This window comes from Schistosoma mansoni, chromosome W (assembly GCF_000237925.1).
Source record: "Schistosoma mansoni strain Puerto Rico chromosome W, complete genome".
NCBI lineage: Eukaryota > Metazoa > Platyhelminthes > Trematoda > Strigeidida > Schistosomatidae > Schistosoma > Schistosoma mansoni.
The window spans coordinates 35,901,107-35,973,195 of NC_031502.1; the positions used below are offsets into that span (position 1 = coordinate 35,901,107).

General features: G+C 37.0%; 4 protein-coding genes and 2 non-coding genes across 6 annotated transcripts in view; 3 read left to right on the forward strand and 3 right to left on the reverse strand.

The window, feature by feature from the left end:
- The window catches only part of Smp_025340 (hypothetical protein), a gene marked incomplete at its 3' end in the record, with an annotated part of 4,121 nt that extends 1,613 nt beyond the window's left edge, over window positions 1-2,508 (reverse strand). Inside the window, exon 1 of the mRNA XM_018789521.1 lies at window positions 1,989-2,508. Coding sequence (XP_018654956.1) covers window positions 1,989-2,135 — 147 coding nt within the window. The 5' untranslated portion in view covers window positions 2,136-2,508. The remainder of the gene's footprint in view (window positions 1-1,988) is intronic.
- An 8,794-nt stretch (window positions 2,509-11,302) lies between these two features.
- Window positions 11,303-24,093, forward strand: Smp_210870 (putative inorganic pyrophosphatase; the record flags this gene model as incomplete). The annotated part of the gene is made up of 9 exons (XM_018789522.1): window positions 11,303-11,413; window positions 11,447-11,544; window positions 12,237-12,318; window positions 12,352-12,698; window positions 13,889-14,268; window positions 15,907-15,958; window positions 16,418-16,844; window positions 19,557-19,886; window positions 23,854-24,093. The coding sequence occupies 9 exons, from the start codon at window positions 11,303-11,305 to the stop codon at window positions 24,091-24,093; spliced, it is 2,067 nt and encodes a 688-aa protein (XP_018654957.1).
- Window positions 24,094-24,862: 769 nt separating this feature from the next.
- Smp_tRNA_01978_Gln_TTG.1.1 lies at window positions 24,863-24,929 on the reverse strand. The gene has a single exon. It is a non-coding gene (tRNA).
- Window positions 24,930-33,961: 9,032 nt separating this feature from the next.
- Smp_tRNA_01791_Pseudo_TTG.1.1 lies at window positions 33,962-34,036 on the reverse strand. The gene has a single exon. It is a non-coding gene (tRNA).
- Window positions 34,037-34,503: 467 nt separating this feature from the next.
- Window positions 34,504-46,798, forward strand: Smp_210880 (putative inorganic pyrophosphatase; the record flags this gene model as incomplete). The annotated part of the gene is made up of 7 exons (XM_018789523.1): window positions 34,504-34,542; window positions 35,570-36,103; window positions 37,538-37,967; window positions 39,373-39,591; window positions 40,101-40,390; window positions 41,310-41,644; window positions 46,636-46,798. 7 exons carry the CDS (start codon window positions 34,504-34,506, stop codon window positions 46,796-46,798), a joined length of 2,010 nt encoding a protein of 669 aa, XP_018654958.1.
- A 19,421-nt stretch (window positions 46,799-66,219) lies between these two features.
- Smp_210890 (putative inorganic pyrophosphatase) overlaps window positions 66,220-72,089 on the forward strand; it is a gene marked incomplete at both ends in the record, with an annotated part of 10,510 nt that continues 4,640 nt past the window's right edge. Inside the window, 5 exons of the mRNA XM_018789524.1 lie at window positions 66,220-66,400; window positions 67,621-68,004; window positions 69,935-69,997; window positions 70,036-70,076; window positions 70,411-70,497. Of these exons, the coding sequence (XP_018654959.1) occupies window positions 66,220-66,400; window positions 67,621-68,004; window positions 69,935-69,997; window positions 70,036-70,076; window positions 70,411-70,497 (756 nt within the window). The remainder of the gene's footprint in view (window positions 66,401-67,620; window positions 68,005-69,934; window positions 69,998-70,035; window positions 70,077-70,410; window positions 70,498-72,089) is intronic.

Sequence of the window (72,089 nt, forward strand, 5' to 3'; positions counted from 1 at the left end):
GCAACAAGCTATTTTAATTACGATAAAATTAAATTCAAAGGCATAAAAGACCCTCCTGAACTACATTCCGATAGATAGTCACTTATTTCTCCCTACACACTCGTTGATTGGAGTATGGATGAATTAAAAGATGGATTTCATAGAAATCTTTTCATCCTCCAAAAAGCTAAATGTTCAGGTGTGGTAATAATGGCATGTGCTTCTAGTGCTCAAATAGGTAGTTTAAACCAAACTGAAATGCACCGAGGTGGGTCTTATGGTGTCGCTGCTCAGAGGATAGATAATAAAAACTGATTGCTGCAACCATTCTTGGATAACCGTTTATTTCTGGTGACCATCAGGTATAAAAAAAGACATTGTCTGACATGACGACTCCCACAATTAATCTAACGATGAATGCCAATAGACCACACTGTCATCAGACATCGTTGGAGGCTCGATAGAAGACTGCAGTTCACTCGGGAGCACACAGTTAAACTCTGATCAAGCTCTAGTGAGGTGGATTAATGGTTTGGGTATTCGAATATCAAGCCCCGCTCTACTTCGGTTTGAGTAATCAAGTAGTATCATTAGTCCTCATACTTAGTGTGATTCATATCCACATACCTGGAAACTTCAAACTTCAATCCCCTAATGCGAGCACGTATTTGTCTGTGTTTTACCGGACGCACAAAAGTCACAGTAACAAGATCCCTTGGAGTTCAGGTTAATGATGAAAAAGTTGGCAATCTATTTCAAGAACAACCAGAGAAGTGGTTGGTCAATCGTGTAGGTGCTATACTCCCAGATGTAGCTTAGCGCGATATTCGAACAGCTGTGGAAACAGCAGTGATGCATACTAGTGACATGAGCCACAAGGTTAAGGAACTTCAGTGGATTTATGTAGCATCTGCTGAAATGGTAGATGCCCAGAAACATCGCGTTAAGCTTAGAACGCGACGAGGAGCAAAAAGGTCTTGGAAGTAGACTGACGAAATTTTTATGGGATGATCGTGAGGATCCGAAATTGATGGAATAGGTAGTGGCGATAGGTTAGCTTTGAAAAAGATGAGAAAACGATCCATTTCTAGCAAAAGAGGCTGGGACAATTAGTAGAACACTGCGGACAGTTTAACTGCTCTCTAGCTACCATTCATTGGTCAATTTTTACCAAGGAACCTGAATGGGACGTCAAAATAAGTACCCCGACTCCTAACGAAGTAGAAAAAACCATAACTGAAGTGAATGAGAGCAAAAAGCGCTGAGAGGCTAACTCCTTAGATCACCAGAGGTAGTATCCCAGTTTTGGAAGTTAGATGGACAGATATTAGCTAGTCTAATAATTGTGAGCATTCCCACTTGACTGGCCAAAGCCAAATAGTAGGAATTTCGTAGACTGAGCTATATCTAGCAGATGACAGTGTCTGGGATTAAACACTTAAATGACTCACAAATTTTCAAGAGGAAAGTAGATGTTAATGAAGAAAATAATGCTAAACAAACTCTAAAAATAAGGTCTAACCATACACATGATTATGTGGTTGTGAGAAAAGTGGTGAGCCAAACAAATGGAATGATGATAAAGATACTCTTTGAATGCATAGTTTACACTGAGTGATTACGGACTCTAGCTAAAAGTTCTCGGAATCTAAATATGATCACTGAGAATCGCAATTACATTGTTTTCTGATCTAAACACAGGTCATGCTTATCATTAACAAAGTATTCAAAACTGCCTACATAGGGAATAACCTCAAACGAGGACCAAAAGTTGAAATAAATGGTGCATGACATACCAACTTAGTAAGGAAGCTTCCATACTATTGTTGACTATATGGTAAATGAGTAGGTTTACAAATAAGTTAAGGACACATTATTTATTCTCAACAAGTTTACATGGAACAAAAGATTGAATCAGGTGGTTGAAAGTTTAAATAGGTAAAAAAAATATGGTATTTAACTCAGTAAACAATAAGATTTACCGTCAAGAATATGAAAATCAACAGTACCTGTAATTTGTACACTAGATCATTGATCTTTTTTTGGAACGACACACTTGGTTGGTAGTCACAAACAACGATTCCAGCCTCTCTACAATGATCAATAATACTTTCGATGTTCTCTTCTAAAATTTCGAAACGGTTACGATCGACCATGAGTGGATTAAAAGCTATTAGTAAACAACGGAAGAAATAATGAGACCTCCTGTAGAGAAATGTTAGGCAGAACAACAACCGCGGACTTTTATACAATATTGATGTGGACTACAGAAAACCGAATGCTTTCGGTTGAAGCATGCGGGCTTAAAAAACACACAGGAATGAGTTACAAAAGTTTACTCCAATATACAGTCTGTGTAGAGATAATATGAACCAATTATTTCCTTTGCATATTTTCTTCAATGCTAAGAGGGGTGCTTAGAGTCTTCAGCACAGTCCAGTCACCCGACTATGAGCAGCAAGTTCAAATTCAACGTAATTCAAAAACGGACAATCTGAGAGAGAAAATGTAGCGCACAATCCGGAAAAGCCTGGCATGCTCAAATACATAATGGTTCAAATGGTTGAGGATGGAATAGAAGAAGCTTTCGCTTAACGGGCTTCCGTGTCTAGTAGCAGTGGATCACCAATACCTCCAGGCAAAAACATGTCTGTTAGGAAAGGACAGGAGGCTAGATGACCTGTGATATTCCTAGCAACTATGCTCTCCAAGGTGACTCAACTTTCTTCTGGAATAGTCGACAGATGGAGCTTCAGCCACGTGTCGAGGTAGTGAATTCCTTTCTCTGATTATTCGATGGGAAGTTCGATAGCCAGATACTAAGTAAATTATTCGGTGATTGTGAACCATATTGGAGTGTTCACGTAAACTCTTCAATTAGGATTTAGCGGTAGATAAATCCTCGAAGTCAACACCTCTGTAAGTGTTCGACATTGGATGACGATCACATTAGTCTTAATGGACTCACCTAGCTGAAGGCGCTCGGTCATGCATCCGCACCATATCAGGAGTAGAAACGTCGTGCTCAACATCCCCTGCAATCACTAGCTACCTTAGATCAGTTGATTCTCGATATGTTGATAGCCTATCAAATATATCTTCCAACATCCTCCATTCTCTCTTTTGATTTCACTAGATGGGTACGATTCATAATAGGCGTTACTGGTTAAAGCGTTGTCAAACTCCAAATACCCGTTGCATTTTCAAGGAAGACGATAAAATTGGTTTATATCAGATGCGAACTGGCGGCCTTTTTAAACATCTGGGCCACCTGTTCCTGTCATCTAGATATTTCAACAAGTTATCTAATTTCGTTTGTTTTAATACATCATTATGCCTATTAATCGCACAACCTACTCAGGTGAGTTTCTGAAACGTGTAAGACCTTTCACTGTAAAGGTTACAGAAGGCCCTAATCAGAGATATCGTGGTTGCTCGCAATATGCAGCGAGAAGAATGTACATTATCCAGATGTCGATTAACTGGGCTGCTAACTTCTAACTGACGATCACTCAATATTTATCGTTAGGAAGGACGAAGAAGTAAGAAACGGAAACTTGTTGAAGTACTTTGTGCTCAGAATTCTATATTGTACCAAAAATATAATATTGAATAAAGCTAAAAAATGCAAACTTATCAATATGTAATATAAAGACTGTGATCAAGTCATATTTGATTCTTCTTTATGACGTTGGAAACAGGTTTACTTCAATCAGTCAAGCATCATACGCGAGCCTCGCTATTCTAGGAATCAGTTTAGTTGCTGTTCTCTGAACGTCTTTCAAAAGCTCACCGTCCTTTTTTAGATAGAAGCTAACCTCTTGTATGTAGTACTCGAGTTTAGAACGAATGAATACTGTGTAGCTGTGAATAATTTCCCAAAATCAATAGCTCTTTAAGTGTTCGACATTGGATGCTGACCACATTAGTTTAAGTGGACTTGTTTAGCTGAAGGTGCTCGGTCATGCATCCGCACCAGATCACGTTACAGCACAGCGTGAGAAACAACTCCTACGATCATTAGCCAGATTAGATCACTCGCTTCTCGATATATTGATAACCATTCCAACCTCTTCGCTTCTAGCGTCTGATTTTAACTGAGTGGGCACGATTCGATTATAGAAGGTGTTACTAGTAAAGACTTGTCAAACTACAATACTGGTGGTATCTTCAACTGTATACAAAGTCAAAAAAGTTTTAAGATAGACAGGGCTAAAGGCCTTACGTATTGACTGTGAAGTTCTAAAACGTCTAAAGGCTATTTCAGGGCAGTGTACATTTGCTTCAGTGTCTTGTCTAATAATTACTCCTAAGTCGTCATGTGTCTGGACAACAGGAAGTTCAATGTTATTCATAGTATATATATTTGTACCTTGGTGATCAATATGTATCAGAATGCACTTGGAAGTATTTATCGCTAACTGCCAAGTTTGAGGCCATTCAGATGATTTTTCCAGGTCATTTTGAAGCTCTAAGCTATTGTAGGGTCGGTGAAATGTCACTGAATACCGAACAGATCATCGATCTCTGTCAAGGTCAAGGATAGTCAACGCGCATCAATCAATCATATGCCATGGACTGGCCCACGCGGCAGTGGTTGTTCTTTCACTTCTGTACTTTCGTGGTTGTACCTTAACTAATATATTCTTGTAATGACGTCCTTTGTGTTGTACAGTCTCCATAGCCTCCATAGCTCCTTGTTACGTCGATGGTTCAATCCACGTAAGGTGCTGGTCGCGAGGTGTGACTTTGTAACAGCTCAGGTTGGTTGGTTAAGAGTTGACCCCAAACAACCAAGCACATACTAAAACAGTATTGTTCAAGTATTCATTCACTTCCTTACTTTTTGTAAGCGTTATATTCCCTATTATCTTATATTGAATGTTGAGAGCCTTTGTTTGTCTGAACAGATAATCCCACGCTGCACTGTGACTGCGCGAAGATCGAAATAAAGACCTATTCACTACTTCTCTGGTTTCTTCTATCAATAGCACGAGGGTTACCTTAAGGCACGAAAACTTCAGCGTTAGTTGGTTCGTCACCATTCTCGTCTAACTCTAGTAGGCCCCCAATCATTTCGACATAGACCATCAACGTAGATGATCTACATTATCATACTTACTTCCTATCGTTTTCCATGTCTTAATATCGTCAGTATTTGGTAAAACCGATGATGACCGTAAACGAGAAAGGTCTTTTACGTATAAGGGTAATAACAGTGACCCCAAAACTGTACCCTGAGGCACTTCACTAGGCACAGTTTCTTCAGATTGATAATTTAGAGTTCACCCATCCTTTTTGTTTGCACCCAAATAGAAAGTTTTTTATCCATATGAATACATTTCCTTCAACCCTGACATTTCTTAGCTTATATAGCAGTCGGTTGTGATGAACTTCGTCAAACGCTTTGCTGAAGTCAATGTAGGCTACATTGATAGGTAACTTTTGGTCTTTAAGGGCGCACCAGCTTTCCAGAGCCACTAATAAGTTAAATGGTTCAAATGGTTGTGGACGGAATAAAAGAAGCTTTCGCTTAATGGGCTTTCGTGTCTAGTAGCAGTGGATCACCAATACCTCCAGGCAAGAACCTTGGTATATTAACGATAATAGAGGAAAAGACGAATTTGGTAAATCATAATAATATGTTATCCTTAGTCCTTAAGAATAGGTCAAATGTCCTCTTAAAGGACTCCTGGGAAGTCTCTTGGACTAGCTCAGTGGGCAGCGAATTCTAGCATTTGACAACTCTTTCGGAGTAGAAGTTGTGTCTACAGTCTATTCTGCTATGTTGGGTCTCCAGTTTCTGGGTGTTACCCTTTAGGTTGGTGTTGTGACTAAGCTTAAGAAGGTAATTAAAGAGATAACCAGAAGTGTTAAGGATACTGTAAGTCGTAAGAAGGTCATCTATAAGACGCCTATACTCTAGCGAGTAAAGGTTAAGTTATTGGAGGCGCTCTTCATAGGGTTTGAATTTGAGTCCCCGAACTGATTTCGTGGCTCGACGTTGGATACGTTCCAGAGTGTCCTTTAATTGTCAAAATGGTTTCAAATAGTTTTGAATGGTCCTAAACGGAATAGAAGAAGCTTTAGCTTAACGGGCTTCCGTATCTACCAGCAGTGTATCACCTAGGCCTCCTGGAAGAGTCCTAGATATATTTAACGGTAAAGAAAGAAATAATAATAAACTTAAGCGGGATGCTTTCCCTAGTCCTTAAGAATGTACCAAGTTTTCTGTCAAGTGATTCCTTGGAAGCCACTGGGACTAGCTCAGCCAGCAGCGAATTCCACTATGTTACTACTCTTAAAGGATAGAAGGTGTGTCGATAGTCCGTTCCGATGTGTTGTATCTCCTGTTACTGGATGTTAGCCTAGGGTTTGTGTTGAGACTAAGCTTAAGTAGGTGTTCAAGGGGATGTCCAGAAGTTTTAAGGATGCTGTCAGATATTAGAAGGTCACCTCTAAAACACTTGTACTATATTGGGTAAAGGCTCAGTGATTGGAGGCACTATTTACGAGACTTGAGTTAGAGTCCTCGAACTGACTTCGTGGCTAGCCGGTGAATACGTTCCAGTGTGTCCTTATCCTTTCAAAGTAAGGGAGGAAATGCTATGTTTCCGTACTCTAAATAGGGCCGAATAAAATTAATGGAAATTATTTGGAAGGTTCTTCCGTTAACTTGGCTAAAAATGCGCTTCAACAAAAGAAGGAATTTTTGTCGCAGTTAACGTAAGGTTATAGATCATTGGGTGCCAACATTCCGAGATCTTTCTCAATTCGAGAAGTCTGCCAATAAGATTGAAGGTTATGTCGACGTGATTGCTTTACCCCATTGGAGCCAAGAATGAGAGTTTGTCAATTAGGAACTCTTTCTTTTGTAAATACCCAGTCTAAGAGCGACAGCGTCTGAATGTTTCTCCAACGAGTTGACAACTTGATATTTTCGAGTAATCCCAGATCTTCAGTGGGGTTAAAGAACCAAGCTTCCGTCCAGATGTCACCTTCATGGTACGTATGTTTAGCAAAGTTGACTTTAGGAAGATTGAAGTTTCCCAGGATCATGCTATGAGTATATCCGAGACGTGTAGAGCCGGATAATCCCTTCAGTATACGACTGTCAAACTCAGTATCAAATGTGAGCTAATGAGCTGACTCAAACTAGACAATCTTATTGGGCACCATACAGATTTACGAAGATTGATAAACCCGTGAGCCTACACTTGATGTGTCGCCAAGCAACGCCGTAGTCGCAGGGCTACTTCACTCCCCGCTTCTTTTTTCTGTCCTTGTGTGTGACATTTTCAGCGTTTGTAATAAAATTTGGCTGTTCTTGCGACTGCTCTAGCAGTACCGTAGTAACTAATAAATTCCTAGGACAAATATTGTTCGGACGCATGTGTAGTCCAGATGGCAACCGATGTCTGCTGACACAAAATGCTTCGAGAGTGGCAGCCGCCATATGAGAGGATGGGAACGTTATCTTCACTATTCTGGGTATGGAAGGTTTTCTCTTTTCACTATTTCTACTGAGCACACCTCTGGCTGAATGCCCTTCATCAGGTGTCATCATTGTGTCATGTTTGGGTATCTCTTGATACGCAAATGCCAAACACGTCAAATTAGAGTAAATGCACTTCGTAAATGACAATTATGCAGATATATCTTCGCATACCCTTAGCTGCAACTTGTGTTTTAAGTGGCATTTGGAAGAGCAACTATTCAATGAAAAAAACGCTCGTTTAGAGGGTTAAATTTGAGTTCTCAAACTGACTTGAAAGTTCGCTTTTTGCTGCCCCATGGCAGAGTGATTGGTAGAAAATGATATTGTGTGATGTGGCAAATATCATCGGAGGCTCATATAGATCTCATGAGAAGTTCCTCGGTTGTTTATTTATCAACACTGACACATTTAGACATCTAAAACTCCATTACTGTTCGCCGAAAAACGTCTCACGTCAGTCTTAAGAGTAAAATTGAGGCAAAGGAAGACGTAGTCGTTTTCTTAAGTGAGAGAAAATTGAACTAACTTCTGCTCATAATTTTCATTTGTTAAGTAACGTTTGAAGTTGTTTAATATGGATATCGGTTAGCAAATACAACAATGGTATCATTGTTTTCCAGAGAAAAACTGACATTATAAATAAATACAGTTAGGTCCATTTGTAGCCCTTTTGTCCTCGTAAGACTGACTAATTCAATAGTAGGAAGGATAGTGTTCTCTTTTACTTAAAATGTGCTTAGTATTTAATCATCCAAGGACTGCCGAATCAGACAGCACTTACTGAAATATAGGGTTCACCGTATCTAACTAGCCCTGACATACAAAACCCCTGGGCTAAGATTACGTAATTCCCTACTAAACACGTTGTTCCTACTGTACAATAGACTGATGAGCCATACAGTTAGTAGTTTGATGCATCATTCTACTGGACAGATGGGGGAACGGAGTAACCGCTTAATTCGTCTGACCGCAGACCTCAAAACTCGGTAATCCTGTTACCTACTATTTAGCTCATCGAACACCAAAACATACATGATTCTCAGCCAATATTGTTAATCCTTGACTTTCCTCAGGCTAATGTAGAAGTAAGTTAAAAGGATACCTCTCACCTACTGGACTAAGTGACAGCACTTGATGCAAAATATTCAGATTGGTAAAAATTTACATCAAAGTTCACATTGAATAAACTGCAATGATAACAAAAGTTGATGACATTTTCGTAGACATGAGTTTCAGGTTGCACTCCCCTTGACTAAAATTTATGCTCTCCATGATAGTCATATGAGCAGCACTCACTGCCTATCATCTTGTAAATGTTTATTTAGCCGAAAGCGCTGTACAACACTATAACACCTATATTTGTAGCACATATGCTCAGTCAATTTCAACAATTTGTAATCACTCTATTTCAAATAGGTTGGTCCTTACATTATGCCAAACTCGATACTTGCAGCTAACTTGTATGCACTATCAGCAGGTAAATATGGAAATAAATAATTGGTTTATTGCACATCAAAGCATTGGGATCAGAGCATGTCTCTCACGGACCCACATTTATTTGACAAGTTACTGTTAGCTATCGGTACGAAATTCACATACTTGTCACCATTTTCACGTTCTACAAGGATTTTTGATAGCAGTTTGTATGTATTGGTAGTTTTATTAAATCCTATCACAGTTAAGTAGTAAGGGAGGTCAAGAAAATCTCTCTGCAACTAAATAAACCATAATAAACAAGTCAAACTGTGACACTAATATGAATTCTTCCTCTCTGCGGTCGTATTTTGTTCCTTCAGTCAGACTACTAATGCAGATGCAATTGGAAATCAACTCATAACAGCATAAACGTCGACTGACCCAATTTAAACCGAAGGTAATACGAATATCGACATTGATACAATATTGATTGCTTTTCTATTTCTAAGCACAAAATAAGTATACCGTCCACGAGTAAGGCTTTTAATCATCCGTTGTTACTGTGCATCTAGATGTGACTTGTTAAAATATCTATACACTGAATCACTGAATCATCATGATAATCTCACTTTTTTGACTCTCAAATAATATACACGTAGGTTCTCATTTTTGGCGCGTTCAGGATTAAAACAAACATTTTGTAATTATTAGATGTATTTTTCGATCAGTTGCTGCCGCCTTCTTTTTGATTTATCCTTTACCTTATCAATACCTGTGGATTCTTATTATTTATTTGACAACACCCGGCGCTCGACAATCCCACCCACTTTGAGATCGTGTCAACGTCATGTTGATTCTGGCGGGAAATTAGTTTAGTGATACCGGTTTCTAACTTCACGATTCTCGAAGCTGAACATATAATTACTGAAAAGATTTACATAGTACATGTAACGTATAAAAGGTCAACAGGAGTGAACGGGAAAACGAAGAGTCGGAATGGAGTGGCTTGGTCATTCAGGTGTGATCACACAACCTCCTACTTATTGTATCAAATATATTACTCTTCTCCCGGCTCAAATGTGTTCTTCAGAAATGCTAGACGTCATATTTCTGGTGGTTGCGATAGGAAGAGTTAGTGTAGGCAATAATGTGACTTCCACATAATATCTTGAAGACTAGGTAGTCAACTAATGACAAATCTACAATTTTGGGATTGCGTCTATTATTATAGTAGTATTAATACCAAATTAGAGCATAATTCTACATATTAACCACAAAATCTTGACGAAAACAGGCTGCTGAAGCATTACATAAGGTGATGCTCGGGTTCAATATGATAATATGACAATATGATAATGAATAACCCGAAATGTTCTAGGTAAACACATCAAATCGACTAACCTTTCGCATTCCGCTTTTGATAATGTTGAGACAGAGGAGCCTTATGATGGTTTAATCGTGTATCCTTAATGAGTCATTTTGTAATTCTAAGGTGACAGCAGGACCTCTTAACTCCCTAGTGATCATAAAAGCACTTATTTACATTAGAGTTTAGGGACTTGGGTTCTAGGTAGGTTGTTACTGAACAATAAAAGAGCAGCCCTAGGCTGGACCCTTAAGGTGGTTTGACTGTCATTATAGGCTAATGAAACAAGGTAGAGAGAGTTCTAATGGCTTATGTTACCCTCATTATGTAACCTGAAAACCACTTTGTCAGATGTAAACTATTACCTATGGATTTCAGCTTAAACACAATAACTTTTTCTCTTGGGATATTCAAGGTTTTTGTCATAAAATCCAGAAGTCAAGCCAAGCGGACACTTTGTAGGAGTCTAAGAGGCCTAATTTCAGTTGATCGTTGTGATCTACTGAAAAAGTCCATGTACAACAGGCAGTCAATATTTTTGTACCACAAGGTCTGTTAGGGAGGAAACTATGTTTTGATTAGGACAAAGTGAGGTTGTTGAGACGATCTTTTCGAAAAGGTGATTGAACTATTATTTTTATGACATTCGTATTCGCGAAAAACTGGGAATTTAGTAACTGGGGTCTTCCAGCTGTTTATCTCTGTTATATACAGTATGACTACACTTTTTTTCAAGGTAACAAAATCACACTAAAAGGAGGTTTGAAGAAGGCGGAAGGGTGAAAACTGAGATTTAAGTATAATTTAGGGACTCTAGTTAGATTTTCATCTGATCATGCTAACTTCTATGGGTTCAAACTGTAAACATCTTACGATTGTAATACCGTCCGGGAATTTTTAAAACAATTTTAGGACGAGGCAAGATTTTCTAAGGTTTAGGAATTACGAGTAATAGTTCTGCAATATATAACGTGAATTGAAGGATTAAAGCGCTAACTTTGTCTGTCGCTGTACCGCGCGTGATACGTTGGGTGTAAATATCTATGGCACAAAAGATTTTTCAGTCCTTCCGTAGGATTCCAGGACATTTCCCTGCTTTTCGTAAAAAAGAAGAGCCTTGTGATGTACAGGGGTCAAGATATAGGGTTGCTGTCGTAAGGAGAACTTTCTATTGATAATATTTTTAGTGCTCTGATTACGGATTTCCTTCTAAACCTACGTCAGTTGCTTATGACCCTGTTATCGACATGTTAGCTGTTCTTACGCGTGATGGCAACATTTATATGTATCCTTTTAGATACACTGACCAGTTTATTGCCTTTTAAGTCATAATCAAGTTGCGCGTTCATATCAAAAGCCGTGCATTTAGATATTTTATTGTGTCGTACCAAGTCCTTTCACTGTTGTGGTTCATTAATCTGATATATCAAATACTGAGATATTTGCCAGCCTGTTTTTTAGTGTTTTATCCACCGGATTCTCTGTGTTAGCTTGTTCTTAGTCCGAAAGTATTGAAGATATGTGAATAAGATTGGGCCTTCCAAAGCAGTAGGTTTACAGGTACGAGTAGTCTTATATATTTTGGGTTCTGTCGAAGACTTCAAGTCCATTTTATGGTCGTTCGTGTATCATACATTTCACTTCTCTGCATTCTATAACTTATGCAGGCTGTTTTTAAAGTTGCCCTTGTAACTGATGAACCCATCATTTTCGGCTGGTTTTCGTCGAAACGATATTCAATGGCTTATTTTAGTAGTACCTGCAAAATACTTATGGTGTGTTATTAAGGTTCATCACGAGTGTTCGAAATACATGTCCTAAAATTTTCGAATCTCATTTCCATAGATTAACGAGAAAGTAAGTAACACGTAAACAAGTTTTATTTGTGATGTCATTAAGTATTAATTCTCACTTGAAAAGTCGAGTTCTTAGATCCTTAAATCCTTGTTTAAATACAATTCCTTAACGCTCTAAAAGATACGGGAAACCAGGAATATCTTTTTCCGCTGTACATGAAACGAATGCTCAGTATATTCAAGTGGTTTTCTTGACTGGCAGTGTAAGTAGTTTATATTATATATAACTGTTTTAGAGAAAACTGGTTACATTAACTGATTCAGATGATATGTATTTATGGGAGTTGACTTCAGTCAGTCAAACATCTAGTCAACTTACTCAACGATCATGTCTCAAAAGGATTACAAGTCAGCTAAAGTCTTTACCAAGTGGAGTTCCAAGTTCTTCCAACAATAACGAGGAAACTAGTCACGTCACTGCTTTATGCTACGCTTCCGACGGTCGTAGCATCCTGATTGGAACTGATAATGGCTGGGTTGCCTCAGTCCGTTTAAATACAAATACAGCTACTGACGATTTCACGAAATTCTGGTGTCTGCCTTCAGCTGATGATGCAATTAATCCTTCTCGAATACTTGATGGGTAAGATTTGACTGGTTTTTGACCTTTTCTCTTTTCGGTAACCCACATCAGGAAACTATTATTTATGGAGCGAAGGCTTTTGGCCTTATCAGTTCTGGTCTGTATATCTTTTTTCATGTAGTTCGTTTTTCAGGCATAGACTGAAAATTTTAGCCAGTTTAAATATCTGCAAAGTAAATCACACTTATCCAGCTAAGTTAAAAATGGCCATGTTTGGATTGTTCATTTATCTCGGAAACAAAAGATAAACTCCTAGCTCATAATACTGGAGTTCTGGTATCTGCTATCTGATTTTATATGACGTTTGAACCCTCGCATAATAATTAGAGCATTACATTACAGTTGGTTCTAGAGTACGAAACAATGTAAGTAGTCGGGGTGACTGTTTTGTCAAGACGTATTAAATGTAGGAAAGACGAAAGCAAAGACAGCTCCTTCTGCGCAAACGAGATTTACGTTCCGAAAACCTATGAGATCTGGTGGTTCTTTTGAGGATACTAAAGAAGTGGATAAGTGTTTTGTGTAACCCCAAAGACCAACGAACATTTGTTTATGGCCTCTTCCACATGTCAATAAGTTTGTTTAGTTCTTTAAAGGGGCTCGCAGAAATACAAATCCTTAAAACAAGATGAAGTACAATAAGTTGTTGTGCTTAAGCTCTTAAAAAATAAAACAATTCTACCAAATTTACAAACCAGTTATTGGTTTTTAAATTCGTATAACTTTTCGGAGCAGAATGACTATTCTTTTGGAGCATTGAAATAAAGTACGCTCACAAACCATTTTTTTTCAAAAGGACCTGATGACTTTACCCGGTAAATAAATAAATTCAACTCGTCAATCAAGTGTGGCTATTCACATATGCATAAAGATTGGCCTACATATTTTGAGCTAATCCATAACAGCATCTTTTTAGATGTGATGATATTTGGCATTAAGTATGTCCTACTGTTGTTGGCTCTACGTTTGATATCAAACTTTCAAAATCATTTCAAAATGTGCATATAAATGCTGTCGTTTATTGTTCGGAAGTTTCTTATGTTACTGAGTATCATTTAGTGCATGAGTTTTGACTTAAACCTAATACATTTAGTCGTTGCGGTTCCTTTAGCAGTTATCGGCGTTTTTAATGATAGTTAATGACGACATTTCATGTAATCAGTTGGGTTTCCCTTATTTCCACTTTCCAGCATTTCACCTGACCGTCGTCAGCGTCTGCGGGCAGATGCAGTGGTGGTTTTATCAGAAAGGCCAGGGTTTCCTGGACAGCTATTAATTGGCTACAATTCTGGTCTAAGTTTATTATTTGATCTCCGTTCGGATCGTGTTATGGCACTATTACCGTGGCAACATGGCTTGGAAGCTGCCGCTTGGTGCGGTGGTAGTGGCCAACCAAATAGGTCAAATCAAACACCACATCAACCCCAATTAGGGATGCGTCTCTTGACCGCGCATTCGGACGGATCTCTGGGAGTTTGGAGTTTGAGGGAAATCGGCTTCGGTACAACAACAATATCTCCCATTCAACCACCCTTGCTTCAAATGGAAGAGGCTCCAAGCATGCCTTATGGTAAGTTGACTAAGTTCTAATGACTTCTCGTTTAATTTCCCATATATTCAGTTTTATCATTTAATAAACTCAGTAATATTCACTGATTTTGCCCCTCTTTTTGTTGAGAGATATTTAATTTGATTATCCATATTTTCCACATTCATGTTGTGTCGTGTCATTTGCAATGTAAAATCTGACGTATGTGCGTCGGTTCAAGTTGTTACACCGCATTAGCACCATGTGATAACATTATCAAGACGAATCCCAAATGCTATAAGTGGTAATGATAGCAGTCGTAATAGAAAACAAGTGTAGAGAAGGGGACGAAGAGATGTAGGGAGAGTTTGGGATTCAGGGCCCCCAAATGCCCTGGTATAGCCGAGAGTGGGGAGAGTCCGCTCTCCCTTTCGAAATACTCTCACATGGCCACGCGTATATAGCCTGTGCCGGGGAAGTCCTACTCACTGACTTTTCGTGGCGGGGGTGTTGTTCACGAAATTGAGAGGACGAAAAGCGAATGTCTGGCGCTTTAACCGGGTTGGTGGACACGGAAAGTTCACCTAGGGAAGTTGTAAAACCCTGATTCCAGACCAATGGTGCACATGGGCTCCAGTATCTTGAGGGAACAAATGGCGTATGAACCGATTGTTGGTCACCGGCTACCATGGGAATGCATTGCCTCACGATGCTCCACTGCCTTGTGGATCAGATCTTTAGGTCAAAGGCTCGAGGTGTGGCCCCCTAAGAAAAACACCTGCCTCAGTCTGGGCACCTGAGCAGTATCACAGCCCTCACACAAATCAAACGAGATTTGTGAGGCGCATATATATCTGGTGCTTGCTTGTACCAATATTTATGTGTTTAAATAAATGAATAAATAAATAAAATAAAACTCCTACGCCTGACAACATTGCGTTTTGAAGTAGGTGGTGGTTGGGGATCTGTAACAAATGTCCCAACCTCTTTAGTCGGTGGATATCCACTACCTCATCAATCGATTTACTATTTTTGCCTAGTACACTGCGCTTAACCTTGTTATCGCCTACTCACCGGTCCCAAAATACACGAGCAATGCTTCGAGAAAACATACCGTCGAATACTAGTGACCTACAAATATCCTCTCTTCTTAATGGCCATGTTTCACTGATATAAAGTAGAACAAAGCAAAGTTCTAGACAGTAAAGTCCACATTACCATTCTTCTCGTCACAATACCTTTTAGAGGATATTTATTCATCAGGACAATCGTTGTTTTCCCGCGACGACCAACGTGTTCTTCGTTTTGATTTCAGACAGTTAGGTCTTAATCATTAGTTTTCTGTGGTTAAATGCATAGTTCTCATCGATTTCCCTTGTTTTTCTGTTATTACTGTCTCCAGATGGAAGCTTAATAAAGCCCTAACTTCTGTAATGTAGACATTCATCTATCAGTCGTAGTATAATTTTTTAAATCCTGTCTAATTTGAACTAAACATCCAAATAATATTGACTGTTTTACATAACATCTTGCGACCGATTAACAGATTTGAAAATAGTGTCTGGAGTATGAGTTTTCTTGATCTAACGCTAAAGCTTAGAAAATATATTTCTTGGGCTTTAGTATGTCGAATTATGACTTCTTATTTGTAACATTGAAATAATTTACTTTTTTTGTTAGGACCTTTCCCGTGCAAACTGATCAGTAAAGTCTTCTGGCTTCCATCTGCTCTGTAAGTTATCCTTCAAGTTTTACAAGCTAGATTTTATCCCTTGAAAAAATTCAATGTGATACAGAATGTTGTAAGCAGTTAGCGTTGAAAATGTCACTGTTCACTAAGCGTTACTCTTCCAATAACTCTGTTCTCTGTCTGTATTTCAGACTCATTATCTTTGTTTATAGACGTCATATAGATTGATGTGTAGTTTACTATATCGTTCAACATTCAATGTAATGTTAGTTTAGATAATGGAATAATAATTGAGAACAGAAGTTGGTATAACCTCTGAAAGAAGGGCTATGATAAGTTACTTTAAAATTATGATGTAATTTGAGTTTTTCATGGATAATAAACTTATTTTTGTCATATCTTTATAGGCATAATGATTTGATTAGGTTTAGTTGTCGTAATGTTCCATGAGAACACATGTTATTTATTCATCTTATCCATTATTTTGTTTATTCTCAACAGGGGGGGAATTACCGTATTTGTTGGTGGGATGCCACGTGCCACTTATGGTGAGCGTCATACTGTAAGCATATTGCGGGGATCAAATATTGATCAAGCTGCTAATGCTAGTGTTGTGGCTGCCCGACTTGCTGTGGCAGCTGAAGCTGAAGATGATGATGAAATACCAGAAGAAAGTTCATTATCAGCTCCTCCTATACACGTTTTTGATTCTGATGCACCTGAACATGTATGTTTGGACTTACCATCAAGTCTTGTTGATTTAGTTCCTGTCGGTTCTGTTGACGGACCTGTTCAAATACTAGTACTTCTATGTGAAGAAGAAATGGTTGTGATTGATCTTATAACTTCTGGCTGGCCTTTTATGCGTCCCCCCTATTTAACTTGCTTACACACAACATCCCTTACTACATACAATTTAATTACACAGGTAAGCTATATAGAATTCCACTTATCTATTTGGTCGCAATATATTTGGTTGAAATGGTTCAAATAACCTTTGAAAATGTATATGCAGTGTAATTCGAACTCGTTTGCTCTTTTAGTGTATAGTTGTGACTTGCATTTAGTTTGTTACCTTATTCAACTGATAATAGGAAAATAATTCCCTCTGACTTTATTATCAATTTCAACTACTTAGCCGATAATGAAAGTAATATTTTCTTGATAAAGAGCACTAAATAATAATAGCTCCAGCCTAATCACAATAATATACAGTTCAAGGTGTCATTTCGAATTGATTAACTTCAATTTTCTGCCTAGTCTTTTTATGCCCTTCCTTGATTTAGACAATAGGACAGTTATCTGTAATAGATAAAATCCATTCAAATAAATGACATTTGTCTCCGAGTCAAGTTCTATCAAGAATTTATGGAATTGAATGTGTACTTTACTGATTTTTTTCTGTTTTTTCTCCCCTGGTTTATTGATGTTCAATAGCATATATATATATATATATATATATATATATATTCGGATAATATAAACATTGACTAAATAACTGACAGGTTTTGTGCCATGTATGTGCTCGTAACATCAACAAGAAATATTTTTGAGCTACGATATTAAGTTTTTTCTTTATTATTTCATGTTTCATTTGTTACATTTGATCGGTTGTATCAGTCTTCCCATGTTTCGTACATTAGTTATGGTCATTGTAATTTTGTGGTTTTCTTTTTTCTCACACAACTATTGTAATCATAGATTGTTATTGGTTTTATAAATACTACTTACACACCCTCACTGAGGTGCTTATTCCTAGTTTAGATGAAAACTTGAGATTTTCATTGAAATTTCTGTTTAAAAACTTTCGTTGATTTTATCTGACTATACTGATGGGGACTGTGATAATTATAATTGATACATAGGTTTGTTCAGATGTATAAACATCGTCAACATAGAGCTGGGCACTGATTTGCGTTGGCCAAAGTTCCCATGCTTCATTAGCACGAAAAAATAAAAATAACAAAAATGATCGAAATAATGTATTATCAGTGACAAAAAGAAAGAAGAGACTTTGAGAAAATCATTTGAAAGAACAGTAAAAAGGTGCGCATGAGGGGGTACTGAAATCCTAGACTATGAGGAAGAGTGAATACACCTGCGCTATCGTGAACCCTTCTGAACCATGTCACCAAATGTCTCTAACCACTGATTACAGTTTTCACGAAGACCCCAACCAAATAATCTGAATCTACTAACATAACTTAAACCGACAGTTAGTGACTTCATGGACTGATCCAACGTTTTAGGTTGGCGGCCCCTAGCTTTCATCCAAACTACTTATGAACTAGCAACGGCCGTTTGTCAAGGTAGGCTGTGGTTAAGTACACCTATTTCCCCTCTCGCACACGTACCCTTTGCCTAACATTCACATTCCTCACTCAGTCATTACACGAAACGTGAGCAACGCTCCGAAGACGCCTATTATCAAAAACCTTTAACCTACCCATCTCTTTTACCTTCACAGACCACGTCTTCCAGTCATAAAGTCGAGTGAGCTGTACGTCCTGTCTGGTTTATCTCTGATAACATACGATTTGTACGACATTCTACATTTTACTTATCCGTCTGTCCACAAGTAGATATAAATGATATTTTACTCGGTATAATTATGTATCTGTTGAAGTTGTCACACTAGAATAGGGTAGCGTTGTAAACTGGAAAAGAGGCACGTCACTCACAAAATTTATAATATCGTAGAAAGATAGCATTTTATGACCTGCAGTTAATAGTATAAATATAGGATTTCCAAAATTATTAATATTATTTGGTGACAGGTTTGAAAAGTCCAATTACGGAAGGTGTAAAAATTGTTCATTAATGGAAGGATGGGCTTGTATATGTTTAAACTAGAGTCGATTTAATTTTATTCCTCGGAATCGAGCACTATCTTAAATGACTTATAGTTTTTATTCCGCAAATTCATTCTTTCTTTTGGAATCATATATCGCATCCCTGGTCTTATCTACGACTACTGATACTAATATTATTCCTACTGCCTTGCCATTTTGTCTTGATAATTTCATCTTATTGTAGTATGGAAACTTCATCTGAGGCACATATCTCCCGGTCTCTATTTTCCTCGAGACTAACTGGAACTAAATATGATGTAAGCTGGTCATTTACACTACTTAATTACCTAGAAATTAATCAAAATGATCATTTCTGTTGTGGTAAGACCCTGTTAGGTCGATTAATAATAACCTTAATATAGGGTAAATACCATTTCAAAAAGCTGTTAATGTCAGAAAAGTGGCGAAAAAATAATGCACACCTATCTATGCGTCTCTCTATTGTAATGGATGTTTATCATTAATATCAACGTAAACTAGAGGTATTTTCTGTAAAGTAGTTTTCTAATGTTATTATCTGTGTACAATATCCTGGCATAAAAATATTTACTTACAGACTTCTCTGCTTTACTGAACATTGATCACAGCTGTCAATAACTACCACTTTAGTGTACATACAGAGGGACAAATAATTCAATGTAAGACATTCAGTGTTTTTATTTATATAAAGTATGTCTTTATAAAATCACAAAAAATGTTGTGATAAATTTTCTTCCCCAGTAAACTTTGCTAATTAAATTTAATATCTATACTCCTGTACATTGTAATCATTTTATCCTACAAAATAGGTTAGCTCAACCTTGCTATCAAATCTTGAAGCTGCCGGTGCTTACTATGGTCCTGAAGGACGTTTTGGTCGGGGAGGAGCAATTGCAGATAATCCATCAGGTGGGGGTTGGTCCTCTCTCCCTTGGCCAATACAAGGTGGTCATGCATTAATTAATGGATCTCGGTTGTCTACAAGCTCTTTGGGTGGAAATATTCTGTACACGGATGATTTACTTCTTACTGGTCACGAGGACGGTTCTGTTGCATTTTGGCGGCTCAGTGCAGGAGGCTGCCTTCGACGCATTTATACCTTATATACAGCTATATTATTTGAAGATGTCAGTCAGTTGGTAAGTTGTTAGATGGTCATTTGTTATCTTTGTGAACATTCGCCAAGATTTGAACTTACAATTCCACAGAAATTTGGCACCGAGTGTACAGAAACATCAGATATCAATTTATATTTATAAAGCCTCAGTGGCTAAAATTTTGATCGTTCCAACTTTTCATACTTTATTTTTATTTACAAACCTTTTTTGGGTTTGTATGCGTAAATTTGTCTATAGTTTTAGGTCTTGTATTCCATAGGCGCATAATACCTGGTAAAGTGTATGAACCAGTTGTTTTTTTACTCGATTCACTTACTGAAATTACAAACAATAAATAGAAAAAACTGGTTTACGTGAACCATATATACAGTGGTTTCTTTCTAGAGTCTCACAGTAATAAATTCATTGTGTTTAAAACACATCTTGACTTCCAGTAATTATGCGTCCCATGTTCTCGACCAATCAGTCAATAATGAATCTGCATTACATGATGACAAAATGTTTGTCCAGTCCTATAGATAAAAGTGTTGAGACACTGTTAGGAGTATCGAACTAGTATCATCTTTCCAGCTTTCGTTGAGGAATATTACCTGCGTATCGTAATCTGAAGTCGATATATTCAAGTTAAGAAAGGTGTATTTTTATTTTGTGTGCAAAATAACGTAAGATGATTGGGCGATGTTGCAGTGGTTAGAAACGATTGTTTATGAACCAATAGATTTCAGGCCTGAACTCCACCGCACTTGCCTTGGTTCAAGAAACCGAGTGGTGTCACTCGTCTTGATACAAATGATGTAGCTCAAGGATAAATACACAAACCTATACTTGGTAAGTGATTTGGACTAATAAAAAAAAATTCTATCGAGTTTTTCGCCTTCATTTGTCTCTCAAAGTTAATTTATTTCATTCTGTGTTGCTTATTCGATTATCGGACTCCCTACAATCCTTGCTTCAAATACTGTTCACTTTAAGTCAGTCAGTCAGCGACAACGTAGGACCAGGCACATATATGCATCGGTCCAAGTTGCCATACCTCGTAAGCATAACAAGATGAACACCAGATTCATAGAAGTAGTTAATTTAGTGGTGATAGTATAAAAAAGAAAGGTTGTATATAAGGATATAGTATAGGAAGGAAGAAAGTTATGAAGCAATTTTAATCTCACAGTTTAAGGGAAGATAAAGAGTGTATACACCTACGCCATTGTGATCGATTCTGAGCCATGTCACACAGAGTCTCCAACCATTGGTTACGATAGTCACGCGGACCCCAACCAGGTAGTCTGCATCTGCCAACATGGCTCAGACTAGAAGTTAGTGACTTCAAGCACTGATGCCATGTTTTGGTTTGGCCGCCCCTAACTCTCTTCCAACCATCCCCTACACTAGTCATCATAGAGCGTCGTGGTAATCGGTGTTCAGGCATACGTAACACGTGGCCCAACCATCTCAGTCGATGAAGATTCATGACCTCATCAACTGATTTACCATCATTCCCTAATACCCTGCGTCTAACCTCACTATTACTTACCCGGTTATCCCAGCAGATGCGAGCAATATTTCTAAGGCATCTGTGGTCAAATACTAGTAACCTACGAGTATCTTCTACTCTTAATGGCCATGTTTCACAGCCGTAAAGTAGAACAGAACGAACTGCCTCACAGTATACTCGTCCCTTAATTGATAGACGGATATCTCGTCTTCGCCATAGGTAACGTAAGTTGGCAAAAGCCAAACGAGCTTTTTGAATCCGTGCTGAGATTTCGTCAGACACCAACCCATTAGGGCTGATCAGACTTCCAAGATAAGTGAATTGGTTGACGCGTTCGACTACTTCGCTCCCCATCCTTAGTTCAGGTGTTGACGCAAACCAGTCCTGGAGCAACAATTTACATTTAGAGGGGGAGAAACGCATCCCAAATATCCTGGCATTATTACTGAGTTCTAAGAGAAGACTCTGCATTTTGTCAGCGTCTTCACCAAACAGGACTATGTCATCTGCGTATTCTAAGTCGCTTAGTGGTCCCCCTGGTAGGAGATCAATTCCTGTAGATTCAGTCGACGAGAGTGTTATTTCCAGCAACAGGTCTATAATGAAGTTAAACAAAAATGGGTATAGTGGACAGCCTTGACGGACACCATTTGAGGTTGTAAAATCATATGACAGAGTCTAAACAAGTATTCCAATACGAGCGACAATCTTCTATTGAGCCTCTCCAACGATGACTGATGACAATATGGTCTATTTGAGTCCATCGTTGGTTTGGTGCAGGTGGTCGCCATGTTAGACGATGTCTCTCCTTATGTTTAAAATTAGTGCTTGCTAAAAATAAACGATTGTCTGAGCATAGTTGCAACAGACGATCACCATTATCGGTTCGTTGAGCCGGAATACTAAAACACCCACCCAAATGTCTTTCTGTTTGATTTAAGCTGCCTACCTGGGCATTAAAGTCACCCGCTACGACTACTATGTCTGAGCGCTTAGCTTTCTGAAGAAGCTCAGAGAGTTTTCTGTAAAAGTCATCTTTTACTTCATCATGGCTGCAGTCAGTGGGAGCGTAGGCAGAAACGACGAAAAGGCAACGACGTGTGTCCCTATCCTTCCGAGTTCTTACGGAGCCATTTAGCCGGACAGCACACAGGCGACTGTTAACGGGGATCCATTCTAGTAGTGCCTGTTCTGCCCTTGTACTTAGTGCTATGCCTACACCTGCAAGTCCGCGAGAACTAGCCAACGGGTCGCCAGATACACGGAGGGTGTATTTCGTCGGCTGTCCATTTTGGCGAGGTGAGGTCAAGTGAATGACCACACTGGGATCCTGTATGCGTGTTTCGGAGACACAGCATACATCAATGGTACGAGATTCTAGGGTTTTAGCTAAGGAGGCCTGTTGACCGATTTGACTTAAAGTACGTACGTTGAAGGCTCCAATGTGTAGTTTGGAGCGAGGTTTTAGTAGACCTGGGACAGCGTTTCGCGCTCTAGAATCGTTGGCCATGGTGACACTTGAGGAGGAAACCGTAAGAGGAAGTTTAGTGTTGAAAGTCAAGGTAGAAGGAATAGTAGGAAGTGAAGAAGGAGATTGATTATGAATACAGTGGTCTTGAGTGCTGTTAGAGGTATGAGGGCAGCTACCACTTCCCGGTTGCCCACACCGTGGAAGGGTTCTTCTAGAGGTACCTGAAAAGGAAATTGGGTTAGAAGTGGTCTTAATGACCTGAGAGCGTGACCGCAGTGCCCAAGGGACAACTGCTTGAGGTCGGTCACACACGACCTTTTTGTGGGTAGTTTTTGTGTTAGCTCCGTTCTTCAAAAAAATCCTTACCGCCGGAGACGGATATCCGTGGGATAAGGCGAGGTGTGCATTTTTAGGGTCGACCTTTTCTAACCCCACCCCTCCTTGTGGGAAGGCAGCATCGCTGTCATGCTGGTTGTCTGAAGGAAACACCTTACTGCTGTCACACCTCTGTACAGTCAGCAGTACGACTTCGCCTTCGGACCTTGGGATTGCTGCTTTTAGTCTCACCGCTCTTCAAACGACCTGCCTGTCATGGTAGGACCTCGAAGAACGATTGTTCCAGCCAGCATAGCTCGATTGCTTCATCACGATAGGCAAGCCCGACCACCACGTCAAGGTAGCAGCAACGGTCGGGTCACTTTAAGCACTATTTTCAATTGGTCACTATACCTACATTAAGTATCAAAAACCAATTATTTCAGTAATATTAAAGGACATTTTCCGTCTCTCTTACATGAATGATAGTTCCCTTCAAAATTCTTATTAGGATGATGGAGTATTAAATGATCGGGATTCATCCTCCTAAAATACTTCAGTTGGTTTGACTACCTTTACAAAAACACAGCCATTTATTTGTACGACATTTAGAACAAATCTGTTATCATCAGTTGTCGTCAAATATCATATGATTTTGCGCACCGCTTTATCATTTGAAGTAATCTTTACAATTTGTCTATTTACTTTAGGATCATCCTAATGGTGTTGATGATGATGGCGATGCATGGCCCCCCTTTCGTCAGGCAGGTGTATTTGACCCTTTCATGGACGATAGCAGAGTAGCTATACAATTCATTTACCTTGTTGATAATACATTGGTTGTGGGTGGAGCTGCAGGTCAGGTAAGATACATATTTCATCATTTATCACCATTCTTATGCCATAAGGTTTGTTCACTTATTCTATATAAAAATTTAAATACAAAATAATACCAGTTAATGAAAATAAAATGACTGTCGCTTTTTCACTTTACAAGATTATCAACTTTAAATATATTTAGCTGTATAAATGTGTGAAAATATTTTGATAAGAGTTTGTAATATTAGAAAACTGCGAGTAAGTCTTGCAATTGGGTTTCTGTTTCACATACTGGTATTTTACGGTTTTTGAATGTCTGATTACTTTCTTTTACCATGTGACAAGTAAAACGGTTTCTGTTCAATCAATCGTACAAATTAATAGGTAAAATTGTTATACAGTTTGAAAGATACTAATTAACTGTCTGTGATAAGTTTTATTGACTGACTTTACCCATGACAAGACCTCGTACCTCAGCTCGTGCAACACTTGAATGTAATGTGAATATTGTTGATTTGAATGTATCCATATTTTAGGTTCCTCTTTAGTTATATCGTTTGTCTCCGTATCCATCCTGAATATTGTTTATTACTAGTGATATTCAATAGTAAATTTCTCCATACAAAAATCAGTGATAAGATTTTCATTGAAATCCGTAAACAATCTTTTATATAAATTCATTTAGTATTGTTTGTTTGAATCTTCCCATCGATGTTTTTGGACTGCAACTGGTCAGTCTCTAATTGGCATATGTGCATACTGTGCGTATTGCCTCGATATAGCCTTAATTCACAAGCATTGTAAAAAAAGATGGATAGTAGATAGCAATGGAATCCAGGACGCGCGTCTCGTCCCATTTGGGACTCGTCAGCTGGACGTACCTGCATCTCAGATTTGATGTTCACTCTGGGACTCGAACCCAGTACCTTTCGCTTCAAACGCCATCGCGTTATCCACTCGGCCACTGAGTCCTGATAGCCACTTGCTTGTGCGATGGGGTGAAGTTTAAATTCATTTAGTATTTGTTTGAATCTTCCCATCGATGTGTTAGGACTGCAACTGGTCAGTCTCTAATTGGCATATGTGCATACTGTGCGTATTGCCTCGATATAGTCTTAATTCACAAGCATGGTGTTATTACACAAGATATTATAGGATTATTTGTAATTTGAATTGATTAGTTCTGTGTATAGTGAATTAAGTAATCTGTGTGGAAAATTCGCTAAGTTATATTAAATATCAGTATGAATGACAAGTGTTTATTGTGATTGAAATCTAGATAACTTTGTCATATAGCAATATTTTCTACAAAAATGTAATATGTTTTCAAACTATGTGTAAATGTAGTGACTGAAATAATCTTGTTTCGATAGAGTGATTCGTTAGTTTTGTATTTTTCCATGTGAAAAAGAATTAATTAGTTAAAACTGACTAATGGAAATCCGTGGATATCTTTTCATTCATTAAATGAACTACATTAGTAACTAGGATTACAGCGGCTGCAAAAAGAAGTTTTCACCTTGGTTAACTTCAAATTCCTATACTTTCGTTTCTCTGCTTTTTTGGCTTCGACCTCTATTCCTTTTTTCTATGTGGTAAGTTTCTTTATGGGTTGCTGTCATGATAGAACATAAATTCTCGTTGCTATAATGTAGTGTTTTTTTGCCCAGGCTTCACAATATTATTAGAGGTTTTAATTAATGATAAAAAGCACATGAAAGTAGTGTAAATATATCTTCCTCTCATTGATATAATTAATTGCTGTAGTTATTCTCACTCCACCTGTCTTTAATTATATCTATTCAGCAACTAAATATTCTTATCTGAAGGAGTCTGAAAAATATTACCTTCTTAGTATTTTACCAGTGCAATTACTAATCTATTTTACTACTTCACACAGTCAAATTTTCTTCCTAGTTTCTAAATTTCGTTTGAACCCTCATTCAAAGTCTCCTAAAACCTAAAATCTTCATCTGTACTTAGTTATTAAACTTCCCAAAGAAAATAAAACTCACTCCAATTGTATGGCATAGATTAAGTTGCTTTGAGTTGCTCAACTACCTTCTTTATTTTCTTATTTACATAAATTTTTCAGTCACCGTTTAGCAGGACTATATAGTCATTAAATGCTTCCCTATATTATTGCTTCTTATAATTTTAAGCTCGTAAACGCTTTTTATCTATGAATAAAGTAAGACCTATCAAGAAGTGATGAAGAGATTTGATCATGAACTAAAAGATGTCTAATGTTGTTAGAGGTATGAAGACTGTTGTCATTCCCTGATTTCCCACACCGTGGAATGATATTTCTTCTCCTAATCATGGGAAGGCGACATCGTTGGTTGCCCACTGGAAGCACTTTACTTCTGTCTCATCTCAGTAGAGTTAGCAGTATGACTTTTCTCCCGGACCATGAGCTTGCTGCATTTAGTCTTACCGTTTCCCAACAGACCTGCTTGACACAGTATGACATAGTTCACAATCTTTAGCAGTGGGACAGGTACATTCACTCTTTGTCTTCCTTTCGTTCATAAGTTTTTAAACTGCTCATCATTTTTCTGTATTATTTTACCAATTTATATTTTCTTCTCGAGTCGTATGTTCGATGTCCAATCTTCTCTGTTACCAATAGTGATGTTACTACACCACTACTCTGGGACTTTTTTGAGGATCTCGTCTCTCTGTGCTGATGGGGCGTGACAAATTAAACTGATGTATACACATGCCAGGTTGTACATTTCGTTTGACTGACCGGTAGCATCTTATCAAGTTTATTTGTATATAAATGAAAAAAAGGCGAATGGTACCCTTTTTTCGGCCACCCGATCGTTGCTGCTACCTTGACGTGGTGGTCGGGCTTGCCTATCGTGATGAAGCAATCGAGCTATGCTGGCTGGAACAATCGTTCTTCGAGGTCCTACCATGACAGGCAGGTCGTTTGAAGAGCGGTGAGACTAAAAGCAGCAATCCCAAGGTCCGAAGGCGAAGTCGTACTGCTGACTGTACAGAGGTGTGACAGCAGTAAGGTGTTTCCTTCAGACAACCAGCATGACAGCGATGCTGCCTTCCCACAAGGAGGGGTGGGGTTAGAAAAGGTCGACCCTAAAAATGCACACCTCGCCTTATCCCACGGATATCCGTCTCCGGCGGTAAGGATTTTTTTGAAGAACGGAGCTAACACAAAAACTACCCACAAAAAGGTCGTGTGTGACCGACCTCAAGCAGTTGTCCCTTGGGCACTGCGGTCACGCTCTCAGGTCATTAAGACCACTTCTAACCCAATTTCCTTTTCAGGTACCTCTAGAAGAACCCTTCCACGGTGTGGGCAACCGGGAAGTGGTAGCTGCCCTCATACCTCTAACAGCACTCAAGACCACTGTATTCATAATCAATCTCCTTCTTCACTTCCTACTATTCCTTCTACCTTGACTTTCAACACTAAACTTCCTCTTACGGTTTCCTCCTCAAGTGTCACCATGGCCAACGATTCTAGAGCGCGAAACGCTGTCCCAGGTCTACTAAAACCTCGCTCCAAACTACACATTGGAGCCTTCAACGTACGTACTTTAAGTCAAATCGGTCAACAGGCCTCCTTAGCTAAAACCCTAGAATCTCGTACCATTGATGTATGCTGTGTCTCCGAAACACGCATACAGGATCCCAGTGTGGTCATTCACTTGACCTCACCTCGCCAAAATGGACAGCCGACGAAATACACCCTCCGTGTATCTGGCGACCCGTTGGCTAGTTCTCGCGGACTTGCAGGTGTAGGCATAGCACTAAGTACAAGGGCAGAACAGGCACTACTAGAATGGATCCCCGTTAACAGTCGCCTGTGTGCTGTCCGGCTAAATGGCTCCGTAAGAACTCGGAAGGATAGGGACACACGTCGTTGCCTTTTCGTCGTTTCTGCCTACGCTCCCACTGACTGCAGCCATGATGAAGTAAAAGATGACTTTTACAGAAAACTCTCTGAGCTTCTTCAGAAAGCTAAGCGCTCAGACATAGTAGTCGTAGCGGGTGACTTTAATGCCCAGGTAGGCAGCTTAAATCAAACAGAAAGACATTTGGGTGGGTGTTTTAGTATTCCGGCTCAACGAACCGATAATGGTGATCGTCTGTTGCAACTATGCTCAGACAATCGTTTATTTTTAGCAAGCACTAATTTTAAACATAAGGAGAGACATCGTCTAACATGGCGACCACCTGCACCAAACCAACGATGGACTCAAATAGACCATATTGTCATCAGTCATCGTTGGAGAGGCTCAATAGAAGATTGTCGCTCGTATTGGAATACTTGTTTAGACTCTGATCACGATTTAATACGAGCGCGCATTTGTCTGCGCCTCAATGGACGCAGGAAAATTACACTAAGAAGACCCATTAGGATTGAACTGGAGGACGAGAAAGCCAAATGCGAATTCCAGAAACAACTGAGTTCACATCTAGGCAGTTCTGTAAACGAGACTGACCCAGATGTTGCTTGGAAAGACATACGAACAGCTGTGGAAACAGCAGTAACATCTATTAGTCATTTAAACCATAGGGCTCCAAAAAACCAGTGGATTTCTTCTAAGTCTATTTCACTGATGGATTCGCGTAAACTCATCCCATCAGGCTCTGAACACGACAAAGAGCTTAAACAAATTAGATCTAGGTTAACTAAAAGTCTAAGGAACGATCGTGAGCAGTGGTGGGCAACGAAAGCAAAAGAGATGGAAAAGGCAGCGGCTGTAGGCAACACCAGGCAACTATTCAGACTAATAAAAGAAACCGGAATTAAGAAGTCAAGTGTAAGTGAGACAATCTCGGAAAAAGACGGAACCCTTATCTGCTCTCAACCTAAACGTTTAGAACGATGGGCGGAACACTTTAAGGAGCAGTTTAGCTGGCCTTCAGCTACTGCACAACTACCCACTATTCCTAGAAAAACTGAATGGAACATTGAGGTAGGCCCCCCGACCCTACTTGAAGTTCAAAAGGCTATAAGTAATCTGAAACGAGGAAAAGCAGCTGGTCCTGATGGATTGGCTCCAGAGGTCTTTAAATATGGTGGTCCAATTTTAGCGATTAGGTTGACTAATATTCTGGCTAAAATCTGGGAGACGGATGTAATCCCATCCGACTGGTCACAATCACTGATTGTCCCAATATATAAAAAGGGGTCAAAATCATCCTGCGATAACCATAGAGGGATTAGTCTGACTAACATAGCATCTAAAATACTAGCCTCAATAATTATCGGGCACCTAACAAAGACTCGTGAACTGCAAACACGAGAAAACCAGGCTGGCTTCAGACCTGGTCGTGGCTGTATCGACCACATATTCACCATTCGTCAAGTTTTAGAGCACAGACACGCTTATCGGCGTCCGACAATGATAGTTTTTCTTGACTTGAAAGCAGCATTTGACTCTGTAGACCGAGAGGTTCTGTGGCAGTGTCTGTCATTGAAAGGTGTACCTGAGAAGTACATAAACCTTTTGAAGGCTCTTTACTCGAACACTATTAGTCGAGTCAGAGCTTATGGCGAACTGTCATATGATTTTACAACCTCAAGTGGTGTCCGTCAAGGCTGTCCACTATCCCCGTTTTTGTTTAACTTCATGATAGACCTGTTGCTGCAAATAACACTCTCGTCGACTGAATTTTCAGGAATTGATCTCCTACCAGGGGGACCACTAAGCGACTTAGAATACGCAGATGACATAGTCCTGTTTGGTGAAGACGCTGACAAAATGCAGAGTCTTCTCTTAGAACTCAGTAATAATGCCAGGATATTTGGGATGCGTTTCTCCCCCTCTAAATGTAAATTGTTGCTCCAGGACTGGTTTGCGTCAACACCTGAACTAAGGATGGGGAGCGAAGTAGTCGAACGCGTCAACCAATTCACTTATCTTGGAAGTCTGATCAGCCCTGATGGGTTGGTGTCTGGCGAAATCTCAGCACGGATTCAAAAAGCTCGTTTGGCTTTTGCCAACTTACGTTACCTATGGCGAAGACGAGATATCCGTCTATCAATTAAGGGACGAGTATACTGTGAGGCAGTTCGTTCTGTTCTACTTTACGGCTGTGAAACATGGCCATTAAGAGTAGAAGATACTCGTAGGTTACTAGTATTTGACCACAGATGCCTTAGAAATATTGCTCGCATCTGCTGGGATAACCGGGTAAGTAATAGTGAGGTTAGACGCAGGGTATTAGGGAATGATGGTAAATCAGTTGATGAGGTCATGAATCTTCATCGACTGAGATGGTTGGGCCACGTGTTACGTATGCCTGAACACCGATTACCACGACGCTCTATGATGACTAGTGTAGGGGATGGTTGGAAGAGAGTTAGGGGCGGCCAAACCAAAACATGGCATCAGTGCTTGAAGTCACTAACTTCTAGTCTGAGCCATGTTGGCAGATGCAGACTACCTGGTTGGGGTCCGCGTGACTATCGTAACCAATGGTTGGAGACTCTGTGTGACATGGCTCAGAATCGATCACAATGGCGTAGGTGTATACACTCTTTATCTTCCCTTAAACTGTGAGATTAAAATTGCTTCATAACTTTCTTCCTTCCTATACTATATCCTTATATACAACCTTTCTTTTTTATACTATCACCACTAAATTAACTACTTCTATGAATCTGGTGTTCATCTTGTTATGCTTACGAGGTATGGCAACTTGGACCGATGCATATATGTGCCTGGTCCTACGTTGTAGCTGACTGACTGACTTTTTTCGGCCATTGATCAATTTAATAATCTGTAGATTACGTGTAATTGATTAGAACTGTGTTTTATACCCAATAAATGACCAGCTTAACAACTTCACACAAGTCTTATGACGTGAAAGTGAAAACAAATCAATGAAAAACTATTAACCATTTCTTTATCTTCCTGAATATTCATTGTACTGTTTATATGGTAAAAAGTATATAACTTTGTTTTCATCAGTTATAATCTTTTATATTTGTGTGCTTTAAACTGTTTGTTAAACTCTCATGTATAATAACTCTTATGTCAATGATCAGTGTTGATGTTGTGAAATTCTAGCTATCCATTTTATTGATCAACTTTTTTTTATTATTTATCTTACAAAACTGCTAAACATATAAGCCTTGTACATGTTCATTTTATTACACAATTTCCCACGTATTCGTACATTTCCTGTATCACAAACATAGAGAAGTGAATCCTTTTTGAGAAAATCATTTTGTTATAGTATTTTGTTTTTTTATTTCATGGATATATAATAATGTATATATCTATTATTTCAGCGACGTATTGACGATGTAAAACATCGTAAACCTTGTCTGTTAGTATTCATTTTCTCTTTATTTTACGTTTGAAGTATCATGAAACAACAGAATATTTACAGCTTAGTGTAAACTTACATTCTCGTAATTTTTTCCATCTATAAGTCCCTATATTCACAGTATTTGCATAGTGCTTTTTGTCAACTATTCGATTATGCAAATTTTTTTATCCTTAAGTCACTTAGAAAACTCATGATATATATATATATATATATCTTTAATATATCTTTAATGAGACGACAGATTTCCAATTCAAATCTATTTATAAGCACTAATAAACATTTCCTGATAAAGATGCATCTCAATTTGTTATCAGTACTATCTCTATGGTCTATTATATCTTCCTGTACGCGTTGTTAAAAATTAGGTATACTGTATTGTTATAATGTGAATTCATTCAAATCTTAGTTTTACAGATTATTGGTTAGCAGTTTATGTGACTACAAGATGTTTATAAATTTTTTTTTACCATATCCTCAGTTTGTATATTCACATGAAAGTAACTATGGAGTCTTCGTCATCGGTACAGTCTTACTAATAATTCAATGATTGTTTTAATAGGATCATTTTAAAGGTCCAGTAATTGTCCAGATAAGTTGTTGATAGTGGTCATAATTAGAAGTAAGTTTGGTTGTAATTCTTATGGATATACCTGTAAAACGGAGTGGGACAAACCAAAATGTAACATAAGTCCCTTAAGTTATACAGTGTTGGACTGAACCATATATGTTGTAATCAGTGTTTTGAGACACTAAATGACGTGCCTCACAATCGGTCTTGATGGCATAGATGCATTAACTCTTTTTTCTCCTCTCAGATCCTGAGTTTTGAAATGATCTTATGCTTTTTTATTCTTTCTGTACTTAATCTTTTCTACCAATATTAACACTTAATATTTATACTACTCTAATATTTTTGTTGATTATCCCAACCTGTGCTGATATGATGTGAAAACGTTTATCTAAGAACACATTTCCCAAATTCTACATTGCTTATGACTGACTGACTGATTTGTTAAATAACTAAGGTTTTCATTTATAGACTACTTGAGTAGTATAAAATGTGTTTACCTATTTTGAATGAGGTATAATTGTATTCAAGTTGATCCTTTACTTCATAGCATTGATAGGATCGTTGAATTGAGTACACTGGATCATGGTATTGAGTAACGGACTTTTGGATTATTATTGACAGTTAATAAAGTTTTTTGTAACATTTCAAGTAGTTCTTGTTAATGAGTACAGGGGTTATTTTTTATTTTATTCAAACAAATAAACAGTACAAGAGGCACCACATATATGTGTGTCACACTTCGTCACTCGCGTTATGTGAGGGCTTTGATACTGCCTTGGTGCCCAAATCAAAACAGGTGGTTTTCTTGGGGGGGGGTCACTCCCTAAACCTTTAACCTAGAGGTCTAATCCACAAGGCAGTGGAGCAACGTCAGAAGATGCAGTTCAACTGTAGCCGGTGACCAACAATAGGTTCGAACGCCATCTGTTCCCTCACGATTTCGGAACCCATTTGCACCAATGGTTTGTAATCAACGTTTTCTAACTCCTCTAAGTGTATCCTGAATATCCACCGACCCCGTTGAAGCATTCAATTTTTGTCATCTGAATTCCGTAAATAACACTCTGTCCGCGAGAAAGCAGTGAATAGGACTTCCCTGGTAGTGTATGTATACCCGTTGCCATGTAAGAGCATTTCTAGAGGGAAAGCTGGCTCTCCCCGCCGTCGACCGTACCAGAGCCTTTGGGGGAACATAAAACCTGTGTAAAATTCTAAAATTGATATTGATCTCTAAAGGGTATTAATGAAAAATAACTTTTGATCGTTTGCTATATTGATAATCAGTTAGCTGTTCATAAGAAAGCAAATGATAGTTCTTTGGATTTCTTACTAAAATTAAGTATTATGAGTAAGAAAACTAAGTATGATCCCATTAATATCTCGGCTAAATTGCTGCATAATTTCCAGTTAGTAAATGTATTATTATTTGTATCAGTCGTTTTCTCAAACTTTTAGGCCATCATTTTTCTAAATAATCATTTATCATCAGTATAGGGTTGTGAAGAATGTTGATTTTTAATTGAAATAATGAACCGACCAATGTTAGACCAGCATTGAAGACCTGGCAGAACTCAACAGTCTTTTCGTCCTAGTATGGGGCTTCTCAGTACTGCTGAGGAGTTAATGCTTATAAAACGGGAATTTCGTTCCATTTTTTAAAATAGTATTTTGTATTGAGACATATGGTACCGAATAAAGCGAGTAAAAAACTATTCTTATTACCAGTATTACTACTATTATTATCACCATTATTATTGGTTATTCAACTCCACTCAATGAATCATCAAAAATCAAATTAATTTATATAAGTATGTAGAATGTATTTTCATTTTAAACTTGAATAAATTGTGAAACACTTCTTTTTTCTACTAAAATCACTTGTATGAAATTATGTTATGTCACACAAAATAAAAGTGATTCAACCTTAGATATTATTCATACATAATTATAGAAAATAATGCTATTTTTCATACTTTATCGTATATTGAATAATAAATTGAAACAGTTTGTTTTTTAAGCAAAGATGGATAGTGGCTAGCAGTGGAGTCCTGGACGCGCGTTTCGTCCTATTTGGGACTCGTTATCTGGATGTACCTGCATCTGAGAGTTGATGTTCACTCTGGGACTCGAACCCAGTACCTTTCGCTTCAAACGCCATCGCGTTATCCACTCGGCCACTGAGTCCACGCTTGTGAATTTAGGCTATATCGAGGCAATACGCACAGTATGCACATATGTCAATTAGAGACTGACCAGTTGCAGTCCAAAAACATCAATGAGAAGATTCAAACAAACAATTCTAAATGAATTTAGTTTGTTTTTTAATTCTTTCGCTTTGTTTTAACTTATATAATTGCAAATCTAACCATCGAAAATTGATTCATTTTAAAATATACACAAATAAATGTTGTAGCTAATCAGAAATTATTAAAGTTCGTTGGACATATGGGTGAATAATTGGTTGTTTTTTTTCTGGTAATTATTTATTTTATTTCTCATTTCATTATAAAATGAATGTGATTAGTAATGTAAACGACTGAATGTATGTATTTGTTTTAACACTACTTTTTTTTCATTCTTTCAGGTAATTGTATATCAATTTCTTAATTTCACTCCGTGTATTGAACCTGCAATTGTAACAATTAAAAAATCAATGCCTGGATTTCAATGGAAAGGACATGCTCCCCTTACAGTAAATAGTCTATGTTTTTTCATTGCCAGTAAATATTTATAATTTCAATTTATGTTAAATCAGTTGTGAAAAATGAGAAACCTAATAAATCTATTCAGTGTTGTCTAAGTTACCTTATTTTGATTATATCTTCATCAACTCGTGTTATCTGGATTATGTTTTTTTTGTCAGTCTTATTCACTAATAACCTATTATCGGCCTAAATTTGGTAGTTAAATATGAAAGGAATACTAAGTTTATATGCTTTCTAGTACACCTATAAGTTATTTTTGTGGGACAAATATACGTATTTAAAAGTACTATGGGCATTTTTTTTGTTTTTTCGCAGAACAACTAAAAAATAAATCATCAGTCTAGATGGTTATCACTCTTGTATGAGAGTTTTATTCAATTTTCTGTTCTATTGGTTCTCTTCTGTTCACGTGTTGTAAGAAACTCCTGTTTAGTTCACCACAGGTACTTATTTCACAGCGTTATTTATTGTAAGTTGCTATTGTTAAGTTTGCGAAGAGCAAAAAATGTAAGGAGACTAAAAGTATTTAGTTAAAGACAGCCTTGAAGTATCACATGAACTTAATGAAACAGGTTTTGTGAACATATTCTACAAGGCAATTTGTAATTCTCATCGAGTAGATAATATGAGATGACAACATAGTACTCTCGTAAGTTTTACATTCAATCATTAGTTTTCGTTTACCATTTTACAAGCATCAAGAGATATCTAATTTTTTATACAGTTCGAACACGAACGGTGAGATAAAGCCAAAATATCCCTAACTAAACAATCTTGAACTCACCTGTTAATTGTTTAATACTTGAGGTTGGTTCATTCCTTAATATTCGTTCCTATTTGTTTGCTTAAGCACCGAAACATAATTTTAGAGTTGTAAGTTTAGCAGTATTTTGGAATAAAAATATCTTACACTTTGTTAGTCTAGAAAAGATTTCGAATTTTGAACCTTTTATTCTTTTATGCCATTATGTTTTTTCGCCTAATACAAAGTAGTTTCTTTTACTGTGTTTTTAGCTTCGAAAATGCTTTAGTGACAAGTTCACTGCTAATCCAGAACAAACTACTCCACTTCCCGCTCAGTTACAAGCTACAGGAGTTATTTTCGTACAGCCTCCTGCACGTATTACATCACTTCTTTTAAGTGAATTTGAGTTAACTCATCTAAAAGAATTTAGTCAAAACCAAACAAATAACATTAGTGGCGATGGTGGTGGTTTACAAATTTTACTTGCTCTTGGTACACCACATGGTTTCGGTGTAGTTTTTGTACCGAAACCATTACCTAATAATGATTCAAATACAAAAAAACCATTACCACCTCAGCCATTACTTGCTGTGTCAACAATACCGGATAATATCGATGCTCTTCAAGAAGCTGCTGCCGGTGAAGGCTGGGCAAGGCGACGTACTCGAGAACTTAAAAAAAGTCTTCGTGATTCATTTAGGCGTCTTAAAAGAGTACGATCAACTAAATCAAATTTTCAACCAGTTGTCTCAGCTTCTACTGCTAATGTTAGTCGTGCTGGTATTCGACGTACTGTTACTCAAGTAGGTTCCTCTTTTAACGATTTTAGGTTTATTTATTTGGCTATTTAAAGAAGCAATAAGTTAATCGAACCAAGTAAACTAATAATGACTAATCGGTTGTCATCAGTCCACTCCAAATTATTTCCTGAGTACCATTTGTCGTTTCCACTAAATGAGTTTTTTAATAAATAAGTTTTACGTGAGCTTAAACAAACAAAAATATTCTCTTAAGTGATTAGGAACAGTTTCATATGTTAGACTTCATTGTATTTATATTGTGGAGTCAGATAAAATGCCGACTTATCAAGTGGTTATAGGTAGTTGACAAGAAATTATAGACTTAAGCTTATTGCCTGTTGACATTCATCAACAATGTATGTTTGCAATCTTTGGGAAAATTGGTGTTCCCTGAAGGATCCAAATGTACGTTACAATCACAGTCAATACCACTGAGTTGTTAAGGCTGCGCTAACATGTACTTCTAGTTTTTTCAACGTTGATTGGTCACTGAATGGTCACCAGTCTCATATTATTTAATCTCTAGTATTGATCAAGGTTTGTCGATCGATTTTCATTCTAGTCACTAGTCTATATAACTTTAAATTATTAATCGCCGAACAGTTTTCAGGCCCTCAACAGTCTATTTTAATGTTAATTTATTTAGACCAGTGACTATATTGCAACTCGGCTGTAACAAAACTGACTAGTAAATTTAATAATCAGTATACTATTGAATCTCTACCTCAGCCTTGTATTTATTTATTTAAACACATAAATATTGGTACAAGGAAGCACCAGATAAATATGCGCCTCACAAATCTCATTCGATTTGTGTGAGGGCTGAGATACTGCCCAGGTGCCCAGACTGAAGCAGGTGGTTTTCTTAGAGGGCCACACCCGGAGCCTTTGACCTAAAGGTCTAATCCACAAGGCAGTGGATCATCGTAAGGAGATGCAGTCCCATGGTAGCCGATGACCAACAGTTGGTTCATACGCCATTCGTTCCTTCAGGATACTGGAGCCCATGTGCACCATTCAGCCTTGTATTGACGTTTACTGAAACATAACTTAGTGAAAAATAATATGAAGTGAATTTTAAGAGTACTTATTACATCTTCGAACAAAACTTAAGTGTGTTGATTTTGCATATCACTTTATATTTCAATATTAATTGATTTAAGATTGTTAAGTTGTAAAATGTGTATTTTCAGCTTATGAACTAAGTTGGTCTATTTTCTCACTAATTTCACGAAGGCTATATCCTTGTATGTGTTTATGAAAAATAGTGAAAAGAAAAAGCTATTCACTGTTGTAATGACTTATTATCTTAATTTTTAAATTTAAAGAAATCGATGTAAGTACTTTTGATTACTGTATATTTCATTATCGACCGTGTATACAAGGGATTCCATAGCATATTCTGAACTATGCATATATCTTTTATATTTATCTAAGTCTAATCGTGCTGCTCCCAATCAAACTGATGTGGCCCCTCTTGATGAAGCAGAAAGACGTAGTGGACGTGTCCCAGATGAAAATATATTATTAATATCACAGTATAATGTTGAAAGAGAAATATGCGATCGTGTTCAAGATACTGCCAATGTAGCTATTATATCTTGTTTTGCATTTGGTCCACCCCTGTTTAAATCAAGTCCATCGAATGCTCGTCCAACATTGCATCCAGTTGCTACACTTTTTATTGGTACTAAAGCTGGGACTGTTAAATTATATTCTATTTTTGTTGACAAAACAACATTAAACTCTAGCGTTCTACCTAAACTTCAACTGTATTATTCCCGAGAACTTATTTTACAACATCGTGCTCCTGTTCTATCACTTCGTCTAATCGATGCTAAGTCAAATATGCCTTACTCATTATCGGGTATGTGTTATTAACGATATTACAATTGTAATATTTACAAATATTTTTCTTTAAGGATAGAAGAAATCATCCCATATATAATATCCTTAGTAATTTTCTAGTTGGTTTTGTAGTTAAAGAAGTTATATTTCTATTATTGTATGCTAAACTGATAATTCTTTAAATATTTTGTATATATGTAACTCTACTTCACACACACGCATATACATACTCCCCAAAGCAGTCATATTTAGTAAGTTAGCTTAACGACTTTAATCGTCTAGTTTGTTGATAGTAGAATTATTAAAATATCAATATCGAACTTTGAGAGTTTTTTCTCTTACAAATTTGTTACCTAAAACTAATAAATTAGTACAGATATTGTGTTCAAATTGTACCGTTTACTAAATTAATCAATACCATAAAATATACACAGTGAGGTGCATAATAAATTTTAAACATATGTATACAGAAATTTAGTAAAAAATTGAAACAAGTAGCGAATTGTATTGAAATGATTCACTAAACAACATAAACTTACAATCCAGTTGCATTGAATTGTTGTTTGTTTAAGGTATTGAGAAATAAAACATCTTTTTATAATAAAGAATATCCTTGTAGATTGTCATATATTAAGTAAACTGGTTGAAATCAATTAAAATATTAATCATTTACGAATTTGTAATAAGTTTCACTAGTTACATAAGAATATGTGTATCAGTGTTTCGATTGGCTTTACTTACTTTTACTATCATTCGTATAAGATTGATTATCTAAGAGTGTTGTTTTCACTTTGACTAAACTAAATCATTATTGTCATACTTTGTTCTCCATATTGGTTTTTCCTTAACATATTCTACAAATTGAAGGAATGATGTAACTTAAGATCTAAAGTGTAACAGCCGTTGGTTTAATGGTTAAAAATCATTCAACTTTCAAACCGCATTGGTCACGGGTTCAAGTCTCACCTCGCTTCGTTTTAAAGTCCTCCTCAACTCGTATACGACAACACTTCAACGTTAATAATCCACATGCCTACATGACGTAGAAAAGATGCAAATTTCAGGATAGCTTTGTATTTCTAATAGAAAACAAACCTGAAATGGAACAGCTCTTTAGATGGTAACGCCCAATGGTCTTGTGATACATAGTAAAATTACCAAACTAAAACCGACCAGATAATAGCATTATGATAATATGAATTAGGAAAATGTTATCAAGATTATCCCTTAAACGAATTAACATGGAACAACAAAAATTAGATAACCCGAGCTCTCTTTAATAAGTCGAAACGATCCTATGATTCAGAAGAATTATTGATGTATGCTATAGACTACTACATTCGTAATATATATCATGCTTATCAGTGTTTGATAATTTTATTTTGTTTCCCATTACCCGATATACTATTCTCTTTTTAATATAGATTACAAACATTACATATCTGATTCTGGAAAATCTCATAATCTACCTGTATTATCAGTTGTGAGTGAAGAACAAATACGATTATTTAATTTACCTAATTTACACCTAAAATTCAAAGCTCGTATTACGGCTATTGATGGTTATCGTATCAAATCTGCTTCAGTAGTTGGATTTCGAATACACGGAAAAACCAGTTCATCATTATCAAAAGAATCCACTGGTTAGTAATTAGAAATCACATTTTATTTTGATAATTTCTGTTTTTTTTTTATCACTTACGTTTTAATCCAATTTGAAATGGCTTGGATACCCGTTTTACAAGTGAGTGAATCTATACTAACTTGTGTTATAATGGCTATATCAAAGCAATCCCCATATCTCAACCAGGACTGATCACATTTCAGTTAAAATAACAAAAATGGGATAATTCAATCCATTTTCAGTTGAAATAAAACGTATATCTGTTTCATAAGTAAGTGACAATCTGGACTCAGTAGCTAAATGAATAAAACGTCAGCGTTTAAAGCAAACAATGCTGATTTCGAGTCCTGAAGTGAACGCCAACTCGGGTGTAGTACATCCATCTGACGAGTCCCAAATAGGACGAAACGCGAGTCCTTAATCTCAATACTAGCCACATTCCGTCTATTGTGACGCATATTGTTGTAAGAGTTGCGGTTTATTTATTCATTAGTTTGTTCTTCATCTCCATCTTTACTTTCATAATAGTTGATTCTGCTTGTGGTGATCTTGAACGTTCAAATACAAGTGGTATATCTGTAACATCTCAAACAAATCAAAATTGTGAATATTCATTTGTTTTTACAAACGTTGGTGGTCAAGCTGTCCTGCTTAGTATGCCACAACTTCGTCGAATGGATACTTTACATTTGCTGGATTCTCATGATGTAGTTGCAGTCAGTTCAGTTGTATTTTCTCAACCTGGTAGTACAAATGTAAATAATTCGTGTTATGTTCATGGACCTGCTCTCGGACTTTATCAATTGGCACCTGGTCAAGTATGTATATATTCTGTAAATGGTTATTGGTTTATAGTGCGTGATTTATCATTAAGACACTACCGTCCGTGTAATAATCTAAAATTCACGTTCTGGAGCCGGATTTCTTTTTTTTTTTTTTTTACAAAAAAACATCATGCATGAATGATTTACTTAGTCATAAGTATAACAATAAACCATTTATCCAAACCAGATACTTGTGAATACAGATATGGCTGTATGGAAATGTAGAAGTATTTCTTTTAAACTAGGTCTTATCCATTATTTCTAGTCTTACACTTTTACAAGTGCGTTTCTGAAAATCATTTTTTATGAGACTTCACAGAAACGGTGAGACCAATGTTCATGCTTTTTCCCGTATAATGAAGTATAAGATTTTGCACAGTCCAAATATCTAAATATATTATTTAATAAGCTTATAATAATTCTCTTTCCTTTACACTTTACGTCTGTTTATATTAGGCGTTTTGAGAAATATGTAATTAGGCAAGTTCGTTTGTAAGTATTGGTCTTTTTTGTATGATGTTTTCTGAAAAAAAATGCACCAAGATTGAAGCAAAATTAAATCTGTTGAATGTTCACATCTCGAATACTGACCACTATCAATTTATTTTGTGACGAAAGTCAAGTAAAACTCAGGGATGTCAAGTAATCTTCATGTCTGCTTTTGTATTTATTATAATCACATAAAGTAATGAATCCCTTTCAACGAAAATCATAAATTTTTGTATGTGTTAAAATGTATGATCAACTCCTATTTTATGGTGACCAAATGTTCTACACATTTATCCAAGTTGTAAATTGAAAAAAATTATATACCATAATAAAATGTCGACCAAATATTTTTTTCTAATTTATTACTACTATTTAAAGTTGATAAATTAAACCAATAACTTGTTTATTTGTTTATTATAAAAAGCTTACACTTTTTGACGTTGTACGTACTGGACAAAAAGCTAGCTTACTTGGAGTATCCTATCGTCCTATATATCGACTATCTCTTATTGGTAATACAAATGCAAACATGAAAACTTTATCCGAAAAGACAAATAGTATTGGAGATAGTAGAATTTCTAATAGAAGTGTTTTATCGACCAGTCAGTTGCATAATATATCACAGACGTCCAGTGTACTTAGTTCATCCGTACAAAATCAATCAAATTCGATGTCATCACACAATCTAAGTGATTCAATAAGAAATGGTCTCGTTTCACCTTCTTCTGTATCATGTACAAGTGATAGGAATAATCACAGGTATTTTTAACGTCCTATTTTGAAGTGATTTTACTATTTTTCACCATGAAGCTATTGCTCTATTAAATTCACTCACAGTTACATCCGCCTAGAAAAGTGACAAAGTCAATCTCAAGAATCCATTCTATTTTTACTTACCTTGATTTTCTTTTTTATACTTATATTCATAATTTTTATTTAAGTAATATTAATTAGTTGAATCGATTTTCTAATTTAAAGAGAGTTTTATCATGTACTAAGATCAACTGAAAAACCATTATAAAATACAAGTGACACACAACCAGAAAGCATTTGTATTTTATTAGTTTTGAACTCCTGTCAGTACTTACGTATGCGTGAACACATGAAATCGACCAGAAAAAAAGTCCTCAGGTCTTGCAACGAATGTGACATTTTCAGACTATTACATTGATATTCATAACTGTATATTCGCTACTTCAGTTGTTTTACAGTATATAACTTGACCATTCAATAATTTAGTGTATTTATATATGGAAACTTCTGTTTTATTTCACAAGTGATAACCTAATTAGGTTTATAGCAGTTAATAATACATACATATTTCATATTGTGGATAACCGTTAATTATAGTAAGCGCTTTATTCAAAAATCATTATTCTTGATTAAGGTAAAGAATTCTTATCAGCAAAATCACATTATTAACTTTGTATTGTTTGCAAACAATACCAACATGAATTTAAACTTCACCCCATTGCACAAGCAAGTGGCTATCAGGACTCAGTAGCTAAGTGAATAACGCGATGGCGTTTGAATGATACTAGGTTCGATTAACTGTGATGCAGGTACATCCAATTGACGAGTTCCAGATAGTACGAAACGCGCGTTCTGGATTCCACTGCTAGCCACCATCCATCTTTGCTTAAAAATATATAATATTTTAAGATAGTCTTTTAATATACATCTAACTTGTAACTATTCAAATACCTTAATGAAGGACATTTCTAATAGTCACTCACTGTTAGTCAAATTCACCAGAGAATGTATAGTTTCCATGAGTTTATTTTAATTGTACGATATATATGATGCATAAGTTCCAATGTAATCAGTCATTTCTTGTTTCTCCAAAATTAGCTTTCATTGCTCTGATTGTTTTTGGATTTTGCAGTGTTTAGTTTCTTAACACATTGTAAACTTTTAGTAAAACTGTATAGCTACAATAAATAGTTAAAATTGAATTAAAAACAAGAATTTGGTTTCAATATATGCACAATAAATCAGTTGAAATTTATGAATTGAATATATCTCACGTTTAATACCTACTACAATATTGATCCTATCTAGTGAGTAGTATTGTTCAATCGCATGAGTGTTCAATCATCATAATTCAATCAAGAAATTAATTATATGCTAATGAGTTATTCATTTATTCGCGTAATACCTTTGTTTTGTTTATTTTTGTACAGGGATCGTGTATCGTGAATAATATAATTCATTGTTCAGTTTATGCTAATCTCTCACTAACTAAATACTAGATCAGTGCTACAATTTGCCGCAAACATATCATGCTTTTTCTTTCCCCCTCCCTCTTGTCTTTTCCTTGATATATATATATATATATATACATATATATATAGGTTTGTCCTTCAAAACAATGTTTTTACCTTTAAATGATCTTCATTTCCCTAGACTAATAATCCTGGTGTATGGTTTAGTCAAAAACTGTCACTGATTAATTCTGTATTTCTTTTACAAGTTTAATATGATTTATCCGTAATAAGTTTTTTTCTAATGTTCTTTGTTTTAGCGTGTATGTTTTTTTCCGCTCAAGTTGTGTTTTTTTCCTTATGTTGTTAGCATTATGCACATTGCTTTGCTTTATTTTTGTTTTCACTATCTTTATCATGTATAATAAAATGTGGATTAAACAATTTTGATCTCTGTCCATTGTTCAATTTTCAAATCACCCATTTAAAATATTAAAAAAACAACAAGAAAATATGTACTTGCAAAATATACACGGTAACACTGTGTCTGTTTACATTTGTTGTACTACCCACCCCTCTCCCATCTCCCTCTCTCTCTCTCTCTCTATACTGCAAAGCCTTTGACGCTATATTCAAACATTCAGTTGAATTTTTTATACATAATTTCGTCTTTTGTGTTTACATTTGCTATGTCCTTGAAAACTTAACTTTATCGACAAAAAATAATAGGGTAATTGTTTCTAAGCAAACTGTTTTTTTCCAATACTATTTATTTATAATTGTTTGATTTTAATTTGTCTTTTTCATTTAATAATGATTGGAATACACATTTGATATTTTACGAATTAATTAATTAATATCGAAATTGTTTCTTTATAGTTTCAGTTATTGTATACATTTTTTTAAACAAAACCCTCCCACACACACACACACTGATTATTCATATTTGGCGAATAAAAAATGCTTCATATTTCATACATCATTGTGTATACGTATTTTAATGAGAATTATAGTTTCTTTGCAATTTGATTAGTGTTCTTAGTAACGAGTTATTTTTTTAAATAATAATTATACTGTAAAACATGAAAGTAGACAGAAGGAATATGTTTGTGTGAAGTTACAAAGTACTTATATAGTACATTATACATTGGCTTCAATCTTCTATTTGCATCTTTCGGTGTGTTCTGCTATCTGAACTACCTTCTCATCTGGTCTCCAAGTGTTCTACAAACATCATGCTTTCAATGCACTGAAACTTCTTACTCCGTCTGACAGTTATAACAACTTCAATGTGACGTCCCGCTACACACTACTTACAAAAAATCTTGTCTTTAGCGTCCACTATAATCCTTGTATTCGTAGACACTAGTCTAATGTCTCATTGTCTGATAACATTTATTTTAGTGAAACTGAGAATTAAAAATGCTCATAGAAGTAAACAGTTTATAAGTCATGAAAACTTAGATTATTTGTTAGTTTCAAACGAATTCGTATAAAAGAGAATGTATACGCGTTTTGTTCGTAATAGTTGGTTCCGACGATTACCATATTTATTGTTATGTTGTAACAGTTTTGTATGATGATAACGTTCAGAAACTAATTATATGTTCAAGGTTTTTTGTTTGTATTATGTTTACTATCACAAGTTTTCTTCATTATTTGTTAGTTGGTAGACGAGAATGGACTCGCCCTCAAATGCCCTGGTACAGTCGAGGGTGAAGTGAGTCCAATCTTCTCAAAAAGCTCTCACATGACCACGCGTATACAGCTACTAACATGGAAGTCCTATTAATTGACTTCTCACGGCCGAGGTGTTGTTTACGAAATTGAGAGGACGAAAAGCGAATGTCCGGCACTTTAACCGGGTTGGTGGATATCCAGGACCTACCTAGGGTAGTTGGAAATCTCTGATTTCAATCCAATGAAGCACATGGACTCCAGTATCCTGAGGCAAAAAATGGCGTTTAAACTTATTGTTAGTCATCGGCTACCATGTGACTGAATCTCCTAACGTTGCTCCACTGCCTTTTGGACTAGACCTTTAGGTTAAAGGCTCGGTGAGTAGCTCCTTAAAAAAACCATTAGTTTCGGTTTGGGCACCCGTGCAGTATCCAAACCCACATACAAAACGAGTGACGAAATGTGGCGCACATATAAGTAGTGCCCCGTTATACCAATGTTTATGTGTTCAAATAAATAAATACATAAATGAGGACTGAACTAGATAAATAGAGGCAACATAAATTTAAAAGTTTTGTTTAGTGATAAAACAGCCAAGTAATGCTGACTGATTACTTACATTTTGTATGTAAAAATATCTTTATACAACTTCTCAATACTGTACATTTTTCACTTAAATAACATATATAAATCACATGATGTATTGTTATACATTCGGATTAAGAGTTTGAGTGTGCATAACGATGATAAATCGTTTTAAATAGGACTCAATGTAATTTTTATTCAAATGAAAAAAACCTTTAGGTTGAGTTCGAGGCAATTCACTTATTCATGATTATTTCTCTAAGTGGTGGAAGTTACCGACTAAAAAAGAATATTCTTAAGATATAAATTAACTAAAAGTGTGCTGCCTCCTTATATTTTTGATAAGTTTCTATACCATACATTTATTACTGATTGTTTAAAGAAGCAATAGCTAAATTTTGTGTTACCCCGCACAGGTTTTCTTGAAAATGACGTTTCGATGTGTTTATTCGTAGCAAATTTATTTCTGACTGTTGTATTTATGATCAGAAATGCATTACTGAATAACCTACTCTTGTGATTTTTAGCCCTATATGATGAATTTTGTCAACTTAATGATTTGGAATAAATAAATAATAATAATAGATTTCAGATATGACAGATGTTTTGGTCGTTTCAACGTTATTCGACAGTTAAGATGGCTTCGTAAATGTAGATATAACTACTTTTTACTTTTATACGAGTGATGTCTTACTGTATTGGTGCAGTAAACATATATATATATATATATATATTGACCTTAATGAATAAACTAAGTAACATGGAATAGAATGTTTTTACTGTCTCTCGTAAAAGCGGATTCAACAGCGATAAGATTTATACCTTTTGATTTCTTGTTCGATGGACAGGTTGTATTTCTGATTGCAATGGTCGAATGTCTCCTATCGCTGACCAGAATCCTTAGCGAAATTTTCAAATGTGTTTATTAAAGCATACGAAACACCAGTGTAAAAGACTGTAGTGCCTGAAACCAAAATTACAAACTGGAGTTTTAAATAATCTCCACTGATTGGTAATAGTCTCTAAACTGCTGAGTTCTTAAGATAAAAATTGATTGTGTGGCAACAACAAATAAATCAGCCTAACTGACGTAATTTAGGAAGCACAATAAATGGGCAGCCAGATGTTACTTGGCAAACTGGATATAATCAGACAATTACTGGAACTTATGGAGTGCTCTGGTACTCCGAGCTTTTTATGCGAATACTTGTTATAGTGGTCAGCCTTACCTCTTGTGATGGCTCAGCTGAAGTATATATATATATATATATATATTTGTAGGGACACTGGTTCTAGATCCTACCAACTCAAGCAGGTTGGTTGGAGTACAATAAGACCTGAAGAAGAAACTATATCCATGGTCGAAGTCGCACTTCTTACTGTAGGCGTATGTGACTGCAGTAAGACTTTTGTTTCAGGCAACCAGCACCTTCTGCGATGTTGACTTCCCATGACAGAAGCAAGAGATTAAAAATCTCACATCTCATGGGTCTTCGTCGATGAATTACGAAGCCTGCACGTCAAGGATTTTTCACAAAAGGGCCGCTTGTAGCTAGCCTCAAGCGGTTGTCCCTTGGACTTAGCTATCACACTCCCAGGCCATTAAGACCACCATCAACCCAGTATTCTTTTCAGGCCTCAGAAGGAAATATTGTTCCGCGGTATGACAAACCACAAAGTGACAGCTTACTTCATACCTCTAATAACACCCGAGATCACCTTGGCTAACTGACTATTGATTTAGATATTATGGTAGATGATCACTTCCAGTGGCTTTGCCAGATGGCGTTCATTAAAAGCTGTCTAATTCTCCTATTCTTACTGAGTTTTTCCGTTGAAATGTTGCTGGTCAAAATACTTTCTGATTTATTTGGAATTGATCTCATATATATCGATTGTTACGGGGTAGTGGAATAGGCATAGGACACTGATCTGTTAACTGCGAACGCTGAAAAATTTTGCAATAATGTCTAAGACTCATTTCTAAGCTTGGAAATATAAAACTTAGCTTCCGAATTAGTTTACATCAGTGTATGTTTTGACAACTAGACGTGAAAATGATATATCTGTTATTCACCTGACTAATTTTGTTAACGTTTCATTAAACATGTGGGCCTGAGAGTTGACGTCATCTAGTCATGACGATACCACTCTCCTTGTTTTTTTCTAATTCATATCTCTGTTTATCACAGTTAACCTGTCCAGCCGGTTATCAAGCGATAATAAATAATAATTGTTTCATCTAATATAATACTTAGTTTACAGGTATTCTTTTATGTCTTTAAAATAATAATCGTTGTAAATCATAACGTTAAAATAATATGCTCTTTAGCGCCCTTTTATCTGACTGAAATTGGATCGTATGAATGATTGTTATTAAAATATACTTGTCGCCAATCCTCACATATAATTATCGACTTAACTCACGTTAGTGAATAACGAAATTAAATAAATCGAATACGAGAATGAAGTTTGAATGCGTATATTTTATACAATGAATAGTCTGAACAGACAATCAGGGAGACGGAGCAAAGAGGAGAAATAGAAGCGAAACTAAATGACGCACAGTGGAAAAGGCGTGTACGCCAAGTCGATTCAACCAAGCGTGAATCGATATGTTTAGTCAGACAAAAATGATTTCCAGGTATATGATGAGTAGGATAAGAAATACACACATATGCTTACATAAAAACAGTCAAGGTTGATAAGCAAATAGTTAACAAGGTCAAAACATGACTCAGGAAGAATGAATAAACTGGCCTGTCCGGAAGCTATAATAAGTTATGTGGGCTTGACACAGTAACCGACACTACAGTAGCTAACGTGCATGCAATTTCAAGTTATATAAAACCAATTCACATTCTCGATTTGGTGGTTGGTCAGTTTAACAATAATTTTTCTAAGACAGTAATCAGTTAGAAGCTCAACAGCTGTATAAATCTAAAAATAAGGTTATGCAATCGGTCAATCATAAAAGTTCGTTAGTCAGTCAGTCAGTTACAACGTAGAACTTCGTACGTACGTACATCAGTTCGAGTTGCCATACCACATTAGCACAGAGATCCAGTTGTCGATTCAAATCCCATACTGGTAGAAGTAGTAAAAGTATAAGTATTATGTGAAAGATAAGGGTTTGAAGATGTTATTGAAGGAGTATAATACTGTGAAATAAATTTGGAAAGAGAAAAAGGATACGGACATGAAGAATTCAGAAGATTAGAATTTGGTAGAACACAAAGAGTGGGTGCACCTTCGCCATTGCAAACGATTTTGAGCCATGTCATTCAAGGTCTCTAACCATCGATTGCTATCATCTCGCGAATCCCAACCAGGTAGTCTACACCTACCAACACGGCCCAGTCCACTTGTCAGCGACATCATGGATTTATGCCACGTTTTGGTCTGGCCGCCCCTAGCTTTCAACCTATTCCTACACCATAAAGCATTGCACGTCGGGGCAGTCGGTGGTTGGGCATACGTAACACATGTCCCAGCCATCTCAACTGATGAAGTTTCAGTACTTCATCAATCGATTTGCCATCCTTACCTAGTACCCGTTTCCTAACATCTGCATTACTTACTCGGTGGTCCCAGGATATACGAGCAATGCGTCGAAGACACCTATGATCGAATACTAGTAGCCTTCGAATATCCTCTACTCTTATCGGCCATGTTTCACTGCCATAAAGTAGGACGGAACGAACTGCTGCACAGTAAACTCGTCCTTTTGTTGCTAGACGGATATCTCGCCTACGCCATAAATGACGCAAGTTGGTGAAAGCTAGACGAGCCTTCTGTATCCGTGCTGAGATTTCGTCATACACCAGACCACAAGGACTGATGAGACTCCCAAGATAAGTGAAGCTGTCAACACGCTCAACTACTTCACTCCCTATCATTAGTTCAGGTGTCGATGCAACCCAATCCTGAAATAACATTTTGCACTTCAAGGGAGAGAATCGCATCCCGAACATGCCTGCATAGTTGCTTATAGTGGTCAGAATACTCTGCATGTTGTCAGCGTCCTCACCAAGTAAAACTATGTCGTCGGCGTATTCTAAGTCAACAAGTGAATCTCCCGGTAAAAGTTCAACTCCTGGAGATTGAGATGATGAAAGTGATGTCTCTAAAAGCATGTCAACGACAAAGTTAAACAAGAATGGAGAGAGTGGACAGCCCTGACAAACACCACTTGAGGTAACCAATTCTGATGACAGTTCGCCATAGGCTCTAACTCGACCAGTTGTGTTCGAGTAGAGAGCTTTTATGAGGTTAATGTTCTTCTTTGATACTCCTTTCACTGACAAACACTGCCATAGAACCTCACGATCAACAGAGTCAAATGCCGCCTTAAGGCTAAGAAATACTACTATTGTGGGACGTCTGAATGTATGTCTATGTTCTACGACCTGATGTAGAGTGAATATCTGGTCTATGCAACCACGTCCAGGTCGGAAACCAGCCTGGTTTTCTCTAGTCTGTTCTTCACGAGCTTTGGATAGGCGCCTAAGTATTATTGAAGCTAATATTTTAGACACTATATTAGTCAAACTGATTCCTCTGTGATTGTCACAGGAGGACTTTTGTCCTTTCTTATAGACTGGCACAATCAGTGATTGGGACCAGTCAGATGGAATTACGTCCAGTTCCCAGATTCTACCTAAGACCTCAGTCAATCTCGTTGCTAGTACTGGACCACCATCCTTAAAAATCTCAGGGGTCAACCTGTCAGGGCCTGCGGCTCTCCCTCGCTTTAGATTACCTATAGCTTTTTCAACCTCGTAGGGAGTTGAAGGACTTACCTCAATTTGCCATTCAGGACGACTGGGGATCGTGGGTAACTGAAGTGTGGCTGAAGGCCAGTTGAACTGATCCCGAAAGTGTTCTGCCCATCGATCCAATCTCCTGGATTGAGAATGAATGATATGCCCATCTTTGTCTGAGATAGTTTCGCTAATAGTTGGGTTCCTAATACCGGTTTCTTTAACGAGTCTGAATAACTGCCTACTGTTACCTATTGCCGCTGCCTTTTCCATCTCTCTTGCTTTCGCTACCCACCACTGTTCACGATCATTGCGTAGGCTTCTTATTAGCCTGCGCTTAAGCTGACTCCGCTCTTCGTTATGTTCAGAGCCAGGTGGGATGAGTTTACGAGCATCTATCAGTGTGGTAGATGCTGCTGAGATCCATTGTTTCTCCCTAACCTTATGGTTTACCTTACTAGCGGGTATCACAGCTGTTTCCACAGCTTTTCGGATGTCATTCCACGCTGTCTCGGGGTGGGCACAACTTACATGTCTGTCTAACTGTTTTTCCAGTTGTTTCTGAAATATATTCTTAGCTTGCCTATCATTATTTAGAACCCTTAGAGGCTTCCCTGCAGCGTCTTTCCTACGTCCAGTAAGATGCAGACAGATACGTGCTCGCACTAGAGCATGATCTGACTCTAAACATGTGCTCCAGAATTAACGAAAGTCTTCTATTGAGCCCCTCTATCGGTGGCTGATAGCGATGTGATCTAATTGGGTCCAACGTTGGGAAGAATTCAGGGGTCGCCATGTCAAAACATGCTTTTCCTTATGCTTAAAGTTAGTATTTGCAAGAAATAGGCGGTTATCTGAGCACAGCTGCAACAGACGGTCGCCATTATCTGTTCTTTGAGCCACGACACCATAAGATCCACCCAGGTGTCTTTCCCTTTCACTTAGTTTACCTACTTGAGCATTAAAGTCACCAGCCACTATTACTACATCAGAACGCCTAGCTTTTCGGAGGTCAGAAAGCTTTCTGTAAAATTCATCTTTTATATCGTCTGAGCTGCAGTCAGTGGGAGAGTAGGCAGAGACGACGAAGAGGCGATGACGAGTCTCCCTATCTTTCCGAGTCCTTACTGATCCGTTTAGTCGGACAGCTCATAGACGACTGTCTACTGGGATCCAGTCTAAAAGAGCTAGTTCTGTCCTAGGACTTAATGCTATACCTACTCCAGCGAGGCCACGGGAAGCAGTATCAGGGCTTCCAGATACACGAAGCTTGTATCGAGATGGTTCTTTATTTTGATTAGGTGAGGTCAAATGAATGACACTACTCGGATCTTGTATGCGCGTTTCGGAGACGCAGCACACATCGATGGTGTAAGATTCTAGAGTCCTAGCTAAGGAAGCCTGTTGTCCTATTTGGCACAATGTCCGGACATTAAAAGTTCCTACATGTAGTTTAGAGCGTGGTTTCAAAAGACCAGGAATAACGTTCCGTGTACTCGAATCGTTTGCCCTAGCGGTGCGAGGTGATAAATGGTCGTGGGAAGGGTAAGTCGTGGAGATAAGAGAGTTATTAGGTGTAGGAGGGATTTGAATGTGACCAACTTGGTCTCGTGTGCAGTTATGGGTATGAGGGGTGATATCACTTCCCGGCTGCCCACACCGTGGAAGGGTATTTCTTGGGGGTCCTGAAAAGGAAGTTGGATTAGTGTTGGTCTTAACGACCTGGGAGCGTGACTGCAGTGCCCAAGGGACAACTGCTTGAGGCCGGTCACGCACGGCCTTTTTGTGGGGGATCTTTGACGTGTTAGCTCCGTTCTTCAAAGGACCTTACCGCCGGAGACGGAAATCCGTGGGATAAGGCGAGATGTGCATTTTTAGGGTCGACCTTTTCTAACCCCACCCCTCCTTGTGGGAAGGCAGCATCGCTGTCATGCTGGTTGTCTGAAGGAAACACCTTACTGCCGTCACACCTCTGTACAGTCAGCAGTACGACTTCGCCTTCGGACCTTGGGATTGCTGCTTTTAGTCTTATCGCTCCTCAACCGACCTGTCTGGCATGGTAGGACCTCGAGGAACGATTGTTCCAGCCAGTATAGATCGATTGAACCATCACGATAGGCAAGCCCGACCACCACGTCAAGGTAGCAGCAACGGTCGGGATAAAAGTTCGTTAAGATTAAGAATTAAAAGATTTCAAAATTTGGTAACTGAATATAGATTTTCAATGTTATCTGTAATATTAACAATATGTAATTAATAAAATGGGTGCAAAGAAAATCTATGAAATACATTATTAAAATACACAGATCATGTAAAGTGAAGTTACAAATTAAAATTGAATCGAAATGAAAATTTTGAGAAACGTAGACAAAGGGGAAAAGGCCATAGCAAATAGAGAAGCTGGAGAAACTTTTTCTGTACACGAATTTCAGGTTTGTTGATATGTGTACTTATAGCTTCTGCTTTATGTAAAACACGAAGCCTGAAAATATGAGATGAGTTCAACGGAATTCTATAAATAACCTTAGAAGCCGAACTTGTAATAGAGTGGTTTCTAATAAAAACTAGATCTGTTAAAACAGAGCTTCTCATTGTTCTCTTTTCGCCTATGACCAACCAACAAGAATAATGTTCAGGAATACGGAGAAGCATTTGTATCGTTATATGTCTAATATAACTCTCCATAACAACAGTTAAACTGGTAAATACATATAGAGGCGGTTGAACCAAGCAGTTAATTTTTGTTTTGTGCACTAATTATTGACTGGCTGAATAGAGAATATATAGTCTGTCTGCGTTAGATGTTTGTTCTATTGTTTTTTGGATCGTCTTACCAATATTCTTCTGGCCATAACACTTCTGAACCATAATCTTAGGGATTAAAACTTCGGTGATTTTGTTTTAGATTCCGTTATGAACATATGTTTTGTTAAGAACTTTGTTGAGTATCCATTTTTACTCAGTAGACTATATATAAGTGTCTTCAAACCAAATAATTTTGGATCTGTGGGCAAAACATTTAACTAAATTTTGGCTATATTGCAGTGTATCGAAGCCCAAGATACTTGCATACTGACTTGCTATAGTTGGTTTACAATAAAACTTTCTTTCTACTATCCGCTTAATCTTTCTCGTCTATAAGAGATCTGGAAAGGGGACGTTATTATAGTTTTCGTTTCCATCCGTGAACAGTAACTGTTTGGTGAGTTCCGTTAAAGGTTGCTAATAGGCTCTACCTTTCATCCTTATTTTTAAAGCCATGAAAAGTGTCATTCATGTAGCGACAATACAATTCTAACTCATTCATTTCACTTTTTAAATGACCGTTTTCTAATTTCACCAAGAAAAATGCCGCTAGGATGGGAACTAGTGGTGACCTCATAGAGACATCATCATACTGTCTATTGAACTACTTATTAAGCAGAAGATGTACGCTCATCTTGTAGATTAAGATCAATTCCTCTAAAAAAGAAATGGGGATACGATTTTCACTTCGCAACAAATTAATATATGGCTTACAAAATATATTTGTAATGATAAGCTGAAATTTTCGTTACTTCGATATCTGCATGCTTAATGTTCCTAGTTGGATTGTGGAACTGATATACAAATGGTAGATATGTGGTTTAACTCTCTTCTACTGTGATCCATTCTATCTTTCTACTTCCTCTTGTGATTCAGTCGACTTAAGTTAAATGTGCTGGATTGTTCAAACTAAATTTTCCCATTCTTTATTCGATGAAGTGAGTCTTACACTTTTTTAATTGACAACTGCACTATATGTAAATAATGTTTTGAAAATAATAGTTTACACAAATCTGTTATCAGAAAGGGGATTTTGTGAAGTGTAGTAATTTAATAGTTGAATTCAATAGTCTATTAAGGCTAGATTACCATGAGAAACCTAGAAGCACTGAACGGCCGCTTCGTCCTAGTGCGGGACTCCTCAGCAGTACGCATCCATGATCTCGCTCGCGGGACTCGAAACCCGTACCTTCGGTCTTGCGTGCGAACGCTTAACCTCTAGACCCCCGACCCGGCATCCAACGGTATTATTGTTTAACTTCAACCAATCCACAAATCTATTGGTTTAAATTTTGCATAGGGTCATCATATGATCTTGTACATCCTACGATTTTCTAAATTCACTTAATTCGCATTCTAGAGTACGTATTACAACCGACTAAGTAAATAACAACAAATGAATAGTTGATATTTATTAATCGTGAATTTTTAATTTTATTACTTAAATTTCATAAGAAGTAATATCAATAATGCTGCTTTTTCATGAATTATTTTCTATTTTAACATAAATAACAGATTTCAAAATGAATGTTTTAACTGTCACATTTTTCACAAATTTACTTAAATGGAGTGTGAATATTTCGGCAGTCACGCAAAACTATCTAAATAAGTTCTGAATGTAAATATCGTCAAAACAAGTAAATCTCTCTCCTCAAACTTGATCTACTTCTAAATCACGATTAGTACATGATTAGTACAAGAACATTAAGTAAATACAGTCACTCATAAAAAAGGGATAGTAAAACCCATACTGAACAATAATCGGAAATGTATCAAATAATAGTAATACAGATCAGCGATATTTATAGGAAGAATATGGCTTTAGTTAATTGGTAGTTAGATAACGTTAGGGTAACACGAAAGCCAAGTTGATTCAGAGTGGTAAGCGTTTAAAATAAAATAATGTATGGTGAAGAACTTCTCATGCAGACACTAAGTAAAAAGACTAATAGATCGAAGAAATATTTCTTTTCAGTTATTTTTTCATCATAGCTCTATACTAATATAATGTATCAGTTTATCAAATACACACATCCATCCATGGAAAACACAAACCGATCACCCTTTAATACTTTCGATTAGTCCATCAACTTATCTAACGTCCATTCGTCAATCGAATCCTCAGATCGTCCATTGCACCATGAGTGTGTTTTGATTGATATGCATGGTCTTCTCTCACTCTGATCTCGGTTTTCACCGCCTCATTCTTCCTCTCCATCTGGTCATTTGTGGTTGTATTTCGATGGAAATGGTAGTTATTGTGTGTGGTGTGTAGGTGTTTTCAAATAGTGATTATCATTGAACAGGTTGTGTGTGGTGCGTTATTTGATGATTGTGTCCAGGTGGTGATTAGGGTTGTTTGTATGTGGATAGAATGTATATATAATGATTGTGTTAATAAGAATAGAAATTCAAGTGTCTATACAAATAGTTGTTTAACAAAACATTTAAACAAAGTAGATCGATAATAGTAGAATTGATCAAATATTTGATAGAAGGTCAAATATAAATAACAGTTACGTCCTAAAATGTTTGAATATGTAGTTGCAGGATTAATAATAAGACTAATAAAAAAACTTGATAAGAAGCTCAATACTAATAATAACAATTGAGAAATGAAGTATATATATATATATATATATATATATATATATATTTAATGAACGAGAGCCCAAGGGTGGAAGACTGATTTACTTTTGAATGCAAAATTACAAAGTTCTTTCGCAAAATATGAAAACTATACATTAAATGCATAACTTGCACATCTCCCATCAGTTGTCCCTTATATACTTCATGATTCTTTCAATTCTGTTGTTATTATAATTACTTTCTGTTACCGTTTCTGTACTCTTCAATTGAATCTTCTCAATCTTCTGCTGATAAGCATACCACTTCCGATTGATGTCACATACTACTTACTTTTATTTCCAATTTCGTCAATTTTTTAAATTAAGATTAGTAAGTAAACTTTCACTGACCTAAAATGACTCAAAAATTTAAAGCTCAAAACTAAATACCATATGAATGAATTTACATAAAACAAATTTATATTCTTCGAATGGATTACTTTCAAGAAGGTTAAAATTTCATCGTTTCTTCCAAAATTTTTTTAATTAACAATATTCAATGAACAGCATTACGTGCTCGTTTCATATTTAATTTGTTGATGTAGTGTATTTAAAATAAAATCTTTCCGAAATGTTTCATATCTAACTTTTCGCTATGCAATTATAGACTCTGGGTAGTTTCGTAACATGACTGATTAAAGAAAATATGCGGAATTATTTGAAATCAAAAACAATCGCAGTTGAATTGTACTCTGAAACTTTCTAACTGTATAAATCTTAACCAGTTATTAAGTGCTCGCGCGCGAAACTGAAAGGTCCTGGGTTCGAATCTCGCGAGGCGGGATCGTGGATGCGCACTGCTGAGGAGTACCACAATAGGACGAAACGGCCATCCAGTGCTTCCAAGTTTCCAATGTTGATCTAGCTTCAATTGACTCATGATCTCAACTATATAAAATTACTACCCTTTCCACAAAACCCCCTTCTGATAATAAGTTTTTAGTTAAGAAATGCAGTAAACAATCAAGTTGCCTTTGTAAATCTAATTCACTTGATAGAATATTGTTTTCTTTATTTTAAATTGATTGTACTTATCGTTAAGACATATCATTTGTTATAAATTTCCGAAATATAAATAATTTATTAAACAAAATAAATAAAAATACAAATCCATACATTTTACACAAATAAAACAAAATTTATACTAGTTGGTTACATTGAAATAGAATAGAAATGAGTTACATTGAACATTCAACTGTTGTCTCTGGTAATTTATGATTATATATACCAATCATAATCTTTCATTTTTTTTATATAAAATAAATCATTAACAACAAACTAAGAACATTTCATTAAAAAAAGTTTGTCATTTTAATTATAAATAAGTATAGTTTTGTATAGACCACCGTCAGTTTAATTTAAATAATTGTCTATGATTTAATTAATTAATTTAAACAATACCACCATAAATTCGTTTGTGTAATGAAATAAACAACTTTATGCATGACATTTTTTTGAAAAAAATTCTTTCTAGACATTTTATTGTTAGTTTTATAGACCCATATTTTAAAGAAAACCAAGAATTTGCATAAATTTTAAAGAAAATAAAAGTGCTCAAGTAATAGTATTTATGTTATTTTATTAGACAAATCAAATCAAACCATAGAAAATGTAAGGTAATATGCATTTGTAGAGCTTTCATTAGTACATAGTATTGTCTGATTACCAAAAACTTTTAATTTATAATTTTGGCGAGACTAAACTTTATGGACGAGCCAATCAGAAGCTTTCGTTGGTTTTCAAGGTCACGGCGCTAAGTTCGGTACCTAATGCTTACGTACGATCGGTTTACAGCGGATTTTAGGGAAGACGTGATAATTCAGCGTCTACAAGAGAAGTGATCATTAAGATTTTGGCGCGAAATTCAATCATCCATTTGGATAAATAGAGTTTTGGCATTATAGCTGATGTCAGTTCGTGACGGAAACCCTTAGTATGATTCCTAACCTTAACCATGAATTGTAAATCATAATTTGAATTCTTCACACAGGTTTATAACCCTCATTTAGTCTTAGTTATCATGTTGACACTCTCAGGGTCACTCTAGCGTCACTTAAATGTCGTCCATAAATTATAGTTTCACCTTTAACCCTAAACCTTAACTCCAACCCTAAACCCTAAACCATACCGACATACCAACAACATTGAAGCTATGTGTTCGAGGCTAAAAGAATTTTTGAGACCTTATCATGGCTCCAGAGGTCGACTACTATGGAGCCATATGGATGAGTTCCTGTACCGTATGCACTATGATTTTAGAACTTCTGAACCTATGTCTGACCTTGAGAAGTTTTCGAACCATGTAAAAGAACAGTATCCGCTTCAATTTTTCAGTTTTGTATAATATATTTTTACTGTATACTAACTATCTCCTGATTGGCTAATGTTTCTCAAGGTCATTTAAGATTCGTTCAAAGGTCGTTCATAAAGTTTAGTCTCGCCATAATTTTATCCGGACGTGGTATTTTATTTTACTATGCATATCAGTAACTCAAGAACATAATCATGTGTCGAAATTTATACTGTTATCAGAATGAATTACTGTGAACCACTGCAATAAAAATGATCTTCACTCGGATTAATGAAAACGATTACTATACTATTTATTATTACATACTTACATACTAATGCCTGTTAAACCTAATAAAGGAACTTAGGTTGATCACTAGCATTCTACATCCAACTCTACCCTGGGCAATCCTATCCAATTGCTGTTCATTTTTTTCATATCTGCTTCCAATACTCGGTGAAGTGTGTTCTTTGGCCTTCCTCTTTTTCGGTTCCCTACACGATTCTAGGTTATTGCTTGCCTCGTGATGCAGTTTTGTGATTTCCGAAATTTATGCCTAATCCACCTCCATCATGTTTTCCTAATTTCATCTTCAGGTGGAAGCTGATTTGTTCTCCCCCACAATAGGCTGTTGTTGATGGTATCCAGCCAACGGATATTGAGTATCTTGCGTTGACAATTGTTAAAAATACTTTTACTTTGTTGATGATGGTTGTAGCAGTTCTCCAAGTTTCAGCTCCCTGCTCAACAGAACTGTCTTGACGTTCGTATAGAGGACTATAACTTTGAGATTGGTTGACAGTTGTTCTGAGATCCACATATTCTTCAACTGCAGGAACGCTGTCCTTGCTTCACCGATCCTTCAATTTCATCGATGATGCTACCCCCATACGTGGGTAAAACAAAAACAAATTTTATGGGTGCATGAAATGTTCGAACAATGTGGGATGAATACTGCTTATTTGAATCAGTTATCTTTTAGGTTGGCATCTTGTCAACTTGAGAGTTTTAAGAGAGGTAAAAATATGTCTTCATTGAATTTCCAGTCTCAGTTCTTATTTTGTTTAATTTTCTCCAACATATCAGTTGTACAGTGAGGAACGAGCAATTACTGTATATAAATGAAGACTCATGATGAAAAGTACCTTAGCATAACAAGAATTTTTCAAATTATCAGACGGTGTAGAGAGCTTCCATGAAGAATATTTTGTAGATAAATTTCCTAATTTCCTAGTGAAAAGCGGGGATTTGATGGGTCGAGCATGTAGGTAATTATCCATTGATTCATTTACCACACTGACATCATATTAATTATCATTAAGGAGGACTTGACGTACATGACATCGATCAATCGAATGCAGATATATCTCAGTCCTACCCCAGGTCAGTGGCAGTCCAAATAGCTCAGCACTAACTTATCTGACGATGAATTGGTGTGACATGGAATTTAATCTGTCAGGGGTCTTCATTTATACTCAAGATTGCAGGTACACTTTCGTAACGAGTCCTAAATATCACAAAAGCTAGGTCTAAGATTTTCTGTCAATTTCCTCCAGCCACCAGTTAATACTATATAATCAGATGATTGATATAAAAAGTGCATGCCTTTCAATATTGATCCGCTAATTAAACTTAAATTCGGCGTGTTTAAACTTCAAATGTATTTTTGGAGGATGATTATAAATTAGTATGAAGTAGTTATTTTTTGTTGTTCTGTATGTTGGCAATTTTCTTCATCCATTCTCAGTTAACAATAGAAAGGTAGGCGTCTAGAAGAACAATGAACCGATAAAATTCTATGTAAATTGTCAGTTAATCATAATTAAACAACGGCCTATTGTTTTATTATTAAAAACTTCTGATGGCGTGCCTAAACATAAAATGAGTCGTAGACAATACCGAGTATTCAGGCACATGAGGCGGTATGAACTGAGAGAAGTGACAGAGAATATTGAGGCACTACAAGATCCATCTACATCCAACGACGTAGTTATAAGTAGCTATATTTCCACCCACAACTACATTCACAAAGCTACATATGTTTCACCTGACTAAAATAGGGAAAACCATAATTTTCATATGTGGGATACTGTTTCAAAGCTTTGCGTAAATGTGTATGAAAATCCCTTAACAAAAACTTTTTATAATATATTCTACTTTATTGCTCCTAACAACCAGAGCAACAATTTTTATAGGTATATGGAACGTCTGGACAATGTGGGAGACAGGGAAGATCAGTCAAATAGCAATGGAAATGAGGAGATACAACTTGGCAGTAAGCGGAATCAGCGAAACCCATTGGACACAAGCTGGAAAGCGAAGGCTAGATACAGGAGAGATGCTGCTGTACCCCGGTCACGAAGAAGAAAATGCTCCACACACTCAGAGAGTCACTCTAATGTTGTCCAGAGAAGCACGAAATGCACTAGTAGGATGAGAATCTCATGGATCCAGAATTATCAAAGCATCATTCAAAACAAAGAAAGAGGGGATCACAATGAATGTGATCCAATGTTATGCACCACCAATCATAGCAACGACGACAATAATGATCAGTTCTGCTCGAGGTTGCAATCAATCATAGCTAAGTGCTGAAGAAAGGACCTCACCATCCTGATGGGAGATCTAAATGCTTAAGTCGGAGTGAACAACACAGAATGTGAAGATATAACGGGACGACATGGACTGGGAGAGAAGAATGAAAATGGGGAAAAATGTGCAAATCTGTGTGCATTCAGAAAATTGGTTGTAGGCGGAACAATATTTCCACACAAACGCGGTCTCAAGAAGCATAACGATAACGAATGGATCTCTATGGGAACCCTGGACAAGATTCAAGAAAGGAAGAGCAAGAAGACAGCTATTAACAACAGTCGAACATGAGCACAGAAAGTCAAGGCCCAAACAGAGTACAAAGAAGCAAACATGCAAGTGAAAAATAGCATTAAGGCCGACAAGCAGAAATACATGGGAGAACTAGCAACGATTGCGGAAAAAGCTGCAAGTGAAGGAAATATAGAACAACTATATGATACACCGAAGAAACTAGCAGGTAAATATAGTAAACCAGAGATCAGTCAAGGACAACGAAGGGAAGACAATCACGGAGATTCAAGAACAGAGGAAAAGATGGGCAGAATGCTTTGAGGAACTGCTGAATAGACCAGCCCATGGAATCCACCGGACATCGAAACAGCACACACAGACCTTCCTATAGATGTCACTCCATCAACGATCGAAGAAGTCAGGATGTCCGTCAGACAAACCGAGAGCAGGAAAGCGGCAGGACCTGATAATATACCAGCTGAAGCATTGAAGTCAGACACAGAAGTAACTGTAGCCATGATCCACGTTCTATTCAGGAAGACTTGAAAGGAAGAACAAGTACCACCGACGAACTGGAAAGATGGATACCTTCTCATGATATCAAAGAAAAAAGATTTGAGTAAATATGAGAACTGCAGAGGCATAACACTACTGTCAGTACCTGAAAAGGTTTGAACAAAGTGTAGCTGAACCGGATGAAAGATTCAGTTGACGCCAAACTTCGAGATCAACAGGCTGGATTCCGTAAGAATCGGTCGTGCACAGACCGAATCGCGACACTATGGATCATCGTTGGACAATCAATTGAATGTGACTCATAACTACACATCAATTTCCTCGACTGTGAGAAGGCGTTTGACAATGTGGGCCGGAGAACATTGTGGAAGGTTCTTCGACACTATAGAGTTCCTGAAAAGATTGTCAACAATATCCGGAACTCATACTATGGACTACAGTGCAAAGTGGTGCATGGAGAACAGCTGACAGATACATTTCCAGTAAGGACCGGAGTAAGACAAGACTGTCCACTCTCCCCCACTTCCACCTTCTCATGGTGATTGACTGGATTATGAAGACCTCGAAATCTGAGATGGAGCACGGAATACAATGGTTGGCTTGGATGTTATTGGAAGGCTTGGACTTCGAAGATTGCTTGTCTTTTCTATTCCATGCATACCAGCAAATGAATGCTATGATAGCCAGTGAAGCAGGAGCCTCTGTGGCAGTAGGTCTAAACATAAACAAAGGGAAAAAGCAAGATCCTCAAATACAACACAGCGAACGCCAAGCCAATCACACTTGATGGAGAAACTATGGAAAATGTGTAAACATTCACGTATGTGGGTAACATCATTAATGTACAAAGAGGATCGGATGCAGACGTAAATGCGAATATTGGCAAAGCAAGGACTGCATTCCCACAATTGAAGAACATATGGAACTCCAAACAACTGTAAACTAACTTCAAAGTGAGAATCTTCAATGTGAACGTCAAGACAGTCCTACTGTATGGAGCTGAAACATGAAGAACTACTAGTTAAAGTGAACATTCACTTCTAGTTCTTTATTTCCATGTTTTCTTCGGTAATGAGCATGCGTCACCTCAAGCCAGACCAAACGTCTGGAAGGCAAATATACAACATATTGTATACTCAGTATCCTCAGTAGATTGGTTAATAGGACCAGAGTCCCCGACTGGAACTACTTGGGATGTATTCAGGTATTTGTACATTAACGTTACTGCTCCAAACATCCTTTGGACTACACCGAGGAAATCAAGAAAATCAAGAGGTCCTCATCCTTCTCCGTAAGAGAAGAATTCGGGAGACATTTAGGCTACTGGGTTATGACGAGACAGGCTCCTGTTATTAGGAAGCTCAAAATATTTGTGCCTCTACCCTCGCAAGTCCAGAAGGTTGCACTAAGAAGAACTTGTTACGGAGTCTATAGAATACCCTAAACACGTCGCCAGTTTTGCTGATAGATAAGCCATCTTCAACGCAGAATTTATTCTGTTGTTAGTTATTACTGCGTAGTCATCCAAAACGGAGACAAATAAGTTAGCAAAGCAGTGTCCATTTTAAATGACTTCACGAAATTTGCCATCGGTGGTACTCAGAAAGACCTGACAGATGCGACTGAGAAGCGTCTCTTGAAAAAGTTGGAAGAACTCTTGAAGAAAAATTCAATCCATAATCTAACGTATAATGAACTCAAATTGAAGGGATTACAATTATCTTATACGTTCAACCTAAAATACATAAACCTAAGATCCCGATAAGACCAATATTATCTACAACCAAATAGCCATTCTATAAATTCGCCCTCTGGCTAAGTAGGTGCTGTGAGCTAATCCTCAAGAAGAACTGTCACCATACAGTCTGGAGGATAGTTTTGAATTTGTACAGAAGCGTGACAGCATTCACGCTTTCGACAAATCCATGGTATAATTCGATGTCTTGTTTCTCTTCACAAAGATCCCTTTGGAAGAAACGGTAGATATCATGTGTGAATATCCTGAACTCCTGCCTTTGTCAATTCATGGATTCGAACAGACATGTTTCTGTGTACCAAAAACAAATTTCAGTTCAGCAAGATGTTGTACCGTCAACTTGGTGAAGTAGCCATGGGTAGCCCTCTTGGTCTAATTCTAGTAGATATATTTATGAGAAATCTGTAATAGAGGAAGCCCAAGCACGTAATCGATGGGACGACACTCTGCTGCAGATTTAGTGATCACACATTTCTTGTCTGCAACAATCATAAGCATTATATAAAATTACTCAATCTGTTTAGCAAATAACACAAGAATATAAATTTTACTACGGAACATGAAGTAGACGGTAAATTCCATTTCTTAGTTATTAAAATAACACGAACTTCATACTGCACATTACAAAGACAGATTCATCGCAAAACTACCTGGAGTGGAGTCTATCTGAATTATAACAGTTCCTGTTGGGGCACACCATCGAAATTGCTAAAGACTTCAGAATCGTTAGCTGGCAAAGAAACCCAGAGTTTCTTCGGTTCGCTGTAGCAATAGCGAATAAAATCTGAAACCTGATTTATGTATCCAAAAAGAGACAATAACAAACTTTTTACCACCCTGGTACATCACTTTTTAGATGGCCTAGCCCTCCTCTCTCATACACACGAACAAATGCAGATGAGGACAGCAAATGCAGTAGCAGCCTCTGCATCGATAGACCTCCACATTCACGAAGGAAAAAGCAAGATTTTCAAATACAACACGGAAAACACCAACCCAATCACACTTGATGGCGAGACTCTGGAAGATGTGGGAACTTTCACATATCTAGAAAGCATCATTGATGAACAAGGAGGATCTAATGCAGGCGTGAAGGCGAGGATTTGCAAAGCAAGGACCGCATTCCTACATTTGGAGAACATATGGGACTCACAACAACTGTCAACTATTATCAAAGTCACAATCTTCAATACAAACGTCAAGAAAGTTCTACTGTACGGAGCTGAAACGTGGAGAACTACTAAATCCATTATCAAGAAGGTACAAGTATTTATGAACAGTTGTCTACTCACTGGCCGGATACCAACAGCAACAGCGTTGGCAAAGCGAGGACAGCATTTCTACAATTGAAGAACATATGGAACTCACAACAACTGTCAACTTATTTCAAAGTCATAATCTTCAATGTGAACGTCAAGACAGTCCTATTGTATGGAGCTGAAACGTGGAGAAATACTACATCCATCATCAGGAAGATACAAGTATTTATAAACAGTTATCTACGCAAAATACTCAACATCCATTGGCTGGATACTATCAGCAACAGCGTTTTATGGGAGAGGACAAACCAGCTTCCAGCTGAGGAGGAAATTAGGAAAAGACGTTGGAAGTGGACAGGACATACATTAAGGAAATCATCAATGTGCTTTACAAGGCAATCCCTAACTTGGAATCCGGAAGGGAAGCGGAAAAGAGGAAGGCCAAAGAACACATTGCGTCGGGAAATAAAGCAGATACGAAAAGGATGAATAACAACTGGAAAGAACTGGAAAGGAAGGCCCAGGACAGAGTTGGATGGAGAATGCTAGTGAGCGGCCTATGCTCCTCGACGAGGGGTAACAGGAGTAAGTAAGTAAGTCACTTTTCGTCATTGTCTATATTTTCTATGTGATGTTCCCTTGCCAAATTCTTATTTCATGTACATCAAAACTATGCCTTCACTCATACATTTCTACTCACTTAATTCCCTTGATTTATGTAAACCCCTCAAATCCTGTCCAATTATTACTATACCCATCTTATCAGTTATTTTATTCCAGGAATTTTATGTAAACCCTTCTTCACCTCTAAAATTATAACACAATTTATCTCATATGTTTCTGAACCCTACTTAAATACTGCATCACCCAACCCTTATGTTCTTTTGGATTCTGACACCAAATGACCTCTGACCTATTCCTGTACATATGTCTAGAGTTATCATTGACAACCTCACTCATTTCAATTCTTTTCACTAATGTCAACTTTTTTGCACTATATCATACATCAATGTAAACTTTCAACACACATGTGGCTATAAGCATCTGATGGGAAAGCACGAAATATTTTGAATTCATATCACTCTGCATTCATGTCTGTTTTGGTTTTATTCAAGTTGAAATCGGGATGAAAGTCATTTTAATGATATGGAGAAATGACTTCCTGGCTTGGTGTCAAGAAAGTGTACAGGTGAACTTAAATTTGTGTAACTGGGAGACTGTGCTTGGGGCCAGTGTTGTTCCTCCCTTTTGTAAATGACCTTCCTGTCCTTACAACGTCAGTTATTTTATTTTGCTGATTACGCCAAGGTGTGTGGAAAGATAAAATATGAAGATTGTTCGGAGCTTCAAGATGACCTACAGAAATGATCTGAATGGCCCAAAATTTCGGTAGTTGCCGACAAGTAAGGATACGTACACGGTGAATATCATTACGCCATCTGTTTTCCAGATATACAGTGACTTAAGAGTAATCGTTAGACAAGACTTTAAAACTACTGCATACTGCTGTGCGATAGTTACCAAAGGTCCGGAACTCCATAATCAATGTGTAGAACCTTTAGCCATGTAGATGATATAATCTCTTTGAGTCCGTGTACAGTATTCGTGTGTCCTAAACTCGAATACTGCATGCAAGCGGCTAGCTGCTGCCTAAAAAAGACAGTGTTTTTTTGGAAAAGGTCCTGAGGGCAGCAGCTAAGCTGGTTCTTGGAATAGCGAGGCTTCCGTATGATGTTCGACTGTCTAAACTAGACCTAATCCATAAAGATGAACAGAGGTTATTTGATTACAGATTACTCAGTGATAAATTTACATCTGGTATGACTCCATCCTTTTTGTTTTCTTAGAACAAATTATCTGTCATCTGGTTATCGACTTTCCTATCGTATCATCAATGAATGGAATTCATTACCTTAACATGTGACTGGAGCTCAATCTGTCTACACTTTCAAAAAAGACTAGGTCTTCTGAGATTTTACTATTGTCAGGACGATTACAAGTTAACTAACCTCATATATTTTTCATGCTGAGATTGAAACTAAAATTTATTTTAATATGCTATTGTTTTAAGGTCGTTTGGGACGGCGCAATGTTCAGAAGTTTTTTCCGACGTTTGGGCGTGGCTGTGTCGAGTTTAGCAATGAGTTCTGTCGTGCCAGTAGAACGTGGGACTTCCCACTCTACATCTTATAGGATTTTCCTCAGTGAGTTTCTTACGTACATTAAGACGTACTCAACGAAATTTTTTTTCGAAGTACGCAGTACCATAGTATTTCGATGTAAAGAAATTATGGCTATTAAATTCTCACCGAAATTATTGTCAACGTTTATTTTTCACTGACTTCGGTTGGAATATGTTTACTCACATTCACTAACACTGACTACCGACGTCTAGTGACGCTGAGTGACCACACCACTACCTACTGTCCATACTGGTATTTGTCGATTTCCTCGTAGTAGACCATTTGAAACGTATACTAGGACTAAGATACTTTCAGGCCATAACTTTCTTCTGGAAAAAACTAAGCTTGGCACGTGAACGTCATGAAGCTAAGGATTGATCTGACTATCATTTGAGAATAATAGTGAAATGTTAAAAAGCAGGTTTTTTCGTAGCTTTGCTATCGAAGACAGTAAACTCGCAAAAACTGAAATGCATCTTTCTGGCCAGAAACTTCTGATTATGAGTATATGATTCCTAAAACCTTGAAGAGTTATCGTGCAGTAGCGAAATTGTGGTCTTTATTCAGTTGATCAAATCGAGGTTCGATGCATAAAGCTGAACAAAAGCTTTTTAAAGGTAATCTCATGCAGAGAGTCATTAAACAGACAGGGTTAGTATTTTCCATACAATATAATTCATTTTGAAAAGTAGCCAAACTATCCTTGTCCTCAAAATAATCCATCTAGTTTGGCGAGGAATGTAAATGAAAACTTTGGTAGGATTTTCATTGGCTTTCACTTTCTGTGCTATATTTGATAATATATAAGGTCACTGATTGTAGCACATTCAATTTATCATAATGCATCGTATTGACCTCCTTTTGATTTCCAACAGTTGTGAGTTACTAGTTATTTTGCACACATAAATAATGTAGTCACTGAATAACTAGGTTTTTGATAGCCAAACGTTCTAAACGTTGGTAACATGCATTAGCACAGCATAAGTAAATGTGTTGTTGTTTATTGGTCCTTATGCAGCACAAATGAACAGAAGTGTATGGTAGTATAAAATGGTTATAGATGCTAAACAGTCATGATTTTGGTGATTTATTAACTCATCAACCATTTTCCACTATGGAGTTTTAGTCTGGTAGTTAAAAGCTTAGCTACTATCATCAATACTAAATAGGGTTTTGATTTTTACTGATCACTCACATGGGAAGATTAGAATTACATTATATAATGTTTTTCCCTTCTCTAGCTCATGGCGAGTCTCCTATTTCATGTTTTCATGATGTCCCATTGTTAACGGATACAAATAACTATTACAATATGATAGTTGAGATACCTCGCTGGACAAATGCAAAAATGGAAATTTGCAAAGAAGAACTTATGAATCCTATCAAACAAGATGTTAAAAATAATAAACTGCGCTATGTAAATAATGTATTTCCACATAAAGGTTATATCTGGAATTATGGTGCCCTACCTCAAACATGGGAAGATCCAAACCATGTAGATGAAAATACTAAAGCTAAAGGAGATAACGATCCTATTGATGTGTGTGAAATAGGTTCGAAAATATGGCCTCCTGGATCAATAATACCTGTCAAAGTATTAGGCATATTGGCAATGATAGATGAAGGTTAGTTTATCATCGTTCCTCTTGACTTGCATCACTAAAAGTTTCCTTTTACTGTTTATAAAAACTTAAGTTCTTAAACCGTCTAAGTAAGTTTCAGCACAGAGGGATTATTTTCGCACTCGTACTACATGAGCTTCCCCTCCTTTACTGGTACCATTTTTTCTTACTGTTTTCAAATCTTTCGCTTAACAACCCTGGTATAAAAAACAAATATTCTGGTCTTTTAAAACTACATTAAAAACTAACATTAAAGCTTATAACAATAAGCCCCCAAATGCCCTGGTACGGCCGAGAGTGGGGAGAGTCTGCTCTCCCTCTCGAAATGCTCTCATATGGCCACGCGAATATATAGCCTCTGCCAGGGAAGTCCTACTCACTGCCTTCTCGTGGCGGGGGTGTTGTTCACAAGAATGAGAGGACGAAAAGCGAATGTCCGGAGCTTTAACCGGGTTGGTGGACAAGGCTAGTCCACCTAGGGGAGTTGGAAAACCCTGATTCCAAACCAATGGTGCACATGGGCTCCAGGATCCTGAAGGAACGAATGGCGTATGAACCAACTGTTGGTCACCGGCTACCATGGGACTGCATCTCCTTACGATGCTCCACTGCCTTGTGGAATAGACCTTTAGGTCAAAGGCTCCGGGTGTGGTCCCCTAAGAAAACCACCTGCTTCAGTCTGGGCACCTGAGCAGTATCACAGCCCTCACAAAAATCGAATGAGATTTGTGCGGCGCATATTTATCTGGTGCTTCCTTGTACCAATATTTATGTGTTTAAATAAAATAAAAATATAACAATAAATTAAACTGCATGATATTTCACTGATGAAAGCGCACTGCTCGGATCACAATTACACTTACAGAAATATCCAAATATGTAATGATTTTTCTCATTTATTTCAATAAACATTGTTACAAGAAGTCACCAAATTTATATACATCACACTTCTTCATTCGATTTATGTGAGTCCTGGAATGTTAATTTAGGTCACTTATATGAAGTAATTTGTGACCTAAACTAACATGTGTAACATTAGTGTAGCATTGTACCTGTTTGAAGCTTAAACGACAATTTTCAAACTGACGTTTAGACGTAGTAATAACAGCGGATCTGAAAATAAAGTACAAGTGTGGTCAGATTCCAACAATGCTCGCATCTACGTTTGTCAAGTTGAGTAGAAAGCTTATTTATTTATTTGAACAAATAAATATTGGTACAAAGGGGCACCGAATACATGTGCGCCACACAAGACATTTAATTTATGTCTGGGCCATGGTACTGCCCGAGTGCCCAGACCGAAGCAGTTGGTTTTCTTAGGGGGTCACACCCTCAGCCTTTGACCTAAAGATCTGATCCACAAGGCAGTAGAGCATTATAAGGAGATGCATTCCCATGGTAGCCGGTGACCAACAATCGGTTCATACGCCATTTGTTCCTTCAGGATACTGGAGCCCATTTGCACCATTGGTTTGGAATCAGGGTTTTCCAACTCCCCTAGGTGAACTTTCCGTGTCCACCAACCCGGTTAAATCGCCAGATATTCGCTTTTCGTCCTCTCAATTTCGTAAACAACAGGAATGCCGCTAGAAGGCAGTGAGTAGGACTTCCCTGGCAGAGGCTGTATACGCGTGGCCATGTGAGAGCAGAAAGCTAGGTATCCACAAAAACAGCATTGTTTACTCGCACTTCATCGTGCTTCGGTGCAGTTCTATTTAGAAGAAAGGTAAGCTTGTTAAAGATTTGCGACTTGAGTATATTCAAACGTAGTCTATAGACAATTGAGGTATTGTTTTTTATAACTAATACAGTCACATCTATGAAATTATCGCCACACTGAAACAAATCTCTAACTTTCCATAAGTATGTAATTGCTACCATTAATTTATCTGAATGTTAACACCTCTTAGTGACCTAACTTTTCTATTTGCAGGTGAAACTGACTGGAAAGTTATAGTTATAAATGCAGCTGATCCAATGGCTGATAAACTAAATGGTTAGTACAAATTGACCTAAAATTTTATTTTATAAAAGACATTCATGATGTGGATACTCATATGCCGGGACTTCTGAAGGTTAGTTTTCATGTAGTTTTTTTCTGTAAATAATTCATTATGACTTGGCCACAAACATGAATAGTTTCACACTCCAAGTACTGTCATAATAAGTAGAAAATCGAATGTTATCTGAAAGGTTGATTTAATTGAATGTTTTTGACTCTGAATATCGTAGCCTGCCGTGCTATATAAATTTTAGTCATGATTGTTTGTGTTATCTTAGCCCATAAGGATAACCTGTTTATTGGTTAGCTGGACCATTTTTTAATATTTTAGTAGCATGATCTTCACCATTTATCACTTGTTTTCCGCGGTAATTTGTTAAGTCCACATTTTTCTGTTTCTCTTGTAGGCTACACGAGACTGGTTTAAGTACTACAAGGTTCCTACAGGAAAGCCCGAAAATACATTTGCCTTCAATGGAGAGTTCAAGAACAAAGTAAACTTGCCATTGGTCTTCTTATTTTACTACAGTGTTTGTTTACACTATAATTTTCTTTTATAATTCATATCAGTTTGCATGACGGACGTAATCGAAACCACCCGTTGGATTCACTTTTATATCTGTTGTCGGAACTGTTGATAGTAAGCAAGTCACAGGAACCAAGTAAAACTTCATGTACCCAAACTTAAACCATACTTTTTTGTGTTAATATTAGTCACACTACCTGTCTGTTTGCAACGATATAGATATAACCATGCTTGTACATGCGACCCAGCTGTTGAAGGTTGAATTTTTCAGCTAAAAGATCATTTTCACACATCATTTTAACATAAATTCTACTTTTCCCAGACCTCTCTTTCAGAAGACCTTAGAACTTTATTAGAATCAATAAACTACATTCATTTTTGTTAAAATTGATCTGAATAAAACAGCGAAAACACTGATCTTTTTAGTTAAGCTAGGTATTCTTCAAACTGTCCATAAAAATTTACTTAACTTGTCACTTTTTTAGAGTGCCGATTTTGATCACGTAAATAACCGAGTATTATTTCTAGACAGTTATTTTCTTCAGGTAGTAATAAACATTCGGTTATAACTTGTGACCGCCTGGATGCCCTGTTAATGTATAACGTGGTAATACCGCCAATTAGAGTGCAGTGATTTATCGATCGGACCAATGACACACGGAACCCGTACGAGTAGTCTAGGGTACTTGTCGGTCCTGTTTCCTGCCTAGCCCAGCCAGTTAAGTGCAGACACTAATTTCAGCCTCTGCGGTGTGAACCAATCATTCCAAACATTCTGAGTTTATATAACATTCAAACAGACCACATCGTACCATGAAAATAGAAAATAACATTTGTACAATATCCATCCAAAAGTGGCTGTGAATAAGGGAGATAGTAATTGATAGACTGGGTATAACTCAAGAACGGTAAATCATAAAATAGTTCATAGGTCAAAATAAAGCCTATAATAAGAGGGACATGAACATGAATTGCTTAGTTAGTTAACAATTATGCAATAAAAATATATGCACAGTATCGGTTCATAAATAGGTCCCAAAGTTACCATTCATTATCCTTATCGGAGCATAACACGTTTTATGAGAGATGGGTTAAATGGATTCTCCGAAAACCAGACTGCTGAACTTGTCACTACATAAAATTTTAAGCGTTATAAATTTAATAACCATGCAACATATTTTGCAAATCGTATTTTTCAAACAATCTTACATGTATGTGATTTCTCGAAAACATCTGATTCAGCTTAAACATTCATCGGAATAGTTTTTACATGCGTATATTCCAGACCAAAGCTTATGATATTTTCAGGATAAACCATAATATTGTAGTTTTTGTATTTATGTACGATGGGATAATCATTCATCTGGTAATCCTAAGCTTTCGTGATAACGTTGCATAATTAGTTAAGGTAGTTTTAAATTAAAAGGTTCTGATATTCTATATTTGGAAAATGATTCATCACCATTGTTCTATTCTTAATAAAACACTAATACTAACGTCTGATGGCTTTTCTGACAATAAAAATATGAATGAGTATCACGTCAAACATATAATTAACAT